General features: G+C 36.4%; 4 protein-coding genes across 8 annotated transcripts; 2 read left to right on the forward strand and 2 right to left on the reverse strand.

Annotated features, from left to right (window-relative positions):
* The first annotated feature begins 34,266 nt into the window (after window positions 1-34,266).
* LOC150036414 (uncharacterized) lies at window positions 34,267-36,594 on the forward strand. The gene has a single exon (XM_090312981.1). The coding sequence runs from the start codon at window positions 34,451-34,453 to the stop codon at window positions 34,877-34,879; it is 429 nt and encodes a 142-aa protein (XP_090169107.1). The 5' UTR covers window positions 34,267-34,450; the 3' UTR covers window positions 34,880-36,594.
* LOC120075491 (uncharacterized) lies at window positions 34,412-37,876 on the reverse strand. Of its 2 annotated transcripts, XR_016529219.1 has the most exons (6): window positions 37,083-37,876; window positions 36,865-36,976; window positions 36,701-36,774; window positions 36,069-36,623; window positions 34,659-35,301; window positions 34,412-34,580 (listed from the first exon to the last, which is right to left on the reverse strand). XR_016529219.1 is itself a non-coding variant. In XM_090312980.1 (5 exons), the coding sequence occupies exons 1-5, from the start codon at window positions 37,284-37,286 to the stop codon at window positions 35,263-35,265; spliced, it is 984 nt and encodes a 327-aa protein (XP_090169106.1). In that variant the 5' UTR covers window positions 37,287-37,876; the 3' UTR covers window positions 34,412-35,262. The 2 variants fall into 2 exon arrangements, 1 of the variants encoding a protein (XP_090169106.1); XM_090312980.1 differs by having other exon boundaries at window positions 34,412-35,301.
* A 3,155-nt stretch (window positions 37,877-41,031) lies between these two features.
* Window positions 41,032-42,113, reverse strand: LOC150036415 (uncharacterized). Its single transcript, XM_090313393.1, is given in 6 exon segments — window positions 41,032-41,116; window positions 41,220-41,314; window positions 41,390-41,462; window positions 41,535-41,639; window positions 41,720-41,886; window positions 41,964-42,113. Coding segments are annotated over 6 exon segments (675 nt in total).
* A 13,519-nt stretch (window positions 42,114-55,632) lies between these two features.
* LOC120075765 (Transducin/WD40 repeat-like superfamily protein) lies at window positions 55,633-70,499 on the forward strand. 4 transcript variants are annotated; one of them, XM_039029427.2, is made up of 16 exons: window positions 55,633-55,802; window positions 55,975-56,116; window positions 56,196-56,280; window positions 56,860-56,962; window positions 57,418-57,502; window positions 58,414-58,500; window positions 58,585-58,679; window positions 60,076-60,498; window positions 61,588-61,669; window positions 61,753-61,926; window positions 61,997-62,050; window positions 67,858-67,956; window positions 68,035-68,100; window positions 68,370-68,416; window positions 68,550-69,257; window positions 69,751-70,499. In XM_039029427.2, the coding sequence occupies exons 2-16, from the start codon at window positions 55,997-55,999 to the stop codon at window positions 70,112-70,114; spliced, it is 2,592 nt and encodes an 863-aa protein (XP_038885355.1). In that variant the 5' UTR covers window positions 55,633-55,802; window positions 55,975-55,996; the 3' UTR covers window positions 70,115-70,499. The 4 variants fall into 4 exon arrangements, with proteins under 4 accessions (XP_038885355.1, XP_090169108.1, XP_038885356.1 ...); XM_090312982.1 differs by having other exon boundaries at window positions 55,633-56,116; XM_039029428.2 differs by having other exon boundaries at window positions 55,633-56,116; window positions 60,088-60,498.
* The last annotated feature ends 1,590 nt before the right edge of the window (window positions 70,500-72,089 follow it).

Genomic DNA, 72,089 nt, shown 5'->3' on the forward strand with positions numbered 1-72,089 from the left:
CGGGTCGTATCCGTAGTATCACCAGGATAAGGTTTCTCTCCTATATCCATATACTACAGACCATTTTGGTTATCATTTAAGACATGATCCACTTGTATGTCTCCACATACATGCTTAAGTTACAACGACAACCAGATATCTTAGTTTATTGGTTTGTGGTAAATGCAAATAAAACATCTCATGTTTCATAGACAATAGTGAAGAAAATATTTCATATTATTACATCACAAGCGTTTGTTCATATAGGTGTTTACAAACTACAGAACCCTACGAAAGTTTAAGGCATCAACCCCAACAATCTCCCATTTGTCCTAAAACGAGTGGTTGTACAAGATAAAAACAAGTACAAAACAATAAACTATTGCACTAAGGCCTGTACAAAAATCTCCCACTTGTCCTAGTCTAGCCGGAAGTGGTCCCGTAGACCCATGCTTTGAAGGTGACCCTAAAAAACTGTAACCGTGGGAGCCTTCGTAAACGAGTCAGCAACGTTGTGCTTCGAAATGATCTTCGTGACTATCACGTCCCCTCGATGCATTATCTCGCGGATGAGATAATACTTTCGCTCTATATGTTTGCCGCACTTGTGACTCCTAGGCTCACTGGAGTTCACCACAACACCACTATTATCACAATAAATGGTGACGGGCCTAGACATGCCTAGAACAACTTCTAGATCAGTCAGGAACTTCCTGAGCCAAATGGCCTTCTTAGCAGCTTCATAAGCCGCTACATACTCAGCCTCCATCGTGGAGTCGATGATGCACCCCTGCTTAGTGCTTCGCCACGCTACAACTCCTCTGTTAAGAGTGAACACTGAGCCTAAAGTAGATTTTCGAGAATCTTTATTAGTCTGAAAGTCAGAGTCTGTGTATCTAGTAAGGATCAAATCCTTAGATCCATACATGAGCATGTAATCCCTCGTTCTCTGAAGATACTTGAGGATATTCTTAAGACAATCCAGTGACCCTGTCCTGAATTAGATTGATATCTACTAACTATCTCTACAGCGTAGCAGATATTTAGTTAATACACAACATCACATACATCGAACTACCAACGGCAGAAGCATAGGGGACCCGTCTCATCTCCCCAACCTCTTGAGGTGTCTTAGGATACATATCCTTCGACAATGTAACTCCATGCCTGAAAGGCAGTGGACCCCTTTTGGAGTTCTCCATCGAGTACTTGAGCAACATCGTGTCAATGTACGATGCATGAGATAACGCTAGCACTTTGTTCTTCTGATCCCAAAAGATCTGAATACCCAGAACAAATTGAGACTCTCTCAAATATTTCATTTGGAATTGGGTCGCTAGTCAGTTCTTTACTGATGTCAGTAAACCTACATCATTCCTAGTGAGTAGGATATCGTCTACATACAACACTAGGAAAACTATTGAAATTGTTGATGATTTTCTTGTAGACACAAGGTTCATCAACGTTTTGTTCAAAGTCGTACGATTTGATTGCAGTATCAAACTGAATGTTCTAAGATCGAGACGCTTGTTTCATCCCATAAACGGACCGATTCAGTTTGCAAACTTTTTGATCTTAACCTTGTGCTATGAATCCCTCGAGCTGCACCATATAAATGGTATCCTCAAGATTACCATTAAAAATGGCAGTTTTGACGTCCATTTGCCATATCTCATAGTCATAATATGAGGCAATGGACAAGACGATGCGGATAGAGTTTAACATGGTAACAGGCGAGAAAATCTTCTCATAATCGACTCTCTCCACCTAGGTATAACCCTTTGCCATAAGTCTAGCCTTGAAAGTTTGCACCTTCCCATTAGCATCTTGTTTCCTCTCGTAGATCCATTTACAACATATAGTCTAGATTTATGATTTTCAATCTGTAGAGGCCCATGTTTTGAGGCATTATTTTGTTGCTATCGAGTCTGTAATTTATTGTTGGGTCGTTCGTAATGGTACTTAGTCGAAATCTAGAGAAAACTAGGCGAAAATTAGTGGTTTTTCGAAGAAGATCAAAGAAATACAATGGGTGACTGTGTTGTAGCGTTGCAACGTTGTGCCCTAGCATTGCGACGTTGCGATGCAACAGCCGAAAGGAAATTTTTGTGCCCAGCATTGCAACGCTCCGAGACGAAAATTTCACGCAGTTTATCTCCGATTCACACGTGGTTCATGGTATGTCGGTCTGGTTCGATTCGTGGGTTCTCTGGTTCGAGCATTTTGGGGTCATGTAGACAGGTTTCTAGTTCGATTCGAGCAGTTCAAGGCCAATTTCACCTGTTTTGAATCAAATTTATTTTATTTGTAATAGTTAGCCTTTAAATTTTATTTAGATGTCCAATCCTAGTCCATCAACTGTTGTTTCAATATATTTGTGATGTATGTTTTATTATATATATATATATATATATATATATATATATGTCATATTGTATGTCATATAAAATTAAAACCCACTATAGGTTATGCATTTAATTTCATGCATCGTCTATATTATAAGTGTTATAATTGTGTTTATGCATGATTTAAATTATGTAGCATGCTCATGCATCATATAATATAAATGTTATAATATATGCATGCATACATTAATGGCATATTCATACATCATTTATATTATAATTGTTATAATATATGGTTTGGTGTATGTATGGTAGTATGCAATCGTATGTTTCATTACTTTATTATATAAATGTTATATATGTGTTAGTAATGAAATGACATTGCATGATACACGACACGAGTTTAGGTTAAATTTATAATTGTAATAATTTACTAAAGAATGTCAAAGCATCTAATGTATGGTTTTAATTATTTCATTTCTTTATAATTGTTATAACTAAATAAAATTAGAATCAAAATCAATAATTCAGAGTTGCATGCAAACCTTAGGTTATATTCATCTTTTAAAATTGTTTTAAAATATGATTGAGATAAACCTAAGATCACGTTTCTAATGAGATTAGAAATCTAAGTTTAATCTTTAATCAGTTTAGTAGGATAAAATTGATTCATAATAAAAGATTAATAATGTAACAAATGTATCTATAAGAGACATTTTGTCTAAGGCGAGTTCTGTCTAGGCTGGGGTGTTTAAGTTGACGGAAACGTAACACCCCTACCTGGGAACTTACCTGGAAAGGTGAATTAGATAGATTTGTTACATGCATGCAAGTTTGATTAAAGTTTATTAGAGTTTAATAGACCTTAATCAAAATTGTTTAACTATCCAAAGATAAATGTTGTTTTTGGGCAAATTAAACAATCACTTAGACAAAATTAGTAGCCAGATTTTCCTAAGTTAATTAACTTTAGATAAAACACTCAGCGGGAAGAAAATGAGGTATATGCACTTCATTTTATCCTTTTCACATTTCTCCTTAAAGTTCACACCATGAGGTATATACTCCCTCAAGGTACCATAGGTGTCCCCCTACGGGTAGCATTTATATAGATCAATATCAAGGTGAATGGTAAGAATGTTTATAGTAAGTGGGAATGAGACGTGTGACAACACATCCCTTAGTCTTTCTCATTTGTTTGAAGTAAAATTCCATGCATGGCTTCATGGCACCATGGGTGTCCCCCTAAAGGATGGCATTTTGCATGCCGTTTTATTCAAACTCAAGCAATGGATAGAGTTGATTTAATTTCATGTCCCAATCGATTTTTCCCTACGATTGGCTCATTAGAGCGGAATTCTAGGACCTAAAATGAGGGGTTACACTTACAAGAATTGTTAATCGAGTTTAACAAATTCTGGACCAAACAATAGTGACTGATAGTTACAGTATCAAGGTGTTGTTCTCTCTATTGGTTAAGAATATCTCATTTCAGTGAAAGAACACTTGATTACCCCAGCTGACTTTTGTCTTGCCTCATTGAAACATCATTGCAAAATAGATGTCACTTAGGTTACATTAGACTATTTTGCTAAAACTGATTGGTTGTCTTAGTGGTTTAATGCAAATGGATTAATAATAAATAATTTGTATAATTTCAACAATCTTTTATCAATATGACTTCCGTGACATTAAATCCGCTTGCCGTTAAAAAATTAACGGGCAAAAATTACACTTCTTAGATTGAAACAAGCTTCTCGATCTTGGAATATAAGATTTGATACTGCGATCAAATCTTATGGCTTTTATCAGAATGTTGATGAGCCTTGTGTTTATAAAAGAATCAACAACAGATCAATAGTTTTTCTTGTGTTGTATGTCGACGATATTCTATTCATTGGGAATGATGTAGGTTTATTGACTGAAATTAAAAATTGGCTAGTGACCCAATTTCAAATGAAAGATTTGGGAGAGGCGTAGTTTGTTTTGGGCATTCAGATATCTAGAGATCGAAAGAATAAAATGCTGGCCCTGTCTTAGACATCGTACATTGACAAGATGCTTGTTAAATTTTCAATACAGAACTCTGATTGCTTCCTTTCAGTCATAGAGTTATTTTGTCTAATGAACAGTGTCTGAGGTTGAGGAAATGAGATGGATCCCCTATGCATCCATTGTTGGTTGCTTGATATATGTGATGTTATGTACTAGACCTAACATCTGTTATGTAGTTGGGATAGTCAGTAGATATCAGTTTAATTCAGGATTTAATCACTAGATTACCATTAAGAACATCTTCTGTTGGGATTGGTGTTCTAATTCTTTCGAAGTCTCGTAGTTTGTAAACACTGTACACATTGTTATGAATAAAATAAGAGTTATTTTATCTTACATTTATATATCCAATAAACAAATCTCCATGGTTATTGTATGTAAACTTAAGCATGTATATGAGATATACAAGTGGATCATGCCTTACGTAATAAACTAAAAAGGTTTGTAGTATACGGATTAAATGAGAGATACCTTATCTTGGTGATACTACGGATACGACCCGCTTTGTAGAGGTTTACAAGTGTTGTGAACTATTACAGATGGTTGATTCTGACCATTTATATGAAGACATGCGAGCCGGGGTGTCCTATACAAAGAGTTTGTATAAGACCGAACCACGAGATGACTAATTTCTTTATATAACACTGTTGATACTTCAGACTTATACCTCACCTAAACGAGCATAGGTGACATGACCTTAATCCTAAGTGTTTTAGGAACTCCTCCCTTTGAGGGCGGTCCTTTGATTAGTATGGGTGAGAGTGGTCAGATTGCCAAATCAACAAGTCTACCTTTTTGGGGATTTGTCTAATTGGGTAGTTGGGAATTTACTTACACAAGATGGAATTTACTCCTTCCCTAAAGCAGGGGTAAGTAGATAGATTGCTCCCTTAAGGGCTAATTTTGGGTCTTGAACATAGTGGCCACAACCTATCTTTCGAAGAGAGGACTCAGTCATAGTAGAACTATGACTTATGTTCATTAGAGAGATCAGTGGTACTTAAGGAGTTAGATGTAACTACAGGTGAAAAGTGGTAAATTGGCCCAACTCTTACGGGGGATCTGTGAAGGGTTATCGCACTATTGATTTTTTTATATGGACACAAAATATATCTATAGTAAGAAGAGTACAACTGTCGGTCTTTAGTGGAGTGCTCGACAGTTAATGGATGGTGGATCCCATGACTAAAGAGTTTAGTCAGTTATTCACGTACCATTGGAGCTTCAAGCTACAAGTCCATAAGGTCCCCTTGGTAGCTCAATGGATTCAAGTTGAGAATCAGTTCTTGGGGTTGATTTGAAATGTTTAAATTGACAAGAGGAAATTCAATTATATATGATATAATTGGTGTGATGTATGAGATACATCAAGTGGAGGATTAATGTAAATATGATTTACATTAAATACCATAAAATAGAAAAAGAACTATGGTTTATATGTTTTATGAGATGAACTATTAAAACTATAGGTTATAAATATAATATGATAAGTTGGTTATCTTATTTATTTATAATAATATTAATTATTTGATAATTATCTATTTTTCTCTAATAACCAATTGAGTGAGAGGTTATTGGTGGTTTTATGGTAACCGTGAGATAAAAGAAAATTTTTTTTCCTAATTTTGGAGAGTTGCTACTTTTGGAAAGAAACTCAAGGTAAAGCTATCAAGTGAAATTGTTTCACTAAGCGATAGCTAGTAGAGAGACTAAACAATCGTGCACTTAAACTATACGATAGTTTACTCAGCTGATCATAGCTAAACGATCGTGTGGCATTGTCTATACGATAGGCTACCATCTTCTACATGATTAAGCACATCGTCTATACGATAGACTATGCCATCTTTCACTTTCTCAATGTCTACACGATTGTTGTTCTCCAGTCTCTTCCTCAAGCCAAGTTCATACAAAGCCCACAACTCTTGGATTTTCACACCGAGAATACCAAGGTAACCATTATGGTGGTGTCCTCATTCAACTCGATTGATTTCGAGGTTCTGGAGGTCGTTTGTTGGGTTCATGTTCGTTTTGATCGTGCTATTGTTTCGGTCGCTGTGTTCGAGGGCTGAGGTGTTATTCTTGGACGCATTGGAGTGATCGAGAGAGTTTGAAGAATGAGTCTTCAGAGGTATGCATACCTTGATTATCTTGTCAGCATACTGTAATTTCTAGTTGTTGCATGACCTGTTAGTTTAAGTTTATTGACTGTGATTGTTAGTGTTAAATTTCAAATGGAATTTGGAACGATCCTTCTGCTGCTCATGGAAATCCTCATGTTTGATTTCCTTTGATTGGTATTAGAGCCAGGTTGTTCTGATATTCCAAATTTCACTTCTGTTTTGAACTTCTTTTATAGCCATGGTGGGTTTTCTGCATTGCATTTAAGTGTTAAATACGTTTGTGGATGGTGTTGATGAATGTTTATGGGTTAATTGCCTCTCTTTAAAGCTTTCTTTAAAGTTACAAAGTGTTAATTTGTAAGGGCCCCTATGTTTTTTGGCATAATTAACAAGCAATCGAGTCTGTAATTCAAAGTGTTTGAGTTTGTTGAGTCATTCTTGATGAAGTTTTGAAGCATGGGGATGCGGTTCTCAGCGAGGAAGAAGACCAAAAGTTAGTCGTATCGTGTAGCCTAAGGTAAACGATCATTGGGATTTGGCTCAATGATCGTGTAAAAATGTTCTGTCTGATCGTGTAGTATTTTCTAAACGATGAGGTAAGGCGTTTACTCTATCGCGTAGTGTTGGTTGCTCGATCGCGTGGACGTTGGAGGTAAACGATTGAGTGGGAGCATTTGATGCCCATCCTTTAATAAAAGGTGTACGCACTAAACGATCGTGTAGTTAGGATGCTTCATCGCATAGTCACTAACTACACAATCACTTGGTATGTGCACCTTGCGCTTGCTCAGCGATCATTTAGACGATTTTGCTTCACCACATCGTTATCATTAGATGATCATTTAAGGCTTGCGTTATGTGTTGTGCGCTGCATGATCACGTGCCTCATGCTTCATCACATAGGCAAGGTACACGATCGTTGCTAAACGATCATTTAGTTCAAGAAGTGTTGGTATACAATTAAGTAAACCGTTTACTCTTTCATGTAGGCGATCACAAGGAGTTTGGTACACGATCTTGGAGACGTAAACTTCGACCAGACAGTTCAAAACCTGGTTCGCCTGTTTAAATCGGAGACTCTTTACTCTTTGTAATAGTTAGCTTTGATTTTTGAGGATTTAAGGCTAATTATACCGATTCATCAATTTTTATTTAATATACATGTGATGTATGTTGTTTATATGGCATAGTGTATGACATATAGTTTTGAAACCCACCTTAGGTTGTGCAATTATTCATGTATCATATATTATAAGTGTTATAATATGGCATGATGAAATTACAAGAGAGCATGCGCATGCATCATGAAATATAACTATTCATGCATGCGGTAAGCATATTCATGCATCATCTTTATATTATAAGCGTTATAGTATAAGGGTGAATGGAAGCATGTTTGCTTGGTTTATTGCTTGGTTATATACGTGTTATATGAAAGTAACAATGAATGAACGATGCATGGAGCATGACATTTAGGCTAATTTATAAAAGTTATGAATGCCTTGTATGTGTTTGCTTCACATTGTGGATGGTTTTTGTTGTTTCGGTTATAAGCGTTATAATGAAAATTATAACTAAAATCGATAAGAAAGAGTTACATGAAAACCTAGGCGAACTCATGTTTTAAAAGGGTTTTAAAATTGGATTGAGATAGACCTAAGTTCAAGGTTCTAATGGGATTAGCAAACTAAGTTTAATCTTTTGAATCAGTTTAATAAGATTAAATTGATTGGCATAAAAGATTAAAATTGTATTAAATCTATCTATAAGGGACTTTTTGTCTAAGGAAAATTCTGTCTAGGCTGGGGTACTTAAGTTGACGGAAACGGAACACTCCTACGTGGGAACCTACCTGGAAAGGTGAATTAGATAGATTTTCTGCAAGCATGCGACATTTGATCAAAGACTCTGTTAAAGAGTTTAATGGATAATGATCAAAAGTTGCTAAACTTTCTAAGGTAAAAGTTACTCTTAGGTAAACCTAAAAAGTCACTTAGTTAAAATTCTTAATCATGTTTTTTCTATGTAAACTAAACCCTACGTTATAAAATACCCAGTGGAAGGAAGAGATATATGATATATCAATGATTCCACTCACGTTTCTCCCTGAACTTAAAAAGTCACTTAGTTAAAATCCTTAGTCATATTTTTTCTAAATAAACTAAACCCTAGGTTATAAAATACTCAGTGAAAGGAAGAGATATATATGATGTGTCAATGATTCCACTCACGTTTCTCCCTGAATGTTCACGTCGTGATATTCATGCTTGGCCTCGTAGTGCCTTGGGAGCATCCTCCTTCAAATGATGTTTGCATGAGTTAATATCAAGGTGGATGGAGAGAGTATTTATAGTAAGTGAATGAAGGGTGTGTGTCAACACGTCCTACGGCCTCCTTCATTGGTTCACATTGTGAAATCATTCTTGCACTCCCTCGTGGCGCCCTGGGAGTGTCACTCTTTGAATAGATTTTGTGCAATTGTTCAATATTAAGGTGAACTCCAGAAATGGATAGGGTCACTTTAGTTTTTGCCCTAATCAGATTTTTTCCTTCGAATTGGTTGCTTGGGGCGGAACTCTAGGACCTAAAATGTCGGGTCACACTTACGGGAATTGTTAAGTAAGTTAATGATTTCTTGACGAAATCAATGATGGCTAGTCATTATAGGAGCAAGAGTTGTCCTGGTATTAATGGCTGGTTGAGAATGTCTCAATTCAAAGGAGGGATAAATTTACCACCCTTCGGCGGATTTTGTCCTAAACCTTTGAAGCATCATTGCAAAACTAGATGTCGCACGAGTATTTGCTAAAAACCTAACGTAGGTCAATGTGTTTGTTTTTTCAACAACATGTTTGATTTTCTGTTAAATGCCTATAGTTTAATTGATTACATACAATGGAAAGAGTCTGTTAAAACATATTTCGTGATAAACAACCTCGAGTTTGTCATGGTTGAGGAGTGTCTTCAAGTTCCGACCCTTGATGCACCGCAAAGTGTTCGTAATGCATATGAGTATTGGATGAAGGCTAATTCATTGGCCCAACTTCACATTTTGGCTAGCATACCTGATGCTTTAGCCATAGGGTTGAAAACATGGTCATTGCACGTGAGATCATGAACTCTGATGACGGGTAGGAATGCACATCCTTATAGGCCTTTTATTTAGAATTATGAAGGCTGTTAAGTAGAAGATGCGGCGATTATATTAAGAATCCACGCGAAAACGAGCTTGTGTCGATCGGCATTAAGAATCTCAACTAACCTACTATTATGCGTTATTATGCGTTTAATTGTTTATTTTTGTAGCAAATGCAGAAATTGACCGCATGCGCGGAAGCGAGGCTATCGTGAAGACGACTGCATGCGGGAAATCTCGCATTCCAGAGGTGTCGCATACACGATCGCATACGCTCGACACATGGATGTTGTGGCCATTAACCGCATGCGCCCATCGCAAAGAGGTTGCGCTACATAGTACAACCATAATAGAGGGATGACGACAAGGGTGGTAAAATGCGTTGATACTCCGAAAACCAAGCATAAACGCATACCTCAAGAGTATCAAAAGGTGATGTTGACATTTCACTTACCACGCCGTTAGCAGCAGAGATTCAGAGCAGGTCCATCCCGTCCATCATGCCGTTAGCTGCAGAATTTTAGAGGGACCATTAATGCTGTCGGCGATCAAGCTCTATAAATAGAAGTCGTTGAGCAGAACTTCGAATCATCCAAGTTTCTACCTTTGGGTGGATCCTTGTGATCCAGACCAAAGCGTGATAAGATAGACTTGAGAGTTCTTCATCCCCTCAACCATTCCGAGTGACGATCGGAGCCTTCACCGGAGTTAGAGCTCGAGAGAGTCTACTCCACCGTCCATCCATGGCACCACCGGTAGCCTTGACAACATCTGATGGAAGCAAGACATTGCTTCCATCCGCCTCTCTATATCTCTTCTATCCTTGTATTATATTACTGTGACACCCCGTTCAAAACTACCCTCTTAATCTGGATGGAGTGGTGCCTACAGCAGTTACCAATCCTTTTGCTAGCACTTACTGCCTATCTAACCTGTTAAATTTGCTCAAACCCTGAATACGTACATTTCATCAATATACTGGACAAATTAACTCAGAACTTAACACATTTATATTACAGGGTTTTATAGCATTTCATACATGAATATTACAACTTAATGAGTCCCATCTAGGATACTAGCCCCTATCTGATAGACACATGTGTACTAACTAATACAGGTCTTCAATTAAGCTTCCTTCAACCTGACTCTTTAAGTGGTAGAGCAGCAGCAGAGAAGTCTTTTTTGGAACTGATCGCTACCTGAAAGGAAAACATTTGAAAACATGAGCTAAAAGCCCAGTGAGTGACTAACATTTAAAGCATAATGTTCAAACATAAATTTCATATTAAAATTGAAAGCTTTCACTGAAAACATAAACTTGGCAACTATCATTCATGTCATCATCAACATCACATAGCACTTTTCTTACTTTGCTAGACTATGCCTTAGTCTATTTGTCTAAAGTGGCCCTCTTGCTTACTCCTTATCATTCTTTACCGCATTACTACTTAACTGGGAAGGAACCCTTTTTGTTCACTTCCTACAATCATAACTTGCATCCTTAGTTGAGAGAGAACCTTTACTCAATTCCTCAACGTCAATCTATAGCTAATGTGGAGTGATCTCGACACTACCAATAACAACTTTTCTTTCTTTCATGTAATTCTAGTTTAAGTACCGTCATACCTTAGGTATTACTACTTAGATACCTTCTCCGTGTACTTCAGTATCGAGCTGTTCGGATACCTTCTCCGTGTACTTCAGAATCGAGCTATTCAAATTCTAAGATAAAGCTTCAGTACCTTTTCCGTGTACTTCAGTACTGAGCTATTCACATTCTAAGACAAAGCTTCAATACCTTCTTCGTGTACTTCAGTACTGAGCTATTCACATTTTAAGACAAAGCTTCAGTACCTTCTCCATGTACTTCAGTACTGAGCTATTCACATTCTAAGATAAAGCTTCAGTACCTTCTCCGTGTACTTCAGTATTAAGCTATTCAATTTCTAAGACTGAGCTTTAGTACCTTCTCCATGTACTTCAGTATTGAGCTACTCATACTCAACTTGCATATTCTTATCTCTTAATGACTTAGTTGCCCAAAACATTCTATACTAATGCATCCTCATGGTGATTGAAAAGCATAGTATATGTATAACATTAATGTGAGATGCGTTGCTTGGTAACTATATGAGAATAGTTGTCATAAATAGCTTTCAGTAAACATGCATTGCTAAAAATTCATAAGCATTAGCAATTTACTTAAAACATTTAAAGCATTTAGACTCACTCACAGTTTTTGGCAATCCTCTTCATGTATATGCGTACTGTGCATTGAACACTTAGCCAAATTCTTAGGCCTTAACTTGACTAGGCAGCAACTTCATTACCATGCGTCCATGCCTTGCGTTAGGCGTTCAAGCCTCCTATGCGACCAAGCCTTCAGCTCACACCTATTGCCCATTGCATAGCAACCTTTGCACCCATTGTTCAGCTCATGCGCCCATCTTGTGGCACATCAACACATGCCTCATGCGTTCGTCTGGTTGTGCCCATCGTTCAATTCATGCGTCTATCTTATGGCACATCAACGCATGCCCCATGCGTTCATCTAGTTACGCCCATCGTTCAGCTCATGTGCCCATCTTATGGCACATCAACGCATGCCCCATGCGTTCTTCTGGTTACGCCCATAAACTCTAATGCAACCTTGCGCTTACGGCTTCAATATGCGTTGCATAGTCTAATGCTTCTCAGCGCGTCCTTGTGCCAATTCAACATCCAATGCATGCGCTCAACATCATCGTCAAGCCCTTAAAGTTGTTTGTTCGTTCAACCCAAGCAATTACTTGCTTGCTCAAGATTCCAATTTAACTTACAATTTTAATAACTAATTTTCTAGGCCTTTTCTCAAGAAATTTCCTTCTACAAACACTCTCTAAAATGTCTTAGCAAGCTTAACTTAAAATTCAGCTCAAAATTCCTCGTGGTTGTGCCAGATTCTTCTAAAATTCAGCTCTAAAATGTCTTGAATCCTCAAATTATCAAGACTAGCCCAACTTACGCGAGAATTTGACCTCTAGCCGGATTCTTCTTACTCCAGCCCGATTCCGCTAGAATCTCCCTCCGGCATTTCAACCTCAGCAACTAGACATATTCAGGGTTTGAATGGCTCTGAAATTACTTTAATTGCCCCTCCCAACCTCTTCTTGAAGTCGAGATTCTCTTTTTAAACTAGCAGTTGTATGTTCTCCTTTTAACATCAAGCTGCCATCTCATCCTTAAAGGATAATATCAAACCTGAGTATGACAGTTGGCTTAGCTAATCAATCACCAAGATGATCTTTCCCTCTTGGTTATCGACACAAGGGTTAGCTCCCAAGCCAACGCTTGCAACCATATGGTTGCATACCTCCTCCTCAATGCATCGCCCAATCTGGTTAACACATAGCTCACTTAGAGGCTATTGCATCCCTCCTTTGGTCGCATACTTCTAAGCTAACGCATGTCCTAGCCCACGCATAGCTGTCTTATCATATCAACCATGCGTTAAGGCTTCCTAGTTTCATAGCATGACTTTAGTGTGTATCGTCTAGCTCATCGTCTAGTACTGCTGTTGCATAGCATCGCATAGCACCATCGCATAGTGTTGCCACATGACACCATCGCGTAGCGTTGCTACATACCATCGGGTAGCATTGCCGCATACCATCGCGTAGCATTGCCGCATACCATCGGGTAGCATTGTCGCATACCATCGCATAGCATTTTTGCACACCATCAGGTAGCATTGCCGCATACCATCGCGTAGCATTGCCCCTTTTACTACCCGATCAACCAACACGCGCAACTCCAACGCCCAGCGCCTATGTCTGCGCAACTTGAGGCTGTCGCACGCGTTGCCAACCTCTCACAACATAGGCTGCTGCATGCCTTATCAACACATCATGCCTTCCAACTCATGCATTCATCCTTAGTACCAACACATAGTTTATCCTTGCCTTTAATACTTAGCCTCTACAAACCTTGATTGCTACACACATAACCTCATGCATCCACACTTCTCCATCAACGCATGCCTACACTTTGCTTTCATACTTAGCCAATTTTCACTTGTTAGATTATCTAAAACTCACCCAACTAAGTATTTCTAATACTTAGAATTTTCTTCCTCCATCTTCCTACTTTCTTTACCTCCTTTCATAATTTTACTTAACACGCTTGTTACTCACTTTTGTAGGAAAAATAGAATACGGGGTTGACAATTACATTTTGGCTTAAGAGATTAATACATTTTGTGATCAATGCATTTCTATATTTTCCTTCGATTCCATCTCCATCTTCATTTATTTGGCGTCATTTACTTTCATTACATCACTGAGTAAGACTATTAGAGTATTGCACACTTAGTCATGCGACATAGGGATATGAAGCATGTAGCATACCACCGGGAGGTATACATTGCGTGAGTGTTGTGAGAAAACCTTATTTGCTTAGTGTGAAGTTGTAGCAACGCTTGTCTATAAGCAGACGCAATGCTTGTCTATGGGTAGAATCAGCAGCAACCAACTGCCTTTGAGGGTAAGTAGTTGATCGCATTAAGCAATATAAGCAAATGTTCACTAGGGATAAGAATAATCTTACGCTAGCCATGTTGTATGCGATCATCTTGTCTTATGCATGCATCCATCACCCCTTTAAAGCTACTCGAAAGAGAGTCTAAAGAAAGAGCCTAAGACTTGAGAGAGCTAGGTTAGAATCTAGGCTTTAGAAAGTTAGATTAGAATCGCATAAGCAAGAATGGAGACTTAGGAATAAGCTCCATTTGCTATTACACATCGCATGCGTCTTCGTCAAGTGTGTATAGCATGATCGCATAAGCATGTGCTGGCTGGGGTTACCCTTGCGATCGAGCTTATTGATGCGATGAACACATCCTTGCCATTTTATCTATTTTCCCATGCATTTTAGTATGCGTTAACAGTTGTCGTGTCCCTTGCTCTCAGTCATACTTCTAACGCTTAATCTGTTAGCTAGGAGTAGGAGTAGTGCATAGTCCATAACCTTCAACACAACATTCTTTTATTCTTTCCCGCAAACACATTACCGCATAATATTTAGCTACAAGTCCCTGAGTTCGACCTTGGATCACACGAGAAACTTGTGACCTCATTATACTTGGCGAGAGCGCAAGAAAACTTGTGACAAGAACGCATGGTCATTGCATATAAGATGAACACATACTTTCCATTCCAATGCATGACCACCGACGCATGAGAACAAACGCATAACCTAAGACATGCATCATATATGCGCTTCCCTAATTTTCTTCATCGGACTCATTTTAAAAATTGTTTGAACATCAATTCTTACCTTTCGAGCAAAGAGGGATGGATGACAAAGAAACCAGTAGTGTCAGTTCCCAAAATAACCTTCGGGGAGAGAAAGTAAGTGTTGTTGACTCTGTTAAAGTTCATCATGAGAAGTGTTCTCCGAAATGGAACTTGGAGCTTATTTAGGTTCTGATACTGATCCCACTACTCTCTGAAAGAGGAGGAAGCTAAAGATAGTAAATTACATTTATTGGTCTTGGAAAGGTGTTTAGTAGAGAATGATGATTCTGCCTGGATCTTTGATTCAAGTTCTACTAATCACGTCAATTCCTCTTACCAAGGATTCAGTTCCTGGAAAACGTTATCACAGGGAGAGATGACTCTTCAAGTCGGTACTAGTGAGGTTGTTTCAACTGTTGCTGTAGGCAGGTTTAAGTTTTTTTTGGACAAGAAATGTTGTCTGTTACTAGATAATGTTTTTGTAATCCCTCATATCAAAAGGAACTTAATTTCAGTTTCTTGTCTCATTGAACAAGGCTATACCGTCTTCTTTTCTGAGAGTAAAGTGTTTATTTTCAAGAATGGTATGAAGATTGGTTTTGGTTCAATGAAAAATAACTTGTATGTACTAAGGCCATTAGTCATAAAAGCCTTGCTTAATACTGAAATGTTCAATACTGTAACAACAGCAAAAAGACCAAAGGTTTCTCCTAAGTAAAATGCCCATCTTTGACATCTAAGATTAGGTTACATAAACCTCAATAGGATTGAGTAGTTGGTGAAATGTGGACTTCTAAAGAGTTTAGAAGAAAACTCCTCGTCGATATGTGAATCATGCCTTGAAGGCAAGATGACCAGACGACATTTTACTGGAAAATATTATAGAGCCAAGGAAACCTTGGAGCTTATACATTCAGACCTCTATGGTCCAATGAGTGTTAGAGCTCGAGGTGGGTATGAATATTTCATCTCTTTCATAGATGATTATTCAAGGTACAGGTATCTCTACCAAATGCACATAAGTCTGAAGCTCTTGACAAGTTCAAGAAGTGTAGGACTGAAGTTGAAAACTTATTAGGTAAAAAGATAAAAACACTACAATCTGATCGTGGTAGAGAGTATGTAGACCTCCAATTTCAGAACTATAGGATAGAACATGGAATTACGTCCTAACTCTCGGCCCCAGGTACACCTTAGCAGAATTGTGTATCAGAAAGGAGAAACAAAATCTTGTTAGACATGGTTCGTTCTATAATGAGTTATGCTCATTTTCTAGACTCGTTTTAGGGGTTTGCAGTGAGACTGCATGTTACATTTTGAACAAAGTTCCCTCGAAAAGTGTTTTTTAAACGCCTTTTGAGCGTGGAGAGGTCGTAAAGGTAGCTTACGCCACTTCAGGTTTTGGGGGTGTCCGACTCACGTGCTTGTGTCTAACCCAAAGAAGTTGGAACCACGTTCAAAAGTTTTCCTCTTTATAGGCTACCCCAGGGAAACAAAGGGTGGACTTTTCTATGATCCGAGTGAGAACAAAGTGTTTGTTTTTACAAATGCTATCTTTTTGGAAGAAGACCACATCAGGGATCATAAGCCACAAAATAAGCTTGTTTTACGTGAGACTTCTAATGAGACTATTGAGGGTTCAACAAAAGTTGTTGAATAGACTGACAGATCAACAAGAGTTGTTAAGGTCGGTACTTCTAGTCAACCATCTCAAGAGTTGAGACTGCCTCGACGTAGTGAGAGGGTTATGAACCCACCAAAAACCTACATAGGTTTGACTGAAGCCCAAAACATCATTTCTAATGATGAGGTCAAGGATCCATTGTTTTATAAGCAAGCAATGGAGGATGTTGATAAGGATGAGTGGATTAAGGCTATGAACTAGGAGATGGAGTCTATGTACTTCAATAAAGTCTGGGAACTTGTGGATCAGCCTGATGGGGTAAAACCTATAGGGTGTAAGTGGATCTACAAGCGAAAACAAGGTGATGGAAATGTGCAAACCTTTAAGGCTAGACTTGTGGCAAAGAGTTATACCCAGGTTGAGGGAGTGTTCTATAAGGAAACTTTCTCACTTGTTGTCATGTTGAAGTCTATCAAGATACTTCTATCCATAGCCACATTTTATGATTATGAGATATGGCAAATGGACGTCAAGACTGTCTTTCTTAATGGTAATCTTGATGAGACCATCTACATGGTTCAACTAGAGGGTTCATAGTTCTAGATCAAGAACAAAGAGTTTGCAAGCTTAATATATCCATTTATGGGTTGAAACAAGCGTCTAGATCATGGAACATTAGATTTGACAGTCGGTCAAATCGTTTGGCTTTGATCAGAATGTTGATGAGTCTTGTGTTTACAAGAAGATAATCAACAACTTAGTAGCTTTCCTGGTACTGTATGTGGATGATATCCTACTCACTGGGAATGATGTAGGCTTTCTAACCGACATCAAGAAATGTCTAGCCGCCTAATTTCAAATGAAAGATTTGGGAGAGGCGAAGTATGTTCTAGGGATCCACATCATTCGGGATCATAAAAACAAGAGGTTAGCCTTGTCTCAGTCATCGTACATTGATCAAATGTTGATCGAATATAGGAGAGGGGTTTATTACCCTTCAGGCATGGAATCATATTGTCTAAGGAACAATGCCCTAAGACACTTCAAGAGGTTGAGAAGATGAGACAGATTCCTTATGCTTCAGTTGTTGGAAGCTTAATATATGCAATATTATGTACTAGAGCTGACATTTGCTATGCAGTAGGGATTGTCAATCATTATAAGTCCAATCCATAATTAGATCACTGGACGACGGTCAAAACGATCCTTAAGTATCTTCGAAGAATGAGGGATTACATGCTCGTGTATGGAGATCAGGATTTGATCTTTACAGGATACACATACTTTGACTTTCAGACTGATTGAGATTCTCGTAAATCGACATCAAGATAAGTGTTTACTCTGAATGGAGGGGTTGTAATGTGGCGAAGCATCAAGCAAGGATGTATCGCTGACTGCACTATGGAAGTCGAATATGTAGCCGCTTGCGAAGCAGTTAAGAAGGTTGTTTGGCTGAGGAAATTCATTATAGATTTGGAAGTTGTTCCAAATATGTCTTTGTCGATCACTCTTTATTGTGATAATAGTGGGGTTGTGATAAATTCGAAGGAACCTCGGAGTCATCGTAAAGGCAAGCATATAGAACAGAAATATCATTTGATCAGGAAGATTATGCATCGCGGTGATGTGATAGTCACGAAGATCGTGTCGGAGCACAACGTTGCTTATCCGTTTACAAAGGCTCTCACAGCTAAATTTTGAAGGTCATTTGGAGAGTCTGGGTTTACGAGACATGTGGCATCTTGTCTAAAGCAAGTGGGAAATAATATTGGATATAGAATATGTCCTTGTTTATTGTATATTATACTTGTATTTTTCATGTATTGTACATTAGTCTCCTGAGGCATTAGGGCAAGTAGAAGATTGTTAAGATTGGTGTCCTAATTCTCCCGAAGTCTTGTAGTTTGTAAACATTGTACACATTGTTATGAATAAAATAAGAGTTATTTTGTCTTGCATTTACTCATATACAATAAACAAAGCTCCATGGTTATTGTATGTAAACTTAAGCATGTATATGAATATGCAAGTGGTTCATGCCTTAAGTAATAACCTAAAAAGGTCTGTAGTATAAGGATTAAAAGAGAGATACCTCATCCTGGTGACACTACGAATACGACCCGCTTTGTAGAGATTTACAAGTGTTGTGAACTACTACAAATGGTTGATTCTGACCATTCATGTGGACACAAGCGAGCGAGGGTGTCCTATACAAAGAGTTTGTATAAGACCGGACCACGAGATGACTAGTCTCTTTATACAACGCTGTTGATACCTGAGACTTACATTTCACCTAAACGACCAAGGTGACATGACCTTAATCATGGGTGTTTTGGGAACTCTTGCCTGGTGATCCTTTGATTAATATGGGTGAGAGTGGCTAGATTGCCGACTCAACAAGCCTACCTTTTTAGGAATTTATCTGATTGGGGAGTTGGGAACTTAGTTACACAAGATGAAATTCACTCCTTCCCCAAAGCAAGTAGATATATTGCTCTCTTAAGGACTGATTCTGGGTCTTGAATATAGTAGCTACAACCTCTCTTTGGAAGAGATGACTTAGTCATAGTAAGACTATGACTTATGTTCATTAGAGGAATCAGTGGCACTTAAGAAGTGAGATGAAACTATAGGGGCAAAATGGTAAAATGGCCCAGGTGTACTTACAGGCGATCTGTGAAGGATTATTGCACTGTTGATTGGTTGATATGGACACAAAATACATTTCTAGTAAGGAGAGTGCAACTATCGGTCTTTAGTGGAGTGCCCGACAGTTAATGGATGGTGGATCCTATAACTAAAGAGTTTAGTCAGCTATTCATATACCGTTGGAGCTTCAAGCTACAGGTTCATAAGGTCCCATTGGTAGCTCAATAGATTCAAGTTGAGAATTATTTTTTGGGGTTGATTTGAAATATTCAAATTGACAAGAGAAAATCTAATTATATATGAAATTAGTTTGATGTATGAAATACATCAAGTGGAGGATGAATGTAAATATGATTTACATTAAGTACCATAAAATAGAAAAAGAACTATGGTTTATATGTTTCATGAGATAAAATATTAAAACTATAGGTTATAAACATAATATGGTAAGTTGGTTATCATATTTATTTATAATAACATAATTATTTGATAATTATCTCTTTTTTCTCTAATAACCAATTGAGTGAGAGATAATTGGTGGTTTTATGGTAGCTGTGAGATAAAAGGAAAAATATTTCCCCAATTTTGGAGAGTTTCTACTTTCGAAAAGAAACTCACGATAAAGCTATCAAGTGAAATTGTTTCATTAAGCGATAGCTAGTAGAGAGACTAAACGATCGTGCACTTAAACTATACGATATTTCACTCGGCTGGTTGTAGCTAAACGATCGCGTGGCATTATTTATACAATAGGCTGCTATCTTCTACACGATTGAGCACATCGTCTATACGATAGACTATGTCATCTCCCACTTGCTCAATCGTCTACACGATTGTTGTTCTCCAGTCTCTTCCTCAAGCCAAGTTCACACAGAGCCCACAACTCCTGGATTCTCACATCGAGAATACCAAGGTAACCATTGTGGTGGTTTCCTCACTCAACTCGATTGATTTCGAGGTTATGGAGGCCATTCGTTGGGTTCATGTTCGTTTTGATCATGTTGTTGTTCTGGTCGTTGTGTTCGAAGGCTGAGATGTTGTTCTTGGACGTATTGGAGTGATCAATGGAGTTTGAAGAATGAGTCTTCAAAGGTATGCATACTCTATCCCTTGATTATCTTGTCAGCATGCTGTAATTTCTAGTTGTTGCATGACCTGTTAGTTTTCGTTTATTGACTGTAATTGTTACTGTTCAATTTTGAATGGAATTTAGAATGATCCTTCTGCTGCTCATGGAAATCCTCATGTCTGATTTCCTTCATCCTCAAGTATCAGAGAACGAGGGACTACATGCTCGTGTATGGTTATAAGGATTTGATTCTTACAGGATACACGGATTCTGATTTTCAGACTGATAAGGATTCTAGGAAATCCACTTCAGGATCAATATTCACTCTTAACGAAGGTATTGTAGTCTAAAGAACCACCAAGTAGGGGTGCATAACTGACTCCACTATGGAGGCTGAGTATGTAGCAGCTTGTGAAGCTACTAAGAAAGTTGTGTGGCTCAGGAAGTTCCTGACTGATCTAGAAGTGGTTCTAGATATGTCTAAGTCCTCACCTTTTATTGTGATAATAGTGGTGTTATGGCTAATTTTCAAAAGCTTAGAAGTCACAAACGCAGAAAGCCCATAGAGCAGAAGTATCATCTCATTCGAAAGATTATTGATAACGGGCAGAAATGCACGTTATTATAGTGCTAAGTTATAAAACAATGCAGGTTTGTGTTGATAAAAATATACAAGATTGCGTCCAAAAAGCATTAAGTTCACAATATATCGATCACATGCATCTATCGCATTAAAATAGTTAACTTATGTATTTTTGTGCAGAATATGTTTTGATATAAGGCGAAAAATGCGATACAAAGAAATCAACGGCCGAACGCATCAAAAGATTGCATTACCGCAAGGCTATGCAGTCATTTGCGCTCGCAAATATCTGCTCAAGAAGGTTGTCGCATAGAGCCAGCACAACTTGGTGGGCGCATCTGGGTGAAAAACATAATAAATCATGATGGGACAGAAAGCTGATGACGGTCGATTCCGAATTAAGTTGACAAGTCGTTAACGATCTACTGTAGCAAGTACACTCAACTTTTCGGTGACAAATATTCGGCGCATCAGACAGAGAATTAATGTCATCCCATCAGTGCAATCATAAGAGAGAAGAAGCCTTTTACCCCGAAGCTCTATAAATATCAGAGGCCACCTTCAGTAAAGAAGTTCGATAGTTAGATAATTTTTCCCTTTAGATAGAAGTAGCTTTGTCTTAGTTTTTCTTTTATTTAGAAGGCGGAAGCGAGAGAAGTGGGATTGTACCGAGATATCGTTCCGGTGAACTTGGAAGAGTTCCAGAAGTGTCGAGATCAGACAGAGGGCCAACTCCTGCGAAATCAGAAACATCTTTTGAGCAGAATAGAGTTAGCAGTGTAAAAGCCTTAGGAAGCAAGGAATTGCTACCAGGCTCTCTACCCCTTATCTTCCATTGTCATTTTATATTCTGAACTTATCTATAGAAATGGAATTTACATCTTTATATTTGTTCACTCTCTGTACATTACGCATGAGTAGGTAAATCTGTCGAATGGGTTGAGAAGCACTTAGCTAGCATAACTGGGGATCTTCATTCTATGCGATTATCTTGTATTATGTATGGGTCATTCGTCCATTAGAAATACTTGAGAGGGTAGTCTAAGGATAGAATCTAGGCTTGGAAAAGTTAAGTTAGAATCTAGGCTCGGGAGAGTCAGATTAGAAATGCATAATCAAGAGATAGGCGCTTAGAAATAAGCATTGTTTGCTATTAACGTATCACATGCATCCTAGAGATAGGTTATGATTGTGTGCATTTTGCATCATTGCATCGGCAAGAAGTAGAGACTTAGGAATAAGCTCTATAGACATTATCGCATTCATCGCATGCGTCCTAGAATTAGGAGTTACCGCATTTGCATTGGAAAATGATTTGCTGTCGCATGAGTATAGCATGATTGCATAGTTTGAACGCATTCCTGTATATTGTTTTCCTTAGTCCCTGAGTTCGGAAAATGCTAGCTAAAGTCCTTCTCAACCCGTTCCTCTGCATACTCAATGTATTTGTCGCATAATCAATCTTTTCTTAAATTCGGCGCATACATTTTTTTACTACAAACAACAACCCAACAACTCTTTGATTTATTGATTATCGCAAAGTCATCTTAAAAATTATTACTGTATATTGTTTTCCTTAGTCCCTGAGTTCGACCCTGGACTTACCAGGAAACTCAGTAGAATTTATACTTGGTTTCTGCTGAGAAAACTTGTTGACAACGCATTTCCCATCATTGCAATTTCCATTCATTATATCACCACATAAAATAACGCATCAAGTTTTTGGCGTCGTTGTCGGGGACTTCGGTAATTCACTGTGCTAACGGTAATTTTTCTGATTTCTTTGCAGCTTTCAATCTCTGGCGAATTACGACTCAGAGATTGAAAGAACTTTTCGACGAAGATTGAGAGACAGTCGCCAACAACAAGATAGAACTCCAAGAATGGCGGAACAACCTAGAAATGGAGCACCAAATGAAAATAACGTCATGGAGAATCTCATCCTATTGGCGAACGATCATAATAGGCCTATTCAAGACTATGCATCGCCCAACCTCTACGATTTCTCCCCAGGAATCATAAGGCCCGCACTTGATAAATCAAGATTCAAAATGAAACAGGTGATGCTGCAGATGATCCAGACTGATGGACAGTTTGGAGGAAGGCGTGGCGAAGACCCACATGCCCACCTCTGGAGCTTCATAAAAATCTGCAACACTTTTGTGTTCCCAAATATCTCTACCGAGAAAGTTCGACTAACTTTGTTCCCATTTTCGTTGTGTGACCAGGCACCAAAATGGGCGTATTCTCTTGAATCGGGGGAGATTACTTCTTGGGAACAAGTAGTAGAGAAGTTTATGAAGAATCCACCAACTGAGAATGCCAGAAGAAGGAAATTAATAACCAATTTTGAACAGGACATGGACGAATCGCTCAGCGATGCTTGGACGAGGTTTAAGAGGCTGGTAAGAGATTGCCCACATAACGGCTTACTAAACTGTTTACAAATGGAGATTTTCTACCAAGGATTAACCCTTGCATCGCAGACCGCTGCCAATGCGGCAGTAGCTAGAGGTCTAGTGGATAAAACATATAAAGAGGCCAAGAATATCCTCGATCGCATTTCAAAAAATCACGAGGACTAGAGAGAAAGCGATCAAAGATTAAGAATTAAAGATAGTGACGTGAACAACGGGGCCATCGCATCTCTTCAAAACCAAATGACTACGATGATGAGTTTGATACAAGGCATCTTAATTAACAGCACAGGAGCAAAAAAAGGGCAGGTCAACGCAATTGCTCAATCGACTGCAAGTTGTGTCATCTGCGTAGATGCACATCCGATGGAATAATGCCCAAGAAATCCGCAGTCAATATGCTTCATTAAGAATAATCCTTATTCCGATACGTACAACCTTGGGTGGAAAAACCACCCAATTTCACATGGAAAAATCAACAACAAAGCTTCCAACCAGTGGCACAAAAAGTAGGGCCACGGGGATTTTTTCCGCGAACCAACGGTCCAACGCATAACCAAGCCAGCAGTTCACTGGCACCGCAATCTTCATCCTTAGAGAGCTCTGAAGCAGTACATTGAGAAGAACGAATCAATGCTTTAGAATCAAGCAACGTCCATCCGAAATCTCGAAATTCAGTTAGGACAGATTGCAGGCGTACTTAAAAACAGACCGCAAGGAGCGTTGCCGAGCTCAATTGAGCTCTCTCGCAACACTGGAGGTACAGGAAAGAAACAATGCTTAGCAGTCTCCTTGCTAAGCGAAAAAAATGACAGCGGAAGTAGGGGAGGAAGCCATCACAACCAACTTGAATGCGGCAACAATAGAGGACCTGTTGACATAAGATTCAGAAGAGCCTGAGAAGATGAAACCAGAAGTTGCGTCCACCTGTAAGCCTCTAGAACATGAGATAGAAGAAGTCTAGCTACCACCATTCCCGCAAAGATTGAAAAAGAAACAAAGTAATGAAGATAAGATCGCTACGGAGATAGTAACGCAAAATACAACGATCCCACCAAAAGTGTGCAACCCAGGAATCTTCACGACATCGTGCTCCATTGTAGGGGTCTACAGTGGCCAAGTGCTATACGATTTTGGGGCGAGTATAAACGTAATGCCGCTATCAATCTTCAAACGATTGAATATGGGCAAACTCACGCCCACGACGGAGACTCTCCTACTTGTGGACAGATCTCGAATACATCCTGAGGGAAAGTTGAAAGATACCATAATCTTAATTGATAAATTCATCTTGCCAGCAGACTTCATCATTTTGGATTATAAAGTGGACGAAGATGCGCTTATCATATTGGGACAACCATTCCTCTCGACCGGTCACACTCAAATTGATGTAAGCAATGGGGAAATTGTAATGAATGTCAATAAGGAAAAGCTCCGAATTAAGGCTATCAAAATCTCAGAGGACCGAGAAAAGAAGAAAAAGCTACCGTGGATGTAAAAAGTCCAGCCTAAAATAAGCAGTCCATGCGTTACTAATGCAACTCAAACTCATCAGGGACGCATTCCTTTTGAAATATCCTTTTTATACCAATGCTTCATGAACTCTCATCATTGTCTTTTAATGGTTATCGTTTATCTGTCTTCATTTTACATCTTTATATCTATAATAATAATAATAATAATAATAATAAGAAGAAGAAGAAGAAGAAGAAGAAGAAGAAGAAGAATAAGAATAATAAGAATAATAAGAATAATAAGAATAAGAATAATAAAAATAATAAGAATAAGAATAATAATAATAATAATAATAATGATGTGATCGTGTTGAACGATCGTGGTAAACGATTTTGCTAACTCTATTTTTTTTTATTATTTGACCCTCTCAATGTTTTTCTTGCAATGATCGAGGTAAACGATTGCGAAGGCACTACACGAAGATGCAACTACTTTATTCCGTCACCGAAATCCAAAGAAAGTAGATCGCCGCAAAGCATGATGCGTTAATAAGTAATGCGGGCGAAAGCGCAAATTTGAGGGTTGTATCTTTCCTTGACTTTTTTCCAAATTTTGTACTATCGCATCGCATTTTAATTTTGAAAATTTCATCACCGTATCCCCTTTGGTTACCACAATCATTTAACATGGATCAATTTAGTAAGTCACCACATGATTTCTCTTTGCCAATTATGATTTCAATGATGAAATGCATGCTTCTATTTTTTCGTATACACTAGAGTCAACTTAATTTTAGGACAGTCACCTCATGAAATATTTCTAGAATTTAGTGGTTCGCTAGCTTTCTTTCAAACTGACATTTCCTAAGAATATCGCATGACTTCTTTCAATCTTTTGGCAATGAGGACATTGCCGCATTTTAAATTTGGGGATGTGGTATTTATTTTCGACGTTGCTATTTTTAACCTTATAAAAAAATCATAATGTTGCGATCGGATCCTACTCATAGTTGGATGTTCTTATGACACACGTGGGGGCAAGCCAAAATGAAGGTAGAAATCGTGATCAATGCATAAAAAATGACCGCAACTCCGCTGCCAAAGGGGTATGAGTTTAGTGTGAGAAAGAGCACCTTGCTCGTAGTTGGATGTCCGCATGACATACGTGGGGGCAAGCTAAAATGAAGGCGAGGCACTTGGATTAGCGCAAGGTCAGAGAAAAAAAATAATGTCTAAAATACGCAAGGATAAAAAATCATTTAACACCCCAGTGAAAAAGTTTTTTTGAAAAAAATCATGCGATGTCCTGGAATCTAGTAAAGTCTTTTTGAAGGTTAAACTTGCGGTCCTTAAATTTTAGAAATATTTTAAGAAGAGACCTAAATAAGAATTAAGGAAATTTTGGTGTATAGGATTTGAATAAGACATCATTGAGAAATCTAGGAAAAGAGATTGTGGTCGACTTTCTAAAAGAAATCTTTAGTTTATGCTTGAGGACAAGCATTGTTTAAATTTGGGGGTGTGATAACGTGCAGAAATGCACATTATTACAATGTTAAGTTATAAAATAATGCAGGTTTGCGTTGATAAAAATATACAAGATTACGCCCAAAAAGCATTAAGTTCACAATATTGCGGCCGCATGCGTCCATCGCATTAAAATAGTTAACTTATGTATTTTTGTGCAGAATATACGTTGACGCAAGGTGGAAAATGTGATCCAAAGAAATCAACAGCCGAGCGCATCAAAAGATTGCGTTACCGCAAGGCTATGCGGTCATTTGCGCTCGCAAATATCTGCTCAAGAAGGTTGCTGCATAGAGCCGACGCAACTTGGTGAGCGCATCTGGGTGAAAAGCATAATAAATCACGATGGGACAGAAATTTGATGACGGTTGATTCCGAATTAAATTGACAAGCCGTTAACGATCTACTGAAGCAAGTACACTCAAATTTTCGGTGACAAATATTCGGCGCATCAGATAGAGAATTAATGTCATCCCACAGTGCAATCATAAAAGAGAAAAAGCCTTCACCCTGAAGCTCTATAAATACCAGAGGCCACCTTCAGTGAAGGAGTTCGACAATTAGATAAATTTTCCTTTTAGATAGAAGTAGCTTTGTCTTAGTTTTTCTTTCATTTAGAAGGTAGAAGCGAGGGAAGTGAGATTGTACCGAAAGATCGTTCCGGTGAACTTGGAAGAGTGCCGGAAGCGTCGAGATCAGAAAGATGGCCAACTCCTGCGGAAGCAGGAACATTGAGTAGAATAGAGTTAACAGTGTAAAAGCCTTGGGAAGCAAGGAATTGCTACCAGGCTCTCTACCCCTTATTTTCCATTGTCATTTTGTACTCTGAACTTATCTATAAAAATAGAATTTACATATTTATATTTGTTCACACTCTTTGTACATTACGCATGAGTAGCTAAATCTGTTGAATGGGTTAAAAAGCACTTAGCTAGCATAACTGGGGATCTTCATTCTATGCGATTATCTTGTATTATATATGCGTCATTCGTCCATTAGAGATACTCGGGAGGATAGTCTAAGGATAGAATCTAGGCTTGGAAAAGTCAGGATAGAATATAAGCTTGGGAGAGTCAGATTAGAAATGCATAATTAAGAGATAGAAGCTTAGGAATAAGAATTGTTTGCTATTAACGCATCGCATGCATCCTAGAGATGGGTTATGATTGTATGCAGTCACCTTGTCTTTGTATGCATCTTGCATCATCGCATAGGCAAGAAGTAGAGACTTAGGAATAAGCTCTATGGACATTATCGCATTCATCGTATGCGTCCTAGAATTAGGAGTTGCCGCATTTGCATTGGAAAATGATTTGTTGTCGCATGATTGTAGCATGATCGCATAGTTTGAACGCATTCTCGAGAAACGCTAGCTAAATATCTTCTCAACCCGTTCCTCCACATATTCAGTGTATTTTTTGTATAATAAATCTTTTCTCAAATCCGTCACATACATTTTTTTACCGCAAATAACAATCCAACAACTCTTTGATTTATTGGTTACCGCAAAGTCATCTTAAAAATTATTACCGCATATTATTTTCCTTAGTCCCTGAGTTCGACCCTGGACTTACCAGGAAACTCAGTAGAATTTATACTTGGGTTCTGCTGAGAAAACTTGTTGCACAACGCATTTCCCATCACTGCAATTTCCTTTCATTATACCACCGAATAAAATAGTGCATCAATTATGCGTCAGGGATTTGATTATCACGCAAATGACTTTGGCACACAACATTGCTTATCCATTTACAAAGGCCTCACGGCTAAGATGTTTGAGGGTCACCTACAGAGTATGGGTTTACAAGAGATGACACATCTAGTCTAGGGCAAGTGGGAGATTTTGTATTGGATGCATTTTATATCATAGTTTCTTTTTTGTATACTTTTGTATTAGTGTGACTTTCGTGATTTACACCCTACTAGCTTTAAGACAAATGGAAGATTGTTGAAGTTGATGCCCTAAATCTTGTGGGTCCTGTAGTTTGTAATTGTAATGTACAAATGATTTATTTATTTAATAAAATGAGGTATTTTATTTAACATTTAATAGCATTAACCCACAAAACCAATAAACTAACATCAGAGGTTATCTTCTATAGCTTAAACATATATGTAGAGACATACAAGTGGATCATGTTTAAGTAATAACCAATAAACTACGAATATGACTCGCTTTATAGATGTTATAATTGTTGTAAAGTGCTATAAATTATCTGATCTCGATCATTCATGTAGAAACATGTGAGCAGTAGTGTTCTATACAAAGGGGTTTGTATAAGACTGGATTACGAAATTATTAGTCTCATTATATAACATCGTTAATAATAGAGACTTACATTTCACCATGATAACCATAGGTGACATGCCCTGAATCCTGAGTCAGTTGGGAACTTCTGCTTATGAAGGCGGTCTTTTGATTTATATAGGTGAGAATGGCCAGATCGTCGACTCAATAAGCCTACCATTTTGGGGATTCATTTGATTGGGGAGTTAGGAACACAACTACACAAGATGGATTTCACTCCTTTCCTATTGTTGGGGTAAGTAGATAAATTGCTCCGTTGAGAGTTGATTCTAGGGCTTGAACAATGTAGCGCCACACCCTCTCTTGGCCAAAGAGGGGTTTGGTCATAGTTGGACTATGACTTATTCTTCATTAAAGGGATCAGTGGTACTTAAGGAGTTAAATGTAACTACAAGGGCAAAACGGTAATTTTGGTCCATCTATATTTACGAGCAATTTGTGAAGGGCTATCTCACTGTTGACTGGTTATATCCAATGGACACAGAAATATATTTGTAGTGTGAAGAGTGCAGTTGTCAGTCTTTAGTGAAGTGACCGACAGTTAATGGATATTGAATAATTTAATCAAAAGAGTTTAATTAATTATTCGAGTACCATTGGAGCTTCAATCTACAAGTTCATAAAGGTCCCCTCTGTAGCTCAACAGAGATTATTGAGAATTAATATTGGATTAATTTGAATTGTTCAAATTAATTGAAAAAATTAATTATATCAATATATATATATATATATATCAAATTAATTGAGGAAATTAATTATATAGGATATAATTAAATTAATTTAAATCAATATAATTAATTAGTTATTATATGTATATTATTTATTAAATTAAATTAAATTTATTTTAAATTAAAAGGAGGGAGTTACAACTTCTTTCCCTTAATACTCTCAATAAAAAAAATTGTGGTAGTGAGAGAGTTGTACATTTTGAATCTTCTTCATCTTCTTCACAAAAGAGAACACAAAACGTATGTGAGATTTTTTCCAGAAGCACTTCCCAAGTAGAAACTCTTTCCCTCTCTAAAATCTTCTCCCTCTTTCAAAAAACAGGTAAGCCTACAACTCTCTCTGTAATTCTCGTCCCTAAGGAGAATACATGAAGCTCTCTTGTGGTGGTGTCCAAAGTTGGATTTGTTGTTTTTGTTCGTATTTCTGTACGAAAAGTTCGTGACCAATTGGGAGGAAATTTGTGAAGATTTTTTTGGCTTCAAGAGTTAGTAAATCTTTACCCTATTTCTTCTCTAATCTTTTACTTTGTATGCTATAAAATCCATGTAATGAATATTAAGTTCTCTGTAATTTACCTTTTTTGTGAAATTAAAAATTGGAAACGATCTCCGCTTCCGCATCGAACCTCACAGTCCTTCAGTGTTGTCTTTCTTCCTTTTCTGGGATCAAGGCTGCAATTTCTATTCCTCAAGAATATTTGCTTCTTTCAATCAAATCCTACGTTCAGAGATGTCAAAATTTATAAATTTCAAGATATTGGCTTTTGTAAACATGTGATCGCTTAGCTTAGATTATTCTGATGGATTCATTTCAAGTTAATGCATTTTCTTCTCATTTTCCTTAATTATTCTAACTAAAAGGCTACAATAACTTGTGTTTCCACAAGTTATCATATCCACACACGTGTTCCATATTCTTTCAATTATTTAAAATCAGTAAAAGGACAGAATTAAAAAACATGAATAACTAGAGTATCGTGAAATATTTGCATTGGATAAGTATGTTGTTACTTATATAACAGATTATTTGGGTTTAGACGAATATAGGAAATTTCAACAAAGAAGATTTTCTCTGCTAAGGAAACGAAATCGAGTCATTATAAGGGATGGATCTATTTAGGTATTGCTCATGAAGAAACTGCATTGTAAGTGATCAAATTATAGGATTTTCAAAGATAAACAAAAGCAATGAACCATCTGGGGAAATGATGAGTGAAGTAACCATAAGTTCGCCCTTTGGAAAATCAGTTGGACCTCAAAAGGCCTGACAACCCTTAACAAGTCCAAATTAGGTTTTGTAACGGGGTATGAAAATTGAAGAGTGAGAATGTAACGTCCCGTATTCTAAAAATTATACTAGTTTTGGGATAAATCAAGCCTTTGAATCTCTTTTGATTTGTCAACTCTTAATTAATTGGACTTGTCAATTCTAATTTGTAAAATTAGAAATTCAGTTTAGCCTCTTACATTGGCAAGACTAAATTTATTTAAAATATTGGGAAAGAGATTTTTTTAATTAAAGTTATTAATTCAAGATTTTGGAATTTAATATTATAATTTCCCCTTAATATCTTGAGTCTTTAGTTGGGGTGTTGTTTTTTGAGGAAATGAGTTTATTTTGAGAACATATGAAATATTTTGGAGTAAATAAAATTCTACAAGTTCTTTTTATTTTATTTTGGAGTAATTTTCTTTTTAAAGAAGAAGAAAGAAAAATGAGAGGAAACCCTAGCCATTTATTCTTTTTCCCTTCCCTTCTCTCCCTCTCTTGTCGCGAAACATCTCCAGCCGACATCCCCTCCTTCACGTCCCTCCCTCCCAGCTCTCTCGCATTGACCAGCTACAACGTCGCCCACACACGCTGTCGCCACAATCGCACGTTGGTCGTTCTCCATCTCCAGCGTCATCTTCTCCAATGGCGGTGCGAACCACGCACGAACGAGGTCCCACCTTCATCGACAACATCTGCACCCGCGAACTAGCAAACTCACACATGAAGGCAGCGAACAAAGGTGATCTACTAATCTAAGCGTGGCCCACGAAAGACTACAAATCAAATAAAATTTATAATTCACCAAACTAAGGGTAGACATCCTTAAGCTTAATCCTTGTTTGGGGCATGGATTTAGGAAACCTATTCTTTTTCCACTATTCAAACCCATAGGTTACTTTTTCCGCCACCTCCGACAACCGCCATCAGCCAACTCTTGTTGCTACCTCATGTGACCATCGCAAGAAAAAAACCACTCCAACCGCCACCTCCGACGATCGCCACCGACCAATTCTGGGTCACCACCGACCAACTCCGGTCGCCACCTCCTGCAACCATCATTGGCCAACTTCGATTGCCACCTCGATGATCATCATCGGCCAACTCTGGTCACCATCTTGTTGACCGTCTTCGGCCAACGACTGGTCGGAGGCCAACTCCGACCACCATCGACCAACCTCTAGTAACCCCCTTCCCCACCCTCCGACTGCCATCAACCAACTTTGGAAAACATTAATAAAAATAGTCTTAGAAAAAATTAGACAAATTTGTATATAAAAACACTTTTAAGAAAAAATTGCAAATACATATATGTTTTTTTAGTTTAATGAGTTTTTATCGAGAGTATTTTAATTAAAAATAAATTTTTGAAAGATATCTTTTTTCTAAGTCATTAGATTGCAATTGTATAATTATATTTATTTAGGTTATATGTGTAGAACTATATATGTTTGAAAGCTATAATTTAATTTAATAACATTTTAATTTTTTTATTGGTCAATTTAACTAGCTTGACGACTTAAAATTATTTTCTAAACTTAAAGATTTAAAATGTTTAAAACAATTTAGCGACCAAATAAAAACTAAAATTTATAATTAATAATTTTTTATTCTTCAAATGTAATTTGATAAGAAAAAAAATATAGTCTTTCAAACATTGAATTTAATATTAAAATACTAGTTTATATCAATTTAAAGTCAGTGTATTATAGTAAAACAAAATTCATAATTTTCAAATTAGTTAAAGTGACAAAAGTCTAGAAAATTTTATTTCAAAATCTAGTAATATTAAAATATCAAATTATTAAAACAATAGATTAAATAAAATTATAATTTTAGTCAAAATCTCTATTTCAAAAATTTTTTAAAAAATATTCTTCTAAATTTTTTAGTTTATTTTAAACTTAACTATATTAAAATAGGAAAATATTTCAAAAACTAAATACTTATAAATCTGCAGACTAATCCTTAACATTCTCAAATTCCAAACCTGCGCGTCAAACGCCCCTTAAGATAGAAATCTCTCTAGGTTAAGTTGATCTATGGAAAGCAATGAAAACAGGGGTTTTGTGGCTAGCTCAGAACTTAAGATCCACCCAATGTTCGAATGATCATAAGATTACTAAGAATTATCTCTCTCGATTTATTGTACTTGGTCCACTCACCCTGATAGCCAAGGGAAGCACCCTAATACTAATTAATCACTTAATTAAAACAAATGCTCGATTAATTGGACTTGATAGCATCCATGGAAATCTTACATCTATCCTAACTACTTCTCAAGAAATTTAATGGGTTCTCACTAAGACGATTAATAACATGGATAGCCTAGGTTACAAATCGGTTTCAATCTTGAATTATATGCAATGAAACGATAATAATTGTTCAAGTCAAATTTAGAAGTTCATACAAACATACTTTAGAATTTCATCCGAAGGAAATTTATACACAAAAATGAATTTATCTCTAGCTTACTAGAGAAAATATGATGGATGATCAATCCAATCATAAATCTAAGCATAGAAATTATTATAAATTCAAGAATCACAAAAATATCAAAGAGAAATGTAGATATAGAACAGAAAAATCCTCACAATAGATCCATAGATTTCACCTAGATCTAAGTTAGTAACTCAACTTAACCACTAAATCGGTCCAATAAGCTTTATGATGATAAAATATACACAAGGATGAAGAAGTACCAAGGGAAGAAGAGGAGAAGAGAGAATTAGGTTGGGGGCTGGAAGCCCGAGATGGAATATCTAAAAAAGCCGAAAACATATATAAATAAAAGGGCTAGCGTAGCCCATGGCGTAGTTGATATATATATCCATAATTCAAGAAATTCGATATTGATATTATGTATTCATTGATATTTCAAATTTTTTTATAAATATTGAAAAAAAAAAAAAAGAATACTATGCATTTAGTCCAATATATGAATTGAAATACTTATAATATCGTATCTTAATTTGGAGTTAAAAAATTAATTTTTAATTAAATAATTTTCATAAATTTTATCTTATAGAAATATTTGTCGATATCAATATTTTATAGATATATCCGTAAAATTGAAATATCGATATCAACATCCACATCGGTATCTTAATCTTTATGTACATTTTCTACTACATTTACTTTTTTGCATCTCATCCATTGTCTAATTTTTATCATATGGGAAACTATTCTTATTTATTTTTAAAAATATTTGCATTCTTAAATGAGTGCATTTTAAAATGCACCCAAATATTATTCTATAAAAAATATCATAAGTCTCTTATTCTTAAGATTCCATAACTTACCAAGTCAAGGATAGTGTTTAAAAAAAAAATTGAACTTTTGCACCGTCCAGGCGGAGCCCAATAAATCAGTGTTCATGTGACAATTTCTTAATTTAATTTTATTATGTTAAAAAAAAGCATTGGATTAGTTTTTTATTGTTAATTGTATTTCTATCCACTTTGGACTATAACATATTTTTAATGTTTTACGAACATTTATAAAAGATAGATATCGAATATACCGATAAATAATATCAATACCGAAGCTTTCGAGTTATGGATATATGGACACGTTGAGATTCTACAAATATTGACACCATACACGAACGATATTAAATGCAAGAAGCACATATTCTTAGGGAAAGCCAAGAAAGAAAAGTAAGAAAGGTCTTTTCCAGATGGGAAACAATGAGATGAAAAATTATTAAACTACGAATTGGTAGATGCCAATTCGGTGAGCTCGAATCAGAAAGAAAGGTCAATTGGAGAAAAAAGCTGGCCCCATAGAATTTATACCAAAGCAAATTTACAGCCTTCCATTTCTCTCTCTTTCTCTATATATAAATGCCTAATGGCTACATATCCTTCTTAAGAATTCCCAACTGAAACACATCAAAATCTAGGGAGAAATGGGTTGGTTTATAAGAGAAAGAAGAGGGCCAGCATGGAAACAAGGATGGGCAGAACAAGCCTTGGCTTCCATAACTCCACCACCAAGGCCTCTGCTTGCCATACTTGGAATCTTGGCCATTCTTCTATCTGTTTCATCATATTCAAGCTACAGGTCTCAGGTGAAGAAAACAAGGATCAACTTTAAGCTATTTTTTTTGCTTTTACCTCTAGTATTTGTCTTTGTTGGCAACTCCATTGTTAGATATGGTCGCGTTGTAATTATCACTCCGAGAACAAAGCTCGAACCGGTTTACGTCACGGAAGGCGGTTCTGCTTCGCCTTGGGGAGCGGCGGCTTTGCTGGTGTTATTGTTGGTCTTGATATCTTATCAGCCTTACTTCCACTCTAAGTGGTTTCCAGCAATATGGAGACCATATTATTATTAGGTCATGATGCTCTGGCTTTGGATTATCAATCATGTAAGGTCCCCCATAGTATGTTCCTCCACAGCCAAAAAAGAGAGAAAAAATGATGTAATTTCAGAGAAGAAATGATCACAGATCCATTGAAAAAAAGGGTTTATGTTAGGCTGGTTAGAAGTTATTGACAATTCTTGTTTATGGGCAGAGATAAAAGAATGAAACAGAATACGGACAGATATAAACAGAGATATCTATAGAAGAACAATTTACAGTTACATGGCTATTAACTACCACCTTCTCAATAATCTCACAAATACGTTATGAGAGGAACCAACTTACACACACATACTGCTCCTCAATTTAGGAGGTTTGAAAGACGATGTAAACAATCTTGGGGTCATTGATTCCTATAGAACGTCTCTCTTTCGTTTTAAACTCCCATCTTTCTATATAACCAAAAACAAATACACATTACTTATAACTTACAAGCTCATTTCAGGTTAAACATAGTGAAATTGACCATCAAAGAAAGTGAGAAAACATAAACAGTAAAAAAATCGACAGAGAGATTTAGAAAGAGATTTACGTAATTAACTGATAGTGTGTTAACTACGTCCACGGACAGAGAGGGAAAAAAAACAGACAAAGAATGAAAAACACACAAAATAAAAGGACTGCCAATCACTTCTAACCAGCCCAAAACCATTGTTCATTCTTTGTATTCTTCTTCCATTGTTGGGTTTTGCTAATAAAAAAAAAAAATCATGTGATAGGAACCGTGACACTATCACCATTAAAATTATGTCCAATCACTTAGATTCCCATCAACAACCTCGATGTAGCTACAGATAAGATGTACATGGTAACTCATATTTGATACTAACTGCGAAACAGAGTCAGGAGTGGAGGCATCTTTTAGGCAAATATCTCTCAGTTCTTCAATTTTCTATTATTTTGTCCTAAGTTTCTAACATCCTTGTGTGCTAGTTGTAAAATTTAGTTTTGCTTTTAGGCCTACGGCTGTAATTCTGAGCTGTATGAGCATTTCATTCCTTGAAAATGATATTGGAAATGTGTCGCTATAATTGATAAGTTAATCACATGCACATAGAACTTCAAACTTAGTTACATAAAGACATTAGAAGCCAGGAATAACAGGTAAAAGCAACAAGACAAGCAAATGGAATATAAATTATTCTTGCATGAAAACTACCTTTCTGGTCTCGGAAGATGCTTTTTTCCTCACAATGATGTTATTACCACTACCCTTCTCTTTTTCCTTCACTCCGAAGCCAAATATTCTATAGCCAGATGTGCATCGGTTTAACATAGGTGTAACTGATGCACCATTATGCTTTCTTAAGACTTCCAGTTCATGTGAGATTCTAGAAATTTCATCATTCAATTTTCTAGAATCAATCCCCATCTTTTCCAACTTGCTTTCTAAGGCTCCAATTGTACAATCTTTTTCATCATTCAAAGATTGAAGTCGTTCCATATTAGCAAGAAGATTTTCAATCTTTGTACATGCTAGTTCAACTTCTGTACGCTCATGCCTTAATTTACTTTTGTAGTCATTCTCCATAATGTTGTACTGATTCCATACAAACGTCTTCTCTGCCAGAAGTGCAGTTACCTCAGAACTCCTTTCTGATTGAAGCTTTTCATTTGCATTTTGTAATCTCTGTACCTCGATATTCAAGGTTTTAGAATTTCGTTTTCTTTCGTTAGATTTTCCACTATGCAATGAGCTTCTTGAAGTAACATCCTGAAATTATTTGAAATTTATAACTACGAGTTAACAAAGAAAGTATTAAAGAATTTAAAGGATATTGAAGAACATACAGATGGATCGGTGATTTTAGTAGAGAGCAGGCTAAATAATTCTTTGAAATCTTGCAACTCGTCGTTCGTGTATTCTGCAACATAAGATAAGTATGATTCCACTAATTAACTATCATTGATCATCGTTAGACGGAGAAATGCAACAATGTCAAAAACCTAAAAACCTGATATGATTTGACAAAGGAAACTGTCTCTCTGTTTCAAACTCATGTTCAAATCTAACTTTGATGCCTCGAGGGAGCGTTCCCTATCTCGTAAAACCAAATCCCCTTTCAACTACACATAAATGGCCAAATTCCTCAAAAACAGCAAACTAAAAATTTCACGACATTCTTCTTAATTCGGATCGAGAGAGAGATTGTATTACAGAATGAACCAATACCTGGCAGATAAAATCTTCGTAAAGACGAGTATCTGAGATCCACCGATTGTGTTGCATTCGGATGCGATCTTCAAGAAGTTTTCGCTCTTTAACGAGAGTTTCGAGCTGTTTCTGTTGAGTCTCTAGCATCCGAACCAAAGCGCTGAAGATTTTCTCCCAATTTTGGCGTTCAGAAGAGGATTTCGATCGTTTAATCGTGCCCATTGTCGATTGAATTCAAGATGGAGAGTGCGATTCTGCAATGAGAGAATGAATACTCAATTCGACCGTTGAGGATTTTTTCAAATTCGTCGTATTTTTCAATTTATATTGGTCGGAGGGCCACAAGTCGAAAATATTGGCCCCTGAAATTTTCTCGATTAATGGCCCAGTATTTTCGGCCCATTGGGTTACATGAATCAGTTTGGGATTTCTACATAAAAGTCCTTGAGATTATTAGGTTAATATCTTGAATATTTCATTTTTTACAAAAGAAAATCTATTGAACTCAATATTTTCACTAATATTAGTAGCTATTTACAATTTAACCCTTACATTATATATATATACACACATAATAATACATATTTATGTATTTTTTTCTCTTCCATGCATACTTTTTTCCCATGCATATTCTCTCTCCTCCATGTATACTCTATCTCCTATGTATATTCTCTCTCCCATGTATAGTCTCTATTTCCCATGATTCACACCCATTTCTTCATCTTCCCTATCTTTTCTCCTCTTCGACAATGTGAGTTGTAGGTGGTAGATGATGGCGTTGGGTGAATTGATGGCTCGACACGAAGTGACACAAACAACTTACAATGGCGTAGACGATGTGGGGTGAATCGATGATGACGGGTTGAGTAGATTCAGTCGACAACATGGTGGGGCGAGCAAATCCGATCGACGACGACAGGGAGAGAGATCCGTGGTGGCCATGGCTGAAGAATAAGAGATGAAGATGGAAGGTTATGTATTATAAACCCCCATATGAAGATGGACTTTATTTTTTCCTATTTTTTTTTATTTATAATGTGATATATATGTATATTTTTTTTTAGCTTTTGTAGGAAATTTGATATATACTGTGGTATATATATTCGTTTATTTGATATAAATGAGTGTTTTTTTTTATTTAGACTTATTGTATTATGATAAAATTTATGAAGATTTATATACTGTGATTTATCACTACAAGAATTCTTGGCTTTTATGTCGGTTTTAAACCGACATAAAGGGCTTTAATGTCGGTTGCAACTGACATTAAAGACAGTATTATTAAAGCCCTTTAATGTCGGTTGCCTTTAATGTCAGACCCTTTAATGTTGGTTGCCTTTAATGTCGACCGACATTAAAGGCAACCTCGAAATTAAAGCCAACCTAAAAGGCTTTAATAACACTATCTTTAATGTCAGTTGCAAATCCTTTAATATCGGTTGTCAACTGAAGCCCATAATCCATTGAAGTCCTTTAAACCGACATTGAAGCCCATAATCTATGTCCCTTTTTTTCAATTATTGTCCTTTTTTAAAAAAATTCTGTTGTCGAATCCATTTTTAATATCGGTCAAAAAGTTTAAAACGACATTATATGTCTCATATTGGGTCAGGAAATGTCCGTCATTGTTTTTTATTAAAAACTATTAAAAAAAATTGCATGGCAAGCCATCAATATTTGCCTTCCACCTATGAATTCACTGAACTCAAACATGAAATATAACAATAGACAAAACAATATACTCTACCTCAAAACTAGATATAAAGTTACATGCAATGAAGCACACTTCTATAATAATTTATCCACAAACAACAATTAATATTTCCAATCCATTATATATACTTGATAACTTGTAGAAATACAAGTTATTTATACCGTTTTATTTAGATTATGCGGCAAAAAGAAGGAAAAGTTGTGTCGACCGTATAGAAATTGGCTTAGAAATGCGAAAATTGTAAAGTATTGTAAGCACACCCGCTAACGCCATTGCGATGGCAAAATGGAATATCCAAGCCTTTGTTTTGCAGGAAACAGGTCACCACATGCGACAACCGCTCGAGGACAAAGAAAGAATAACGCAATTGCAATGCATGCGGCGATCGATCATGGACTCAAACGATCAACACATTTGTACCGCATGAGGCAATCGATAAAACGATCAAAGTAATTACACCGCATGCGGCGATCGATCGTAGATGTAAAGAGCAACGCATTCGTAAGGACTTCTGAAATTGTACAGCTTTTCTGTCGTACGATTCTGACAAATTGAACATGGAGTAGAGCGGACATTTTCACCAAGCCATGGTAGAAAAAACCAGCTTTTCAGAGCGGGACCACTGATATAGAAAGTGCCAAGGTCTATAAATAGCTACATCAAATTCAAAGAAACGAGGGCTGGTCTGAAGAGACAACTTAGAGAAAATCCAGGGAGAAAGACGAGACAGGACCGAAAGGTAAGTCTCTGGAGCAAGCAATTCATTCCCATTCCCGAAGAAGAAGCTTTGTGCAAAAGGTCACTTCTACCTGGAAAACAAACCTGAGAGGTAAGTTCTCCACTCCATTCCTACCACACGCCGACAAGCAAATCGTCTGGATCCGTGTCAAGACATTGACACGCTTTCTATATTTGTTCTCGTTTTCTATTCATCTACTGTGTTCATCTCTAATCTTTCATTCATTATCTGTAACAAATGCTTATCTTTAGATTTCAATGTCATTATCGTATTCATCATCATCTCTCTGTTCTTCACCATACATTCATCATCTATTTCTTTCACCATGTGTAACTAATCCCCCATGGTAAAGGGGAAGGATTAAGCGAGTAAGTTAATCCTTGTTGAAGAAATCGGTTGAGTTTAGCTAAAACATGCTCAACGACATCTTCACCTGTGAGAGCAGAAGTGAAGATGTTATTCCGCCTCTCGAAAGAAGGTTGGAAGAATGCATTAACTAAAGCGAGAAATATTTCCAGAGATGGAAACAATTTTGCGTTCACCACGTTCATCCCTGTTTCACCATAGACATATAGGAATTCGGCCAATCACTAAAAGGTGTAAGCCAAGGGAAAGCGGAACCTTAGTTGCGTCCTCAACAGGATTGACGAACTTGCGATGTCCTTTCCCTTAACCCATTCTCTTTCTGACACATTTCACAAGACTTGCCACCGCATTCATCATATACTTTTGCACATCTTCACACCCAGTCCTCAACTTGTATATTTAATTGTTTATTCATTTGTTTATTACCGCACTTTATTTTATCACCGCAATTTACTCATCACCGCAATTTATTTATCATCGCTCTTACTAACCATCACATGTTATTTTATTTTCGCATTTTACATTTCACCGCATTTTACTTTTCAAATCCAATTCATTATTCTTTTGTTTTCCTAGTCGCATATATCACATTAGTATCACATTAATCATTGCAATCCTCGTGTTCGACCTCAGATCACTCTAAGAAACTTGCGTTGGAATTATACTTGGTTCCAGCATAAGAAAACTTGTGACATGTGCACACTACACGAACGCATACTACGAAAGCATCTAAGCATCACCGCATACATTATTTAGAACATAGTATCGCATATTATTATTATCGCAAAGCGCATAAGTCAGCAACCTAACAAGTTGTTGACCAACAACGAATTCAAATCAAAATCATCATCAAATTACAAGCTTACAATACTCATCAAATATGAAATAAACACACTAATCACCAACATTTGTATATCGATAACACACTTTCATAGAATAATAATTATAATTACCAACCACCTCTATAATAATCATTTCTCTCATTCACAAATATCAATTAGTACTTCCATGAATACTTACACGAAATACCCCATAAACAAAAAAATTATACATAAATCTTCCAATAAACAAATCATTGTTAGATAGATTTGCATTCATTCTAAACTAACATTTACATTCTATTGAGACAAAAAACAAGAAGTACATCCTTACACAAATCGCCCAACAAAACTTGCCCACTAGGTTCGAATTACGTCAATCTCTCTTTAGTTATATGCATTTTTTGTATTAAACTACAAATAGAGAGAGAGAAAAAAAAAGAAGATAAACTCAACATAAGTTTACATCCATTTATTAAATTAAAGCTAGTATATAAAAAATAAATAATTTACGTATGAGGCTAGTAATGGGAGTAATAGGATTATGCACTATTTCGTGTATATACTTTTGCACATAGTACCCACATCCTATATAATCTAATTGACGGGGGCACTGCATATAAAGAAGTTGAAAACAATTATTCTTATGTTCGAAGGAACATAAATTGTTAAAAAAAAATGAATGCACCTTTACAGGTTTCCATGTTGGAAAAGACCGATGGTGTTGGAGATCATGCTTGGCTTGCCATGTTTTCAGTCCACTAAATAGTTTGAAAAGATTAGTTAAACATAAATACTTCAATTAAGAGCTAAGAAAGTTCAATTACACTTACATATTTATAACTCCATGCAAATCCTCTTGAACGTTACTTCGAATAAAGTCCAAAACATAAACACAATTTTCTTGTAGATTGATTACAATCAATATCCAATGATAACTATAATAAGCAACAATTTTGAAATATTTGTACGTGTATACAGCAATTTCAAAATAACTAAAGAACTTGTATTTACTTACCCTGTGTTATATGGAATAAGGACTAATTGGTCCAAATTAGTCAATTCTAGTTGGTTGGCTAAATTTCTGGATCGAATATCTTGAGACTTCATGTGTGGAGATATTATTGCTTGATCAATTATAAAAAAAAACTTCTTCGTAATATCACGACTTTCATCCCAAAGATACTTAAACAAAGTAAAAGTTATTATTTAAACATGAAACAAAATATAAATGAGTGAATCTAGATGAGTAATATTTACGCAATGTATGTCAAAATACACATGTAACCTATTTCAACCATATTGCAATATTGGATCAGATCATCGCGATCTAGATAAACAATTTTGTCTCTTCCAAATATACACTCATTCAAATTGATACGAATCATGTCTACACCGTTCATGTCATGCATGGCATGCCCGTTCAAGAGTTTGATGGTACCATTGGCGTCAGTATATTTGGAGGATGTTGGGGTTGATGCCCTAAAGTCTCGTGTCCTGTAGTTTGTAAATAGTCTGTACGAACGCTTGTGTTGTATAATATATGATATTTACTTCACATATGGTATTTTACTCAGTTACTTGTTTTATTTAATTTACCACAAACCAATAAACATAAAATCCTAGTTATCTATATGTGACTCAAGCATGTAAGTGGTAACATACAAGTGGATCATGTCTTGAGTGATAATCAAAATGGTCTGCAGTATATAGATATTGGAGAGAAACCTTATCCTGGTAACGCTACGGACGCGGCTCGCTTTGTAGAATGATCACAAGTGTTGTGACTTGTCACAAATGGTCTGATCCTGATCATTCGTGTTGAGGACATGCGAATGGGGGCGTCCTATATAAAGAGTTTGTATAAGACCTGACCATGAAATGTTAATGTCTCGTTATAAAACACCGTTCATGACAAAGACTTCATTTCACTAGGATGACCATAGGTAACATGACCTCAATCCTGAATGAGTTGGGAACTCCTGTCATCAAGGGTGGTCCTTTGATTTGTATGGGTGCGAGTGGCCAGGTCACCGACTCAAACCTACCATTTTGGGGATTCGTCTGATTTGGGAGTTGGGAACTCAACTACACAAGATGAAATTCACTTTTTCTTCGAGGCAGGGGTAAGTAGAGAGATAGATCCCTTAAAGGCTGATTCCAGGGCTTGAACGATGTGACGCCACACATCTTCTCTAGGCCGGAGAGATGTTCACACATAGTTGGACTATGTTGTATTGTTCATTAGAGGAATCAGTGGTACTTAAGAAGTGAGATGTAACTACAGGGGCAAAACGGTAATTTGGCCCAGCTGTACTTACGAGCATCTGTGAAGGGTCATTGTACTCATGCTTGATTATATCCAATGGACACAGAAATATATCTGTGGTAAGAAGAGTTTAGCTGTTGGTCTTTAGTGGAATGCCTGACAGTTAACGGATGGTGGATCTCGTGGCTAAAGAGTTTAGTCAGTTATTCACGGACTATTGGAGCTTCGAGCCACAAGTCCATTAGGTCCTCTGGGTAGCTTGGATAAAGTCGAGAACCAGTGTTTAGGTTCATTTGAAATTTTCAAATTGACAAGAGAAATTTCGATTATATATGATATAATTGGATTGGTTAATTATATATGATATAATTGGCTAAATGTATGAGATACATTATTTTGGAGAAAATTAGATATAAATATGATTTATATGAAGTAGAGGAGAAAATACTATAGTAGATATGTGATATCAAACTATAGGATAAAAATATAATATGATTATATTTATTATTAATTAATTGGTTAATTATATGATAATTAAGTCAATTTTTCACATTCGGACGTGGGTTAATGGGGCAGCGTCGGTTATTGTAACCGATGAAATAAAAATGAAATTGTTTCATTTTGAATCGTCCATTCAATCTTCTGTCCGAAGAGAAATTAGAGAGAGTGCGTTGGTGAATCATAAATGATCGCTTAAGAATTTTGAGAGTCTATACGATAGTCACTCTCTGTCTAAACGTTTGCACACTAGTTCCTACACGATCGCATAACTTCTCTAAACGATCGTAGTATGTGTCTAAATGATCGTATACCATTTCCTAAACGATCGTTCAGTAAAACCTATACGATCATGTAGCTTCTCCTAAACGAAAAGCATCGTGCTATGCGATAGCGCCTTTTCCCTCCCACTTGCTCATCGCCTACACGATCCGTGCTTCCTCTTTCCTCTACCAAATTCACTAAAGACCACGCTTTAGGTTCTCACTCCGAGAATACCCGGGGCTCTTTTCTGATGGTGTCATCCCCGCGGCGTTCGTGTTCGTGCTGCTGTAGTCGATGCTGTTGCTCGGCGTTGGTTGATCGGGTGGAGGGTTCCGCTGCGTTTAGTTCCGAAGATTGAAGATTGTCTTCAACTGGTATGGCACTCTTTCCCTTGTTATATCTTGTTTATAGCATGCCGTTAATTAAGATTTGTTTGCATATTTGTGCATTTGAATGTATATTGTTGTATTTTGGTCACTGTGAGATCGGAGCGATCCAAACATGCTCATGAAACTCTTCGGTAAGAGATCCTTCAGAGGACTGGTCGAAACTCTTAATTGTTGAATGGTCCTATCATAACCAAAGTTACAAAAATTCAAAGTATGGAAAATAATAAATAACCAAACTCATATACTGAAAAAGAGGCATACTTTTTTCTCGTCAACCATAACTACAAGTTCACAAGGCCATGTTACGAAGTTGCCCATTGCTCGATTTAAGGACTCTATTTTTCCCTTCACAGGAATTGGTATAGGCAAATCTTCTCCCATGACAATGTCAATCAGAACTTTAACAGTTAAGCATGACATATCATCATCAAATGTTGTGGCTACTGCAACAATATTATCTATAGTTCCTATAGCCAAGTGGCATGGTGTCCCCTTAACAAATTTAAAATAACTAATGACATGCATGGTTAAACACAATATGATTAGAATTTAAAAGTCACAACAAATAAATTACCTCCAAATCTTCTTTAGGCATATTCTCAGTATCTTCTTCTTCAGATGCACTTAGTGCGACACTTCCAACAGATGATTTAAACTGATGAGATTGTCTGCTGTGAGTTTTTTCTCTTGACACTTTACCATGTCGAACATTTTTTTTTCATTAGAGCCTCTTTCAATTTCTTGGCTCATTGAGGACTTTGATTTTGCTAATTTGAAATATTGGAAATGGGAAACAAAATCACCCATTCCTCTAACACATCCCAATGTTCCTCTGTACCCAATGCTTTGGTCAAAACATCTTCACCTTCATAGGCTTCGGCCAATTTATCTTGTAAAACATATTACAATTTTCACACGATATCTATATCATCACAAGTTTCAGACATTATATATATGCCATCTTAAACTTTGCACAATATAAACTTACAATTCGATTGGCACATTCTCGAGTGGCTTCGTCAAAGTATTCACTATTTTTTTCCTTTTCGTGCTTCTTTCCATAAAGTCGCCCGATAAGAAGGATCACTCGATAGGTTCTACATGAATATATATATTTAATTAGCATAAACGTATTATAATAAAAGATTTAATTTAAGTCGAAAAACTTACTAATTCTTGAGCAAGATTCACATAACTCTTCCGAGAAATGTGATGATTATATACACATTTCGTACGTCTTTCTTTTTTAAGACGACTGATTTCCTGTACAACAAATTTGGTTGAAGTTACTTATCAAAACAGTGATAATATTGACATTTATTTAGAATGACTTACATCCCATTCTTCATTCAATTATTCATCAACAAACGATGTCCACTGATCTTGCTCTATATGAGAATATTGTTACAGGAGGAAATTGCAAGGCTGAGTGTTCATCCTTAAATGGAAGTATGAACTTTTGAGTCAATGTGGTCTTGAAAGTCTAAAACTTCTTAGATGCAGACATGAGTATACCATGTTTGGACTTAGAATCCACATCAAACGACATCTGCACAATGAAAAAAGTAGTAAACAATAAACTAATAAACTACTATGCACATGAATTAAAGTTTTAGAAAATATACCGCTACACAATAAAAAAGTTTATCTTTTAAATGGTTTGGAACTTTTTTTCAAGAATTATACGTTATAGGTATTTGTTGTCTAACACAAACTCCTATATAACTTTACATCTTCTTTGCACCATATCCAATCGGTTGTCCATGTTCATTATAATAAATGGCCAACCGTTGCCCAGATGTTCTTATTTGTGCCAACTCAGACATAGTAGTTGGGCCACGTGGAGTACTTATTCTACTATTTTTTTGTGGGATCATATTTCTATCATCCTAAAAACACACACACACACACACACACACATTACTCACACAAAAAACATATGATCTTAATATTTAAATACATATAACCATAGTAAATGACATACCATGTTTAATATATTATTTATCAACCCATCTACCCTCACAATCATTTCTAATGTATGTGGATGTTGTATCATCAATCTCAATGGATGTATCAACATTGGACATTCTTTGCATAACTCCATAACCACACTCTTGTAGCATATCTTCTATTTCATCTTCATAAAAATCATCTTCAATTGTTTGTTGTGGAGATGTTAAAATAATTGACCAACCCGAATTTGCGGGGTCTTTTACATAGAAGATTGTTTTGCTTGAGGGGCTAAAATAAATAGGTCTGGTTTATGTCAAATACGATTGAGGTCCACAATAGTAAACCCAAACTCGTCTGTTTTGACTCCGGTTCTATTCTCAACCCAATTACATTTGAATAAAATAAATGATAATTCATGATAGTCAAGCTCCCATATTTCTTGTATTACACCATAAAAGGTCATATCTGACATGACGAGGCTTTTGTCCTTAGCACTAAAGACTTGCATTGTGGTAGTCGTTATACTAACTCCACTATTTTGAATCCTCCTAATATCATCGTGATTCTTTGTGTGATATTAGTAACTATTGACCACGTAACCAGAATATTTTGCCACAGTTGGACAAGGTCCATTAGCTATCCATCTTAAAGAAGGCGACATGGACTTTTTGGGAACTTCGAGAACTAGTGCAACCTACGATATATTTTATAATAGTTTAATAGTTAACATTTAATTATACATCAAATAGTAGGCCTCTAGAGATTACCCGTGTGGACAACCACCGACTGAATGTACAATTATGCTCTTCTTGAAGCCACTTTCTACTTTTACTTTTACCATAATTGAGCTTAAACAAAATATCCATATGTTGCCTATTATAAATGACAAAGTTAGTAGATTATTGAATAATCAAGTAACCTAAAACGAGAATAAGATGGAGATCTACATACTCGACGTAAGGAAGCACATCATTTACATTTTGAATGACATAAAGACGAGCTTGATCCGACTCATCCTTACTTGGTCTGATAAAAGAAGCGGCTGACAATGCTCTATCAATGTTTGAGTTCACTTTCTTTGTTGATGAGTTTAGCCCAATAGAATTAACACTAGATACAAATTCAGAATAAAACTCTATAATCTATTCAACAATATAATTGTCTCCAACACATCCTCTTGGTCGATTTCTATTTCATACATAAGTTTTCAACATTTTCATGTATCGTTCAAAAGGATACATCCACCTCAAATAAACAGGTCCACACAACTTAACTTCTCTTACGAGATACATTACAAGGTGTACCATTATTGTGAATAAAGATGGTGAAAATACTTCTCTAAGAGAAATAGAGTGATAACTATATCCTCTTGCATATCATTTAATTGAGATGAATCAATCGCCTTGCAACATATAATATTAAAGAAGAAGCATAAGCGAGTAATTGCAAGTCTTACATGTTTGGGTAAAATATCACGAATGGCAATGGGTAATAATTGTTGCATAAGAACGTGATGGTCATGCGACTTAAGTCCGTAAAGTTTCAATTTTGTGAGCGACACTAAACTTTGAATGTTCGATGAATTACTTTAATTTCTGATAGTATCTTACAAAAGCTCAATTTCTCAGCTCGTGTTAATGTATAACATGCGGGAGGTAAAAAAGACCTTTTTCTCTCCTACTTGAGGGGCTAACTCTGATCTAATGTTCAGTTCCACTAAATCTAATCGAGTTTTTATTCCATCCTTCGTTTTACCAGGAATATCAAGCAATGTGCCAATAAGATTTGTACATACATTCTTTTAATGTGTATCACGTCTAAACAATATCGCACGTCAAGATACTTCCAGTATTCTAACTAAAAAAGAATATATTTTTTCTTCCAATAAGTTGAAGGGCTATCTCCACTGTTCTTTTCCTTTATAATTTTCTTACCAAACGAATATTGATACTTACTTGTTTCTGCAAGAATTTCTTCTCCACTTAATGGTTCTGGAGCAAATTCTAATTCTTGTGCGCCATTAAAAGCTTTCTTTTGTTTCTTATATGGATGATGGCGTGGTAGAAACTTGTGATACCCGAGATATGCTATCTTCTTCCCTTTTGGTAAATAAGTGGATGAAGTTTTCTCTCCACAAATTGGACATGCATGATATCCTTTAACCGTACAACCACACAAGTTACCATACGTAGGAAAATCATTAATGGTCCATAATAAAATAGCTTTAAGCATGAAACGTTGTTCTTCATATGCACTGTAACATTCTACCCCATCTTTCCAAAGTTTTTCAAATCATCTACTAACGGAGCTAAATAAACATCTATGTCATTTTTCGATTGTTTAGGATCAAATATCAGTGCAGTCAATATAAAATTTTTTCGCTTCATGCACAACCATGAAGGTAGATTGTACGTCACTAACATCATTGGCCAACAACTATATCTACTACTAAGATCTCCCTGTGGATTTACCCCATCTGTCGAAAGAACAAGACGAAGATTTCTAGGTTCTGACCCAAACTCTTGCCACAAATTGTCTATTTTTTTTCCACGATAGGACCTCTTTGGGATGTTTCAATAAACCATCTATTTCTTTTTTTTTTTTAGCATGTCACGTCAATAATCTTGTTGTTTCTTTACTTCGAAACATTCTTTCAAATCTTGGAATTTGGAAGAAATACCATATGACTTTTGTTGGGATATTCTTAGCCCTTTTCTTTAAATTTTTATGAAGCTTCCATCTTAACGTACCACAAACGGGGCATATATTTGCATTAGATAGTTCTTTCTTAAACAAGCAACAATCGTTGCTACATGCATGAATCTTATCATACTTTATTCCAAGAGTACCCAACATCTTTTTTGATTCATAAGTAGAAGTTGAAATTTCATTAGGACTAGGTAATATGTCATGAATTAATTCCAACAACTCAGTGAAACTCTTATCGCTCCATCCAAATTTAGCTTTCAAATTATATAACTTTAACAATGTATATATTTTGGAAAAAGTTTTACAATTTGGGTACAATGATTTCTTCGCATCATCTAATAATTCTTCAAAATTATCGGATTGCAGCCTTAAACATTCCAATTGTGTCCTCAACATCAACATCATCCTCATCAACTTTGTCTCTTTCACTAGTAGACACATTTTCAATGTTTCTCTTAATCGGTAATGATTCACCGTGAAAAATCCATGTTTGATAACTTTGATCTATACCATTAAAAAATAAGTGATCTCTTATTGTGTTCACATTTAGAGTCTTTGCATTCACACACTTCAAATATGAACAACTCATGACATTCGGTATATTTGAATGTTGTAGATCATTTTTAATAAATATCTCGACCCTAAACCATACTCAGCTGACATTCTATTCATTTTTATCTATGACTTATCCATGATTGTAAAATATGCAACTTAATCTACAAAAAAGACAAACAATAACAAGGAAAAATTACGTAACCGTAAGCTTGTAAATTTAACCATAATCAACAATAAGACCTAAAACATTAACAAATTGGTTCTGATATACATTTGAACCATATCAAGCAAGACTATCAACCAAGTACATGTTTTTTTTTTTAACTAATTTCATTCAAACATTAGCAAATTTCAAGAAGCTTAATCATTGGAACAAAACATAAAATTAGTGAAATAACATTTGAACCACACCAATCAAACTTAATCATCCAAGTAAGACCAAATTAGTTTATATATAATTGAAAGAAAATGATTTTGATATATACTTGAACCACACCAAGCAAGATATCAACCAAGTACATATTTTTCAACTAATTTCATTCCAACATCAACAAATTTCAAGAAGCTTAATCATTGGAACAAAACATAAAATTAATGAAATAACACTTGAACCACACCAATCAATAATCAACAAATTTCAAGACTACTAACCAAGTATATATTCTTTAACTAATTTAATTCCAACATTTCAAAATTTCAATAAGCTTAATCATTAAAATAAAAATAAAAAAATGAAATAACATTAAATTACTAAATTGAAAATTCATATGAAAATAAAATTTTATCTTTCCAGGCAAACAACTTAAACAACCCACAAAATTGAAGAGATCCAAATCGGAGCTCGAATATTGGAATGCCGGTGAGCATAGACCTTTGCGAACAGAGTTGAGACGAAAGATTTGACAAACAACGAGCTGACCACGACGTCAGTGACCCACCTCTACGATCGGAACTAGCTGGACGAACGATGAGCTGATCCACCGGAAGAACAACCATGACGAACAACCACCGGAAAAACAATCGAAGAACAATGCCACTTAAGGGCCACGTGCCAGCAAAGAAACCCTGAAAGAACACGTGAAGAACCACCGGAACACGCGAAGAACAACGGAGAACCCATGCGCCGGTGAAGAACACCCATGTGCCGACAAAAAACAACTAGATAACACCCACAACGATGACCCACCACTGGAAGAAGCCTATGACGACGGAGATCCAAGCAAAACCGGTGAAACAATGCACGGGAACACCTCGAGAACACCCACATGCCGACGAAAACCAACCGAAAAACAACCGGAGAACACCCACGACGATGACCCACCATCGGAAGAAGCCCACGACGACGGAGATCTAACCAACACCGGTGACAACAACCCACGAATTGATGTGCACGACCAAGTTGAGAGAGGAGAGGGTTTGGTAAGAGAGAAGCGAAAGGAGAGAGAAGATCATTTAACTTGAAATGGATTTTTAATAAAGTAAAAATAAGATATATATATATATATATGAGAGGCCTTTAATGTCGATTTTAAACGAACATTGTAGCCCATCTTCAATGTTGGTTTAAAACTGACATTAAATATCCATTTTTTTAAAATCGACATTATACATTGAGAGTACTTTTTTTCAACCGAAATTAAAGCCCAAAATTTTTGTAGTATATGTCAAGTATTGAGTCGATCTCTAATTTATAAACTGTAGTATATTTCATATATTGGTTAGAATATTTTCAAATATCTAACAAAATGTTCTAAAATATTTTAAAATAATAATTAATCCGTAAAAATGTTATAAGGTATATTAAAATAACTATTGATCTATAAAAAGAAAACACCCAATAAATTGATATGTACAGATAAACAATGAAACATATTACATATACAAGTGAACAAATAATAGAATATTTCACAGAATAATAAAACAAACATGAAAAACAAAATGGAAAATAAAATCATACTAAATGTCATTTTCTCTCTCCAAATAAAAATGAAAATGAAAAAAATATATCAAATACATTTTATCTCTACAATCGAAAAATAGAAAAAAAAAAATAATAAATGTATTTTCTCTCTCCACAATAAATGCATTATATGGTGGTTTATGTCAAACATTGAATTTATATACTATGGTATATTTCATATATTGGTTATAATATTTTCAAATTTCGAACAAAATGTTCTTAAGATATATTTTAAATAACCATGAATCCAAGGAAAAAAACGTGAAACCAATGAAAATAGAAAAAAATCATTAAATGTGTTTTTTCTCTCCAATTAAATCAAACAAACGAAAAAATCTCAACAAATAAATGTATTTTCTCTCTCTATTTGAAAAAATATATATATAAAGGTAAATTTGTCTAAAAATAATATTAAAAGTCTTTCTTGAAAAAAGTTCAAATTTAAAGACATTTTTTAAATATAGGACCTAAAGATGGTTTTTTATGTAAAAATCTCACTCAGTTTTTACCACATGGTTAAAAAAGTGTGAGCAATTTTTTTTTAATTCGATTTTTGTCAATTTCGATGATCGACTATAATTATTATTTTTTTCTTTAATTGAGTATTATCTTTTCAAATTTAATCATTCAAATGAAGAATCGTCTTACTAGCTAGAAAACAATGTTTACATCTCTACTATCCTTCAAATATAGAAAAGAAAAAAAGTAGGATTGATTTTAATAAGAATCTCATGGGGCCAACATGAACGAGTTATTATTAGATATTATTAAGTTGTTAGATATCAATAGACTATTGATAAGTAACTATCAAGACTCAACAATTAAAACCATCATATTTTCTTAAAGTTAATAGTATGAGCATTTTCAAAAGAGTTACGAGGACTATTGATTACTGGTCGGAGCATACATAACTCTTTTGAGAATGCTCGGAGACTATTAACTCTAGGAAAATATGATAATTTTAATTGTTGAGTCTTGGTGCCTGAGAATATGTTTAAGAGTGATTTTAATATAATATTTTTTCTATATAATCAAAATAAAGTCCAACGTAGTTTTTAAAACAAAAAGAATCCATTTCAATTTATTTGAAGTTAAAATATTATGATGGTTTATGTATTTTGAAGTTTCTTCAATTTTAGTTTTTGTAGTTTCAAATGTTCAATTTTAGTCTCTATACTTTTAATAAATCTTTAATTTAGTATCCTCGACTTGTTTACGATTGACTTTTTCAATTTTTATTTGTTATTTATTAACATCTTTCACTATAAATTTTGAAAATATATTCACATATTATATTTATTTGCATGAAAATTATTATAATCATTTAGTCAATTTTGATAATAATTAACTTTGAGGGCTTAAATTTTAGATTTATTAAAGGGCTTCTTACATGTTTGGTAAAATAAGTTTAAAAAATTAGGCCTATAGCCCATACTTATTCCATTCGAATGACAAAAAAACAAGTCCAACCCACGTGATACATTCAATATACTACTATACACACTTGATATACTGCACTTTATACACTACTAGTGTACACCTGATACACTTAATACACTACTGATACACACTTGATAGACACTTAATACGTTTGATATGCTATTGATATATGATTGAAAATGACTAGCTATTTAAGTGATTTAAATTTAAGATCATTTAAGTAAATGAAGACTTGTGAAAATTTTGCAATTAAATAGATCTTTGTTTAATTAAGGCTCATTTATATATCACCGTAAGTTGGAAAGGGGAGGGTTGCCGCACATAGAGAACATAGAGAAAATCGTAGAGGAACTTATCGACAATGACAACCAGCAATTGACAAATGATGTGGATGTCGATTGATGGTATGGCGAAGGCAGACAACTCCATGGATCATGACACCGCCTCAGAACAGTTTGCACTCAGATATAGCTGTTGATCTATCTCTTAACGTCGTTACCTTCGCTCACAACCATCGTTATCGTGTTCAGCCTATCCTTGTTGGTCTGTTGTCGTTGTTGTCGCTGGTCTACCGTTGCATGAAACCGATGCAAGTTAGTCACTACAGGTTACTGACAGCGCGCCTACAGAGGTTATCTCAATAATTTTCCATATATGCAACATTGAAAAGTTAAAGTCGTGTTTGCTAAACACTAATCTTGATTTTTCACCCAAACAATTTTCCTTTGTTAAAAGTAAATAAATTAAAATTAGACATTTAAAAGCATGAAGAACTAAAGTTGAATAAACCTCAAAGTATAGGATCAAAATGATATTTTAAACTACATATCGTTAATGGTTAAACTAGAGGTGAGCATGATAGATAAAAAAAACTGAGTCGACAGACCAAATTTAAAATCGAAGAATGAGAGGGTCAGTCGATGTCGGTTTGGGAAAATTCCAAATCGGTAAATTTCAAAAAAAAAAAAAAAAAAAAGGAATAAAATTGACCAAATCAACCGACCAATCGACTTTTACTCCTCGACGATCGAGGTCTGTTTGAACATTTACTAAATCGACTATAGTCGATCCGATGCTCACTCCTAGTTTAAACCACCAATGTTTGAGTTTTTTCTAAGCTTGAGAGATTAAATCACAAAATTTAAGAGGGGTTTAGCTCACCAACATGAGTTGAGTTGATATAGTATACCAACTCCATGTTTGGTTCACCAACTTTAAAGGCTAGTGGAATTGAGTTGGTATATTTTACTAACTCACCACAACTCTCTCTTATTCCAGTGTTTTCAATGACTTTACCCATCGACCACTGTTGGCGACTATTGCTGCCACACTCCGGAAACTAACTCTAGGCTCTAACAACCACCTCTAACGACAACTTCGACGACTAACTCTGATGACCAATTCCTGCATTCGGCAACCACCTCTAATGACAACTCCGTTGACCCAACTCCGACAACCAACTTTGCGCAACCAACTTTAGTAACCAATTTTGGGATTTGGTAACCACCTCTAACAATAAACTTCGGTGACCAACTTTGACAACCATCTTCATAGGCTCTGATAACCATCTCCTACTTAAAAGCTCAAACGAAAGTCACCTTCAATGACCACCTTCGAATGAGCAATTATGAAAACCAACTTCGGGCTTCGACAACCACCTCTGATGACAAACTCCAATACCACCTTCATGCGACCAACTTCGAGCACCCGACTACAAACTCCGGTGAAAATCATCTTCGATGATCAATTCGATGACCACTTTCGTGTGACCAACTTCGGGCTCCGAAATCTTCACCTTCGACAACAAACTTCGGTGACCAACTCCAATACCACTCTCATATGACCAACTTTTGGCTCCAACAACCACCTCCAACTACAAACTCCAGCAAAAATCATCTTTGATAATTAAACTTCAATGACTACTTTCGATTATTATAAGATCAATGACTGTTAAAGTATATTGTAGAGTTGTTGATTATATAAATAATAGTATTTTTTCTACATTAAGTGCGGTATCTACATGTAGAAATTTGTAAAATATATTTTAATTAAATTCACATATTAAATTTAATGTCAATACTATTTGGAAAAGTATGCATATAGTTAGAAAATATATAACACATAACAAAAAAAACCCCATAAAATGAAGATTTTTTTTTTCTAGAACATTTTTCTAGTAAGAAATAGTGAAAAATGACGATTTGTTCTATGATGATTGATGATTCTCCAAATTTGGAGTAATTGAAAATGAATTTTTTGAAGAAATGTGGTGACATTCTATTGACTACTTAGATAAATGGGATATTCAATTAAAAAAAACCACGTCAGAGTAAAAATAGAAAGCAAAAAAGGAAGAAGAATAAAAAGAAGAAGATGATAATGAAATCCACGAAGAAAAATTAGGAATCAAAAGTTTTTTTTTTTTTTTTTAATTTCCTATTTTATTTAACTATTTTCATGCAAGAAATATAGTAGGTTAATTGTTGTTCATTATAAAAAAAAGAAAAAAAACAAAGAAATGAAGAAAGAAAGAAAGAAAGAAAGAAAGAAAGAAAGAAAGAAAGAAAGAAAGAAAGAAAGAAATAAATAAAATTTTGAAAATTAAAAGAAAAATATTGCAATCCATATTTTATTCCATACAAAAATATGTAGAATTATTAATAAAAAAAGTTTCAAAACAAAAACGATCATCATAAATGCATATTATTTAGAGTTCAAAAAATGTGTTAGATATCCCACACATATTACTTAACTCCACAACATATATATAAATGAAATCAGACTAGATAACTTTGCACTCCAAGTACAAATATAGAAATTCTACGTATGTGTATATGTAAATTCTTATGAAATTCAGAAATTATATCTCAATTTAGCGCCCAAACCACCTTTCTAAGGTATTAAATATTGCACGGACGGAAATAATATTAAAAAAAAAAAAAGAAAAAACACCTTCAGCCGCCGTCACTCTCGAGCGTTGACAATCCCTAGCGCCGCCGCCACCAGGTTGCATCTTCGTCCCCTCCGGCGACTTTACACTGCAGTGCGGTTCCCTCCTGCTCAGGTCAGGCGATAGCCATAGTACGCCACCTCCGTCAAACCGCCAGTACAGAATCGTAAACTGTCAAACGGAGATGACAGAACCGTCGATTCACCGTTTTGACGACGCTTCTCATTCTCCTTTCACCCATTCGATAATGAGCTGAACTTCCATTGTCACTGTCAACTTGTTTCAGAACTCTGGAATAGCGAAGAACAATGGTGGAAACATATTTTCAGGCCGTTTCGTTGGTCGCTGCCCCAAACTACCCAAATGCCATTGCATGGTCTGATGAGAATTTAATCGCCGTTGCCTCAGGCCCCCTTGTCACTATACTGGCAAGTCAACTATTTTTACATTTGCCTCCCCTCATATCAAGCATACCGTTTTTACATTTGCTTCCCCTCATTATCTCAGAATCCGGTATCACCTTTTGGAGCAAGAGGCACTATTACAATCCCTGCAACTGATCCACTTCGAATAGGGTTGATAGAGAGAGAAGGTATTCTATGGATTTAACAGTTTCACAGTTTTCTTGATATGAGCCAATTCAAGAGATTTTTTGTTATCTTCATTGATTTTTAAAGTCGAGATATCTAATCTCTCTTTGTTCATTAGGTTTTATTGTAATGGCATGATTTTCGCGTTTTCAGAAATAGGATAAAGCATGGTAGTTTAGAGAATGCTGGTTGCCAATATTTTAGTGTGCTTCACAATCAACTCATAGATTATGGCTTTAGTTACGCGGATAAGGGAAGCAACAGTTGAAGTATGTAGCTGAATCTTATCCCATACATACATTTTGGCTTCTTTAGTGTATCTTGATTTTGAACTTGTTTATCATTTCGTTCTTTGAAAAACCAAATAGTATATTTGAAAAGAGAAATTAAAATAGGGTAATGCTTGAGAAATTCAATTGAAAGCAAGCTAATTATCATCAAATTCTTGAAAAACTATCTAATTTTCTCTTCAGTGAAACCAACCAAAATTAGAAGACTTATCATTGTCTAAAGGAGATGTTCTGACAGTAGGATGTCATTGCAACTTTGTTCTTGTATAAATTTCATGCTGGTAAATGCAGATTTATTTTCTGACTGCTTGTTGACAACTTGCTTATCTCGGGATGATCAGCCTCGTGCACAGTCCATATCATGGTCTCCAATTGGAATGGCTCCTAATGCAGGGTACAGTCATTTGGTTCTTAATTTTATTTTTATTTTCCACACGCCTGCTTTGCTAATGAGTTGGTTTGATCGTTTACGGCTAGGACTACTGAGGTATCTAATCCCATTCGCTCCCCTAGCTTTCGTTTTTGTGAGAAAAATATGGAAAAAGCTTTTACACTAAAATGACCTACATGGATTTCCATTGGACTGCTGTTATGGGTTTCATTTTTTTCTTTTATTGGCCATCAACCACGGTTCTATCACTTTTTGTTCACATTTCCTTAGTATGGCTGTTTGGAGGGTAAAGCCTTCTATCTTTTTCTGCTTGTACATCTTTTGGATTCTGTTGGATTTATTTAATTTCTGCTTCTTGTCCAACTTGAACGCCTTGTTAACCCTTGAAATATTCATTGAATTATCTATTTGTCAAAACTTATTATCAAGAATAATTGGTGGTACACATTCTGTGACAGGTGCTTGTTGGCTGTTTGTACATCTGAAGGATGTGTGAAGCTTTACCGTCCACCGTTTTGTGACTTTAGTGCAGAATGGACTGAGGTATTTCATCTAATGAGATAACTCTTTGATGGTTTCAACGGGAAATAAAATGATATTCAATATTGTTTTATTGGATATTGTGCGAAGGCTAATCTAAATCATAGCTTGTTCTTCTTTCTTTTAAACGATAAAAAGAAACTCTAAAATAAAAATAACGTTAACATATAAGTTTAATATTTCAACTTTTAAGGGTTGTGTCTAATAGGTTCCTAGACTAAAAGAAATGTCGAATAGGTCCATAAACTTTAAAAGCGTGCAACAGGTCTTTGAATTTTCAAATTTTATCTAATAGGTCCTTGAACTATTTGATATCTTCTAAAATTCAGACTTTCTAATACAAAATTATCAATATATATATATATATATATAGGAAGAAGAAAAAAAAACAGCATTAAAATATAATTTTATTGACCAATCAGAATTGCTTCCTAGGATCTATAATTGCCTTAAAAGATGTATATGTGGTGCATATATATTTATTTATTTTTTTCCCGCTGGATGCAAAAGGTTACTTGCTTTACTATATATTAGGGAAGCAAGGGTCAAGTGAACTCAACTCGGTTAAAATCATTTCACAATCATTTTTTACACTTCAATTGTTCATCAGTTTACGTGAATGATGTTGTAATTGATGTCAAGTATGACTTTCAATTTTTACACATTAGTTGAGGCGGCACTCGAGGAAAAAACTCTGTAGGGTATTTTTTATAACAAATTTCAAAGTTCAAGAAAAAAAAATGAAACTTTAAAAAATTCAAGGTCATAATTGAAACAAATCTCAAAGTTTAAGGTTATTTTGTATAATTTACTGTCATTTTTTTAAAATACATATTTTTGAAATATAATGGCACTGCTGACACTGCGATGATATTTATTTATTTTAATAACTTTCTCTCTCATGATTTCTATAGATTATGGACATATCAAATAAGCTTTATGATTATCTTGAAAGTATTAAATACGGGGAGCTGGATGTTCTTTCCTACAAGCGTTCTGATGTAAGTTTCTTAATTCATCTATTCACCTGGTTTGCATGATCTACTTTAAAGCTTATGACAATTTGTCCACGTTGTTAAAATTAGATTCCAGTGAAGGAAGGTGTGAATGCTGCTGGTGTCCAAGAGCATTTCACAAAGGAGAACAGCAAGCGAAGAAAGAAAGATGAACTCAACTTAAAGTAAAATGCTTATTGAAATCTTATGTATATCACCGGTATCAGCACAATACATTATATTGTTATCTAAGAAACCATAACATAATATCAAATGGTGGCATGTGAGTTGGTTGGCTTCATGTTGTTGGTAGAAACTCTTGCAGTAATAAGGGATATGGTAGTTTTGGTAGGCCAACCTTCATATTAATAAGACATTAATATTGAGGATCCTACATTGGAAAGATGAAGAGACCTCACAATCTTTGTAAGATATGTGGGTTGCTTCTCAGGTAGTTAATTGGATCTCAGATGGAACCCTATGTTTACCTAATATGGTATTAGCGGTCCATGAAGTCCAAACGGTTATTTAGTTAAAAAAAAAAAAAGGGATCCGACCTAAGAATGGTAAGCACAAAGAGACATATTGGAGGGGGGGGGGGGGGCATGTTGAGAATCCCAAATAAAAAAGATGAAAGTACCTCATAATCTTTATAAGATATAGATTACCCTTTTCATAGGCAATTGCTTTTGAGATGGAACCCCATAATTATTTATTAAGTAAAATTTCAATTTTGACTTTTAGGCCACCTGATTTTGTGGAGCTAGGTTCCCCCATGGAATAGTTCACTTATAGACTTTGCTTTTGTGAACATGTTTTTTAAAACTCAAACGACAATAAAGTGCAATAGTCTTTGAGGCTTAGGCTTAGGTCCCCCCCTTTCAAGTTGAAGGGAGAATATGGAGGGAAAAAACCCCAAACACGGGGAATTTTGCATTTAGGCTTGGTAAATTTTATTTGGTTTACTTAGTTAATAAAGAAGGAAAACACCTGATTATTACTATTTTTAAAAAAATGAAAAAGCCCTAAGGCAGCAATGACTAGGGGTTTGGTCCTTGGGGCTTCACAAGAGGCTTGTGCCTTACCTTATCAAGGTGAGGCACCAGACCTGTGCCTCACCCGAAGGGCTTTTTAAGACACTGCTTGTGAATCTTATCCTTTCATGACGGGTTACTGCTGAATGCAAAGGAGAATGTAGCTCAACTGTTGTGTGGTCTCCATAAGGAGGAAAGTGAATGTGGATAAAACGGTAAAAGCAATCCTATGCAATATTTGGATGGAAAGGAATTCTAGAATCTGTAGTGGAAAGCAAAAGGATTGGGATGAAGTAGCTGACTTGGCCAAATGTTATTCTTCCTCGTGGCCTTATCTCTCTATTTCTTTTGTTGTTAACTCAACATATGGGATTAATTTGAATGGTTGTGCATTCTTGTAAGAGCCTATATGGATAGTGGATTGTTACTTCTTCTTTTTCTTTTTCTTTTTTTGTAACCAGATTGTAGTTTTCTTAATTGAGTTTGAAACTCTGTCCTTTCTATTATCGATTATCCTTTTAGGAATTTGATGTTCAATTCTGACTAGGAATGAAAGCAGTTTGAATCGAGCATTGGAGAAATCAAAAGAGAAGCGTCCCAAGAGGAGAACTGAAGATAGCTCCACGCTTCCATTGATTAGTGCACAACAATATGCTTCTCGCAGTGCAATGTTGTTGTCTCTTGTTATTGCTTGGTCCCCAGTAATAAAGCCATCTCGTACGGTTCATTCGCATGAGAATTCATCTGTTAGTGTTCTTGCAGTAGGAACAAAGTCTGGTAAAGTTTCATTTTGGAAAGTTTATGTACCAGAATGCTACTCCCTTGCTGAGTGCATGGTTCCAACAAGAGTTCTGCTTGTTGGGATTCTTCAGGCACACAATTCATGGATCAACTGTATCAGTTGGATGTTGTTTGATTCTGATTCATCAAATCCAAAGGTTTTATTGGCAACTGGGAGCATGGATGGGAGGTGAGTGTGGATTGGATCTGCGTTTTGTTAAAATTTTCTGACTTACACCCTTTCTAGAGTATGTTTGTGTGTTCACTCGCATCATAAATGATTCTCTTTTCATCATTAACTTTCTTTCATAGTGTATCAATCAAATTTCTTTAATGTTGTCAAATCTTTCTACTGCCGACACTGCCTGTGATTACTATGTTTGTTTTGGATCTTCTGTGCAGTTGTAGACTTGCTAATTTGATAAGATATTCTTTAATTTTAAGCCATCTGTAGGAAGGGTATAAAAGGGGAATACCACTCCAGGGAGCTCCTTAGCAGGGACGAATTCATGTTTTGTATTACAAGGAATAAGTTAGTCATGTCGTGCCTTGTACCAAGTGAGAGTTGTTGGCCCTATAAGCTGTTTTACTATTTCGTGTTAACATCAAGATGCCTATCAATGTGCCCTCAAAATGGGATGGCATAACAATTACAGGATGAAATGAAGCTATTATTTAATTATTACAAATTACAATATAATATCCTTGGATTGGATCATTCTCGTGTTTATGGACCACCCCTTCAAGGGTGATAAAGGCAACATTTGGACCAACATCATTTGTGTGGTTTTATCAAAACTTTGGGAAGAAAGAAATGAGCAGATTTTCTACAACAAATCAAAGTCTCTCAAGGATATTTTGGAATGCTCTATCTTTATTTTTTTTTGTGCGTGTGTAAAACATATCCTCTTAAAGATCATAGCTTAGATTTTCTTGTTGCTAATTGGACTCGTCTTTTGTATTGCTTAACATAGGGCTTTTTGTACATCCTTAGGACTTTTCATTTATCTATGAAATCCACCCCCCCCCCCCCCCCCCCCTCCACCAAAAAAAAAAAAAAAGAAAAAAAAAATCTAATGTCCATGACTCCATATGTTAACCTACTTTGTTTTTCTTTTAATTATAATTATTAATTGTATCATCTTTATTAGTTTGAGTACCCTTAAAATGCATTGCTATTACTTTGGGAAAATAGTGGAAGCAGAACGTTGGAATCCATATGACCTTTATATCAATTTCTAATATCTTGTGAATCATTCTGATTCTTCTTTTCTTTCAGTGTGAGGATCTGGCAATGTTACTGTGAAGAGTTGTTAGCATCTTCAGACTCTAATTTTGCATCATTCTCCCTATTGAAGGAGGTATTTGTCAATTCATTAAACCACTTGTTTTTCAATAAGCTATTTTACTTCAGCACTCATTAAAATTGGTCATTATTTTGCAGGTTATCAGTGGTGAAGGAGTGCCAACTGTACTCTCACTCTATGCACCCAATTTACCTGTGCATAAACTATTTTTGGCCGTTGGCAGAGGATCTGGTTCACTTGAAATAAGGATATTTAACCTATCTAGCTGTGAATTCGATAACGTCAGGCTGTATGATGCACATGATCACGTTGTAAGTATTTTGATTGATGAAAATTCTTGATAATCCAGTGCACAACTTTATGCATCTGAGTTTTTGCCAGGTTACAGGTGTAGCTTGGGCTTTTGATGGACGTTATTTGTTCACCTGCAGTGAGGTATTGAAATTCATATGGATGTATGTTATGGTTATCAGTAAAATGAATGCTAATTCAGGGGTCACTACTTACTGACTTGACCTATAAAGAAATTGGTATACTGCCGTATATTTGTGGAAGATTATATACAAATCAAATAAGGGAAGTATTTTCTGAAGGATATATTATGTGGGCATGTGTGTGTATATAAATGTTTTGGTGTATATGATAGACCTCCTATATTTAGAAAATATGAAAGAAGAATCAACAAGAAAAATAGGAAGGGGGGTACAAATGTAAATGAGGAAGAAGAAGAGAATAAAGGTAGTTAGAGAGAATGAAAGGGTAGGGACCACTTGTGGGGAAATCTGTTATTTTTGTTACTAAATTAGTATAAAGTAAGGAGAAGGGAAGGGGGATAGGCATAGAAGTTTTTAATCCAAATTCAGCTTGCGAGCTTGTAAGGAGGAGGTCTCGGCTTCCTAGGCTAATTTGAGCCAAAATAGTAAATAGATAACCGAGTTCCTATCAATTTGGTATCAGAGCCGTTCCTTCTTGGGAAGGGTATGGTGAAGAAGATGGAGGCAAGATTATCAGCAGTCGAAGAGCAACTTACCTTACTACAAGTAGGGATGGGAAATCGAATGGACCAACGATTCGGGGAGATGCAACAAGTCAACGAAAACATTATGGCAGCCAAGATCAAAGCTCTGGGAGAAACACTTGAGCAAAAAATGATATGAGCTTTGGAGGTTTGGTCGAAGAAGTTGGAAACAATCAGGGAAGGCGAACCGGGTTCATCCGAGCAGACAGTGACGGATAGAGGGAAACAGTCGGCAAAGGAAGGTGTCGGGGAGAGGAGAGGAGTGCCGTTGTTTGATATGAGGCTGAGAAAGTTAGAGATTCCTATCTTCAAAGGGGAAATAGGGGAAGACCCGTTGGGCTGGTTTCATAGGGTTGAGAGGTATTTCGTGGTCAATCGCTTATCAGAGAAGGATAAGATCGAAGCAGCAATACTGTTTTTGGAAGGGGAAGCTCTGGAATGGCATCAGTGGGAAGAAGAAAGGACACCGATGGATACCTTGGCGAAGTTCAAAGAACAGCTTCTGCTACATTTTTTGCCGGTTAAAGAAGAAGATCGGCGAGCCCAGTTCCTCACACTGAAGCCGGAAGGCAGGGTTCGTGCATATCGGCGGCGGTTCGAGCAACTATCGGTGTCGTTGAAAGACCTTTCAGATGAGACATTGGAGAGCAAGTTTGTCAGCGGGTTGAAGGAAGATATCCAAATCGAGATGAGGATGTTTAAGCTAATTGGGCTTAAGGAGAAGATGAGGATGACCCAGATCATCGAGGATATGGAGGAAGCCCGAAGGAAGAAATGGGGCGGAGGCGGCCCAAGCCCATCGAAATCAACTGGGTCCACAGCAGCAGTGGGCCTCAATACCACCATGGGTCAAACCGGCCACAGCCCGAACAATCACGCGCAACCGGTAGCCTGAACAATTTCTCTCAACCTGACCCGCAGCGGAGGTACATCTTTAACTCGATCACATTGAAGGATGTAAATGGGAGGTCGTTCACGGTTGGTGCATTCAAACTATTATCCGACAGCGAAATGCAGAATCGGAGGGACAAGGGACTGTGCTATCGCTGTGACGAGAAGTACACCCCGGGCCATCGTTGCAAGAAAAAGGAATTGAGCATCCTGTTGCACCATGACAGAAGGGGACGAGGTAACGGTCGACGCAGGGGAGGAATCGGGCGAAATCGATATTCCAGTGCCCACCACTTTGGAATCCATGGTGGTCAAGACCACTGAGCATGAAGCGGCGGAGCTTTCCCTCAACTCATTGGCAGGAATTGACTTGCCTCGAACAATTAAAGTCAAGGGGGCTATCGGGGATAGGGATGTGGTCATTCTCATCGACAGCGGGGCATCCCATAACTTCATTGACAAAGAGCTGGTAACGACTCTGGAATTGCCACAAATGCCCACGACAAGCTACGGTATCCTGTTGGGAACAGGAACCTCAGTCCGGACGACCGACATCTGTAAAGGGGTAATCCTTAACCTCCCTAACCTTACAATTATTAATGATTTCTTCCCTTTGCCGTTGGGCAGCATCAATGTGGTATTAGGAGTTCAATGGCTGATGACGTTGGGACGAGTTGAATGCGATTGGAACACGTTGGAATGGATTTCCAAATCGGAGATTGGCGGGTGCATTTGAAGGGAGACCGCAGTTTGATGAAGGCACAAATATCCCTCAAATCAATGGTGAAATTAGTCAGGAAAGAAGGCCAAGGCATCTTGCTTGAGTTGAACTCTCTTCTTACCACAGCAGGGGAGGACAGAGCCCGAACAGAGGAAGGAAGTGACCCTGAAATCTGGGAGGTCTTGAAGAAGTACCAATCGGTATTTCAAGCAGTAGAAGGATTGCCTCCAGTACGGCACCATGAGCACCATATTGAGCTGAAGCCAGAGGCTGGGCCGGTGAACGTCAGACCATATAGGTACCCTCAATTCCGAAAAGATGAGATCGAGAAATTGGTAGAAGAAATGCTTACTGTCGGAATTATCCAACCAAGCATAAGCCCGTTCTCCAGCCCTGTGTTATTAGTTAAAAAGAAGGATGGGAGTTGCCGATTTTGTGTAGACTACAGGGCCCTGAACCACGCCATGGTACCTGATAACTTCCCCATTCCGATGGTCGATGAACTCCTTGATGAATTAGCCGGAGCACAAATCTTCTCCAAAATTGATTTGAAATCCGGCTATCATCAAATTCGAGTGACACCCTCAGATGTCCACAAGACAGCGTTCTGCACCCATGAAGGCCACTACGAGTTTTTAGTCATGCCATTTGGATTGAGGAACGCTCCATCAACATTCCAATCGGTAATGAACGAACTCTTATGCCCATACTTACGAAAATTTGTATTGGTGTTCTTCGATGATATCCTAATTTACAGTTCTTCGTTATGTGATCATGTGCGCCATTTGTCCCTGGTGTTGCAAGCGTTGGAAGACAATCAGTTTATGGCCAACCTCAAGAAATGTACCTTCACGGCCAATCAGATTGACTACTTGGGCCATATAATATCAGCTGAAGGGGTGGCTGCTGATCCATCGAAGGTTGAGGCTATGTTGCACTGGCCCACCCCAACCACTGTGAGGAAATTAAGGGGATTTTTGGGGCTGACTGGATACTATTGCAAGTTTGTAGTTCACTACGGCTCCATTGTGTTTCCATTGACACAGTAGCTCAAGAAGGAGAAGTTTCAATGGAATGAGGAAGCGCAGGCGGCTTTCGAAACATTGAAGCAAAGAATGGCATAACTTCCCGTCCTCAAGCTCCCTGGTTTCAACCAAGTATTCATAGTGGAAACGGATGCGTCAGGGGTAGGAGTTGGGGCGGTATTGATGTAAGAAGGGTGACCAGTAGCTTACTTCAGTAGAGCTCTCCCGCCAACGCATTGCCTCAAAGTCGCATATGAACGAGAGTTAATCGCCATAGTCATGGTTGTGCAAAAATGGAGGCCATACCTCTTGGGGTGAAAATTCACCGTGCGGATTGATAAAAAAAGCCTCAAATTCTTGTTGGAACAACGCATCATCGCGGGAGAGTATCAGAAATGGGTGGCCAAGCTTATCGGATATGATTTTGACATCGAATACAAGAGGGGACTGGAAAATTCAGCTGCCGATGCCCTGTCTAGACTGCCTACCACGATGGAAATGGCTATGCTAAGTGTGATCAATTCACTTAATCAATATTCATTAGTCAAGTCGAGCAAGACCCGGAGCTATAAGGCATTCGAGATAGTATTCGATCGGGACAGCCGCACCCACAAGGCTATTCACTTAAAGGGGACCTCTTGTTGTACAAGCAACGTATTGCACTACCACCCCAATCACCAACCATACCCTTGCTGCTACAAGAGTTCCACAACAATCCAATCGGAGGACACAATGGGGTAGTTAAGATGTACCAACGGCTGAAGAAAGAATTTTTTTGGAAAGGCATGAAGGCACGAGTAAGAGCCTTTGTAGGGGACTGCTCGGTTTGTCAGCAAGCCAAATATTTATCACTAGCACCCACTGAATTGCTACACCCACTGCCTATACCAGAGATGACTTGGGAGGATATCAGTATGGACTTCATCGACGGCTTGCCAAAATCCGAGGGGTATGACTCCATTTTGGTAGTGGTAGATCATTTGTCTAAGTATGCACATTTCCTTGCCCTCTGCCATCCATACACCGTAGCTGGGATATTCCTTCGAGAGATTGTGCGACTACATGGAGTTCCCCGGAGCATAATATCAGATAGAGACAAAATATTCACTAGCCTATTCTGGGAGGAGCTATTCAAACTAATGGGAACTCAGCTTAAAAGGAGCACATCATACCATCCCCAAACGGATGGGCAAACAGAAGTAGGCAATAGAGGATTGGAAGCATATCTCCGCTGTTTCACCATGGAAACACCATCACAGTGGTCTAAGTGGTTGACATAGGTTGAGTATAATTACAACACATCATATCATACAGCAATCAAGCGAACACCCTATGAAGTGGTATATGGCCAACCAGTACCCCCACTAGTATATTATGAACATGGGAACGCAATGGTAGGAGAAATGGATGTGTTATTGAAAAATAGAGATGAAATGCTCAAGCAATTGAAGAGTACATTAGAAGCAACCCAATAGCGAATGAAGGCATTAGCGGATTCTAAACGACGGGAGGTAGACTTTGAAGTTTTGGATTGGGTATACATCAAACTCAAACCATACCGCCAAAGCTCTCTACTAGTGCACAAGCATCCAAAGTTGGCACCACGCTTCATTGGCCCTTTTCAAATCATCCAAAGGATCGGACCGGTAGCATACAAGCTAGACCTACGCCCCGATATAAGCATACACCCCGTACTTCATGTTTCACAATTGAGGAAGGCCGTAGGCACCCTATTGCCGAGAATCGCTGCACCACCAGCCTGGCAATTAGGAGAGCAACACAAACTCAAACCAATGGCAGTTTTGGGGATCCGGAAGATCGGCACCACCATATTATCACCTACCGATTTTGAAGTACTCATCCAATGGGAAGGCCTACCAATCGAAGATGCAACATAGGAAGGAGGAGCACAAATCGTTGAACAATTTCTAGACTTTCACCTTGAGGATAAGGTGGTGCTTATTTAGAAAATATGAAAGAAGAATCAACAAGAAAAATAGGAAGGGGGGTACAAATGTAAATGAGGAAGGTGAAGAGAATAAAGGTAGTTAGAGAGAATGAAAGGGTAGGGATCACTTGTGGGGAAATCTGTTATTTTTGTTACTAAATTAGTATAAAGCAAGGAGAAGGGAAGGGGGATAGGCATAGAAGTTTTTAATCCAAATTCAGCTTGTGAGCTTGTAAGGAGGAGGTCTCGGCTTCCTAGGCTAATTTGAGCCAAAACAGTAAATAGATAACCGAGTTCCTATTGGTATACTTTGACCTACACTAGTTTTTCTAGGCATTCTAAGTTATGGCTTTCCCGTTTTCCTAGTTGACTTTTATCTGCATTTTCTGCTGATTGTGCTGTTCTTGTAGCCCAACAGGCAGATCTTTTGGCTCACTAATAATATTACGTCTTAAAAATGAAGAAGTAAATAGTAAATTCTGAGCATCTTTCATAATTATGAACTTGTTAGGCCACCGTTTTAGCCATGATGTGCCTTCTGTAAGAAGCACCATAGCACCATGAACCTATTTTTACAATTATGTGATAACTTTTCACCTCATCGGTCACAAAATGGAATTAATATTTTGTTCATCACAGGATAATATTCTGCGAGGTTGGAGTTTAGACGAGAGTTCTCTCCGTGAAGTACCCATTTCATCCCATATCCCTGATCTTGGAGGCTCAGGCTCCATTGATGTAAGCTTTCCTCATGTGTCTACATTTTGAGAAAGGTATTTTCTGTTCTGGGTTATGAAGGGAGATATGTATTTGCAGCTTCCAGATACATTTCGGTCATGCTTTGGCATTGCAGTGTCCCCAGGAAATCTTGTGGCTGCCGTGGTATGTGATACTATATTAAAGATCCATTGTTTACTACTGAAATATTCTGCAGTATAGAAGTCAACACAGATGCCACTGATGTGTTTGGGTTGAAAATTTTGCAACTGAAAGAAGAAAGCCCCCTCAACTATGTTCCTAAGGACTGAGTCCACTAATAGCTTGTTAGATTGCATTACAATTAAACTTCAATATCATAATTCTCGCAAGAGCTTTTACACTGACATATTCATCAAGAATATATTATAAAATACAGGTGTTTGTTTTTTCAGGTTCGCAACTTTGATCTTGAATCACTTGATCGAATGTACCAAGCAAGGTAGAGATCTTCTTGAAAATTTTTTGTTATCATATTTTTAGGTTTTTGTAAATGATTGAAGCATTTGATATGTCACTTGATCTTCATCTATGATATGTTTGATTAATCTTTTATGGTTTTTGAAAATTACAAGGACTCAGAAAGCTGCTGTTCAATTCTTCTGGATCGGTGGAGAAGAAATAGAAGTCATGCCAAAGAGTTCTTCATACTCTTATACTGAAGAGCTTCCGGACGTTTCTAAGAAGGAAATTGTTCATTGGGAATCTAGTCTCTTGTGGTCTTTAAATCAATTTAGAAATCTGAATAAACCTATGGTTGTGTGGGATGTTGTAGCCGCTTTGCTAGCATTCCGGCAGTCCATACCAGAATATGTTGATCACATTCTACTTAAGTGGCTTTCAACGTCATATCTACAATGGAACAATGAGCTCTCTGCTACAAAGATTTTGGCACATGTCTCGAGAAATGTGTCAACATTTTCTACTCGCCAACTTCACCTCCTTAACATTATTTGTAGACGTGTAGTTCTGTCAGAATTGATACAGGATCAAGTGAACAACGATCTGCAGAATTTGGAGAGGCTTAACGATGCTGAAAATGAAAAGCATATTTTGTGGAAGGAGTTGCTTTTAAGCAGTGAAAGAGAACTCCGTCAAAGGCTAATCAGTCTATGTTTTTTTGCATGTGCAAAGCATCGCTCACTGTCCACTACTGAATGTCGACCTGGGTTCTGGTATCCCACTGGATTAGCGGAAATGCAGCAGTGGATCATATATAATCGCGAACATTTACAGGAATCGGTAAAAGTCATTGCATCAAAAGCAGGAAATAACCGTTGGAGGTATCAATTTTTTCCTTTTTGGGTCTAATTTCTCGACTAGTTTCATTGTTTCATGTGTTAGATCTAGTTGAGTTGTCCTGATCTGGAAGGCTTTTCTGAATCTCATATATCCAGATGAGATAATATGCTGTTGGAGAAGATACGAAACTAATTCGTTGTATCAATGCAAGTTTCAACATGAACCATTGGTTTCTTTTTCGGACTTTGTTGGAGGACATGGTTCCTTCGTTTCTCTGTTTCTTAGATATTTAGGGAGATTCAAAACAATTAAATTCTGTTTTGAATGGTCAAAATGCTTTCTTCTGATATATTTCTCCGTTCATGCATTTAATTTGCTCATTTTTCTATCATTGTCATTTTCTTGCGAATTCTCTATGTTCCTTATTCCATCTGAAACTAAGCTTTTTTCCAATTTAAACCTGTGAATATCAATCATCAATTTACTGACAATCTACTTTATAATTGACCTCTCTTGTGCTGTTTCTTGATCCAGTAAACATTCAGCAATGGAGCAGTGCACCTACTGTTCAGCACCGGTTCCATTCGAGTCTCCAGAACTTGGATTTTGCCAGGGTGACAAGCGAAATACTGGTGTCAGTCAGAGCCACAAACTAGTAAGGTGTTCTGTATCAATGCAGGTCTGCCCTGCTACTACTCCTTTATGGTTCTGCATGTGTTGTTATAGAAATGCTTTTAGATTGGCTCCAGATGTACTTTTCCAGTTGTCTGAGACTCCCAACTTTCGTTCTTTAAAACTCTCCAATTTGGAGATACCCTCGAAACCGTTATGCCCCTTTTGTGGTATACTGCTACAACGTCGACAGCCCGACTTCTTACTGTCAGCATGCCCGGTGTAAGCGCATTGAAGCTTGTATATATTTGGTGATCATAGGTGAGAATGATTCAAGGCCAAGCAGCTTAAGTTAAGCCAAATGATTTAGATAGTTGTGGGTGATGGTAGTATTAGCATAAGCTTAGTGTAGTCCTCAGCTCGGAATTGAGAAATTATTGAGAACATGAAGTAGATATTTAGTGTACATATATATATATAGTTAAAATGATTAGAGATATAACTTATAGATGTATTAGCATTGGGAGATCGTGTATTTAAATTTCTCGTCATTTTTTCCCCCAATGATTTTTGTTGCTGGCTGCTCAACACATGTAGGAATGGATAGTTGAACCATGGAAGATAATAGATATTTTCTAGTAAACTATGATTGGATTGACATTTTCCATTAATGCAGGCGTTCCTATAACGAAAAATAACAAACGAAAAGAACGGAATTCACAGGAGGATCAAGTGCTTCAAAAGACTAACCACAGACAGCATTAGCTATACCACTAATATACTAACTTTAAAATCGTTACCCTAAATAAACGCTAATGACATTAGTTTGAAAAACTAATTAATCCGATTACTTGCAAATTAAGTTTGTACAAATTCTTAATAGTTTTCCGTGTTAGATCTTAGGTTACTTTCAACCGTTGTGTTAAATATTTATTGATTTAATTGCTTGAAAATAAAAAACCAAATGATTACTTCTACTACGGAATATGACTTCGGCAAATGAGAAAACTAGCACCGACGATCTACAACGCAATTGAAAATACGTCATGCCTCACACACAGAGATCACTATTTTAGACTGGATAGACCACTTGAGGATGGGGACAGATACAAATCCAAGCGAGAGAGCATTATAATGAATAAGGACCTATTACATCAACTCCTTTTAATGGTAGGCAGGCCAATAAACCGCTCTGCTTGTCGGAGATAAGGTCAGTATAGAGGAGCTATCTCTGGGACATGCTGTCGAGAAGATTGATAAACACATCTACAACAAATGGGGTTGCCATCCCGTCCTTCCAATGTCCTTTGCGGTTGGAGCTGGCATTCTCCTCACTACTTTATTTTATTATATAGGCAGAAGGATTGAAGAGAGATACCAATGGAGAAGGATTAAAAGATTACAAATTTGTTTAAACTAATATTCATAGATTTATACGATAATTTCTTGTATCCATAAATTCAATTTATGTGATTTAACCAAACTACAATTAAAAAAAAAAAAAATTCTAAATAGGTCAAGTCAATCTTTAGGATCAAATCAAAATGAATTAAGATCAAATTTATGATCCTGATTTTTGACTCGATGTATGGAAAAAAAAAAAGTTAAATTATAAATTTAGTTCTCTCAGCTTTAATGTTTGTATTTATTTCGTCTTTCAACTTTCAAAATTATAATTTGTCTCTAATCTTTTGAATTTTTTAAAACTCACTAATTTACCCGAAATAGACTCGAAAATGTAGGTCTCGTTTGGTAATCATATGATTTTTTGTTTTTGTTTTTGTTTTTTTTTTAAAATTAAGCCTATAAAGTATAGGCACTTATTCCTTCTCTAAATTCCTTGTTTTGTTATCTACTTTTTACCGATATTTTAAAAAATCAAATCAAAATTTGAAAACTAAAAAAGTAGTTTTTAAAAGTTTGTTTTTTGTTTTTGAAATTTGGCTAAGATTAAACTATTCTTCAAGAAGTGAATCATTGTATGAAATTGAAGTAAAATAAGCTTAATTTTAAAAAGTCAAAGATTAAAAACGAGATAGTTATGGGACCTTAGAGTTTCATTACACATGAAATTTAAATTTATATAAAAAAATTATTATCATTATTATTTTAAGAAAATTGAATTTGTCAATAGGTTATTGAACACAAAATTGAAAGTTTAGATACTTATTAAACATTTTTAAATTAAAGATCGAATAAACATAAAGCGTAGGCACATTTCCAACAAACTCATTATATTAAGATCCACAAAAACACGTATG

Source organism: Benincasa hispida, chromosome 4 (genome assembly GCF_027475165.1).
Source record: "Benincasa hispida cultivar pf3 chromosome 4, pf3_genome.v1.1, whole genome shotgun sequence".
Classification (NCBI taxonomy): domain Eukaryota; kingdom Viridiplantae; phylum Streptophyta; class Magnoliopsida; order Cucurbitales; family Cucurbitaceae; genus Benincasa; species Benincasa hispida.

What these genes read in the sequence shown, in the direction of transcription:
- LOC150036414 (XM_090312981.1), top strand. Translation starts at nt 34,451, where the DNA reads ATGGGTTGGTTTATAAGAGAAAGAAGAGGGCCAGCATGGAAACAAGGA.
- LOC120075491 (XM_090312980.1), bottom strand. Translation starts at nt 37,286, where the DNA reads ATGGGCACGATTAAACGATCGAAATCCTCTTCTGAACGCCAAAATTGG. An exon ending in CCTTTGTCAAATCATATCAG is followed by an intron (nt 36,775 to 36,864) that starts GTTTTTAGGTTT and finishes CTTATGTTGCAG; the next exon opens with AATACACGAACGACGAGTTG. An exon ending in CATCTTCCGAGACCAGAAAG is followed by an intron (nt 35,302 to 36,068) that starts GTAGTTTTCATG and finishes TTGGTTATATAG; the next exon opens with AAAGATGGGAGTTTAAAACG.
- LOC120075765 (XM_090312982.1), top strand. Translation starts at nt 55,997, where the DNA reads ATGGTGGAAACATATTTTCAGGCCGTTTCGTTGGTCGCTGCCCCAAAC. An exon ending in TTTCCTACAAGCGTTCTGAT is followed by an intron (nt 58,501 to 58,584) that starts GTAAGTTTCTTA and finishes TGTTAAAATTAG; the next exon opens with ATTCCAGTGAAGGAAGGTGT. An exon ending in CATTCTCCCTATTGAAGGAG is followed by an intron (nt 61,670 to 61,752) that starts GTATTTGTCAAT and finishes ATTATTTTGCAG; the next exon opens with GTTATCAGTGGTGAAGGAGT.